The following is a 70086-nucleotide window of genomic DNA, read 5'->3' on the forward strand; positions in this document are numbered from 1 at the left end:
GATTGAGCAGTGAGCACCCCCTGGCACTTGGGAAAGTTGGCGCCCGTAGCTCCAGCCCTGGAGGCGGTGCCTGTACAAGGAGCCGCATATTAACTTCTGAAGAGCTGCAGGTTGGCCACCCCTGATCTGCTGCAGGGGTGTGTACGCCTAGGGGCTGCCTTTACCAAGCAGTGACTGACTCAGCAGGGGTGAGGAACCCAGCCGAGACCCCTCTCTGCTACCGCGGAAGGTACCTCGTGGCTAGATGTGAATCTGGGCTTTGGGTCTGATTCTCAGTTACACCAAGGCCTCTTCCCGCCTACCCCAGCAACCTCAGGGGGCCTTAAAGGGTCATTACACCTGCAGCCTGGGTGGCTTCAGACTCTCTGAGATTGAGGGCTGTTGCCTCCAGTATCTGCCGACGGTTTGGGGCAGTCTGACTGCAGCCTGACAGGCCTCCACTTTCAACCCGTCCCTCTGCCGGGCCTCTGATGAGCTGAGTTGGTCAATGACGTTTGACAGGGTCCCATTCCTTGCATGTCCCTTTCCCAAGCACACCCTGCCCTTGTCACCTCTGGTCTGGTGCAGGCAGCCCGCTGACAGACCCTGGCTTGGCTGCTGCTTAATTTCCTTGCTCTTAATCCACCTGGAGTTACTTTGTTTTTTCCTTTTCCACCACAAGCCATCTGCCATTTAACGCCCTGCAAGTCTGGCTTTACAGGTGTGCGGTTTTGTGCTAATTAAGAGATTTGCACCTGTGGCTACTAACACCAGCAACTCCACTTCCAATTGGCCTTAGATTCTGCCTGGGCTTCTAGGGGGGTTAATGAGGGATGGGTCCTGCTCCTTGGGATTCGAAAAAGGGATCAGCCCTTGAGAGAACAAGACTATGCGCAGAGACAGCAGTGAGCGTTCTGGAAGGGGATGTAAGTGCTCATGCTTCAGGGCTTAAGCCTGCCTCTAAGAGTGGGGGTCAGGAGGAAATGTTTCCTGGGGGCCGATTATTCTGTAACTGGCTACTACTTGCACCTGCCTCTGAATCAGCTAATCTGGGCCATTATTGGCTCGATAGCTCAGTGGTTTGAGCATTGGCCTGCTAAACCCAGGGTTGTGAGTTCAATCCTTGAGGCTAGTTGGGGATTGGTCCCCCTTTGAGTAGGGGGTTGGACTAGATGATCTTCTGAAGTCCCTTCCAACCCTAATAATCTATGATTCCTGGTCTGATCCAGAGGACAGTTCCTGTCTCATAATCAGTGTGTTAACCTCTCCCATCATGACCAGCAGTGGGCGCACTGAGTCTGCAGGCATGGCAGAGGCTGGTGAGAAACTCAAGCTATAGGATGCGGCCGCTCCTTGCCCTTGCCCCGGGGGGGTGGGGGGAGCAGTTGCCAGCTTGGTGCTTACAGGCGAGAAGCTGAGTGCCTGGGAATCACGGTCTGCTCCTCAGCTGCGCAAGCAGCCGTGCGTGGAGATCTGAGTGATGGAGGGCTGTTCCGTTTGTTCTTTGGCTGGCGTGTTCGAGAGGGGGGAGCTGCAGATGCCAGCCAGGAGCCGGAGCTCGGCGTCTCAGCAGGCTGCACTGAAAGGGGAGCCGCCGATGACTGTGCTGGGTGCACTCAGCAGGAATCTCGGGGGTGGAGGGGGCTGCATGAGGAAATGAAGGGCAAGCACAGATGCCAGCATGGAGGTGGCAGGAGAGCCCGGCTGGAGGGTAGTCATGGGCCTCTCCCCTTCTGTTCTATGGAGAAAGGTTAAAGATACTGGTGGGGGACCAGCTCCTGAATCGCTCTCCCCCTCGAGGGGGTGTGACTGAACGCGTCTCCTCTCCCAACAGTATTTCTGCATCTAGCTGGCCGCCCTCAGCCCTGCTTGGGCCTGTTCGCGGCTGGCATGGATCCCTCCCTGGGGCCCGCTTGAACCTGGCCGGGGGCAGTCGTGGCCGCTGTGGGACGTGGCTTTGATGCTCTGGGCTGCAGTGAGCTGGTGGGCTCCTTAGGCCCCACGTCGCACCACCTACCTTAGTGAGCAGCAGGGACTAGACATCCCCAGTCAAGAGCGACCAGGGGCTTAGGCACCAAAGCCCTGGGAGGCCACTGGAAAGTCTCCAGCTGACGCTGGTGAGCTTTGGATCAGGCCCGGCGGCAGGAAGCTGTACGGGGCGAGGGGAGCGCGCGTGGCGGGGGAGGCGAAGACTTTCCCACGCGCTCTCTCCTAGCTTAGCAGCCTCATTGCTCTTTGCACCTTGGAAATGGGCCTTTTCCAGGGCTGATCCCAAACCCGGGATCTCGGCTCATCGGAGGCCTGGGTTGAGAGTGGAGGCCTGTCATGCTGCAGTCAGACTGCGCTGAGCTCCACCTCCCCAGGATGGGGGCGGCGAGGGGGCTGGACGGGAGACCTCCAAGGAACAGCCAGGTGCCGCGGGAGGTGGCGCTTTCCCCTCTGGTTTGTGCTGAACAGACGCCCCAAACCCTCGTGCGGGGTTTTTTTTCCCTTGAAGCAGTTGGCTCTGATTCCATGCCCAGCTGCCCTTATCATGAGGCTGTGACTTGTACAGGCCGGGCAGGGGAAGTTGCAGTCTCGGGTTTAATTGTATCTATCTTGGAGGCTCAGAAATGCTCCCCGGACTCTCCCTGTAAGAAGGACGCCACTGCGAGTACATTGCAGCCCATGCTGGGGTGGGATGCGGCAGCGTTAGGCCGCGAGGGACGGATCACTCCTCTGATTGACAGCACAGCAGGGAGGTGTCCAGGGCTGCTGAGCGTCATTAGTGAAGCCGGGGTTCAGCCAGGACATGACGGTGATTGGGGGCAGGGGCTGTGGGCAGCCGGAGCCTTGGTCTTAGGAATCCCAGGCTTGAGCGCACTGGGGGCTCTGCTGGGAATGGATCAGGGCCGAAGAGGGGGACACAGCGAATGCGCGGCAGCATCGCAAGTGGGGACGTGGGAGCTGGCCAAGGGAAAGGTCCCACCTGCTGTGGCCGTGAAGCCTTGTCCCATTGCTGAGAGCCGGTTCACCAGCTCGCGGGGCTCAGGCCACGGCTGTTTCATTGCGGGGTAGACTTCCGGGCCCCTCGCACCACCTGGGGTCCTACTGCCTGTGCTCCAGCCCAAGCCCCTGGACGTGTGCCCTGCAATGAAACAGCCCCCTAGTCTTCAGCTGCGGCGGAGGCATGCCCTCCGTGTCACTTCGTCCCCCACAGGGCCCTGCCAAATTCACAGGCCAGTGTGGTCAATGTCACGGCCATAGGATTTTAAAAGGCATAAATTACATGATTTCAGCTATTTACATCTGAAATTTCATGGTGGTGTAATTATAGGGGTCCTGACCCAAAAAAAGAATTGTGGGGGTGGGGGGGGGGTCGCGGTACTGCTACCCTTACTTCCGCGCTGCTGCTGATGGTGGCGCTGCCTTCAGAGCTGGGCTCCCAGCCAGCCGCTGCCGCTCTCCAGCTGCCCAGCTTTGAAGTCAGCACAGCAGTAAGGGTGGCAATACTGCAGCCCCCCTAAAATAACCTTGTGACACCCCCAACACACACACAACGCCCTTTTGGGTCAGGATCCCCAATTGGAGAAAGGCTGGCCTCCCCTGTGCCCTCTGTATAGTGGAGGGTAAAGGCACACAAAAGACCAGATTTCATGGCCGTGACTTTGGTAGGGCCCTGCCAATGACACCTCCCTTCTTCCTCGGGGCGGGGGCGCACTGACTGTGTGCAGCTCACCCCTGTGATGCTAGGGGCCAGAGCAGCACCTGGGTAAGCAGCAGGGAGCAAAGGCCTCTTGGAACAAGCTCTGTGCCCTTCCAACCCCCATGCATCACCCTGCTGGGATCATGACTGGCTCTCCAGCGCCTCCTTTCTCGGCAGCAGCCCCGGGGGTGCGGGGGGATCTGGTGCAAATGACTGAACTTGTGAGTTGATGAGACGGTGCGAGCAAGGTCGCCGCCTCCCTGAAATGCTCGGCGTTCCTGTATCTGACAACTGAAGTTAAGATTTAATTATTTACGATCCTTCTGCGTCTCCCGGCAAGTGTTTTGTAGCATGTTTTGTCACAGGAAGGGAGATGAAACCTCCCTGTCGCGCGCTCTTGTTCAGTCAGAGCTCACACAGGTTGAGGGAGGGAGATGATGAGCTGAGCACAATTCTGCTGCAGTGGGAAGGAAAGTGACTAGTGAAATTCCATCTTACGTCTGTCCCCGCCCCCCCCCCCAGTTATGGGGTGCTGAAGGGAGACAAGTTTTGGGTGTAGCACACTGTGTATATGTATATGCCGCCCAATACCAAAACGCTAACATCCCCCTACAACCTGTATGTTACCCCCAATGACACAATAACTGACGCCTCAAACACTTTGTATCGTTTATTTTTAAATATTCTCTAATGACTAGGACTCTAATTTGTTGTTAATAGCCCTGTGGTCCCACCCCCGAACTGTTCCCTTGCCACACAGGTCAGTATCACGGTCTCCATGTTACAGATGGGGAAACTAAGGCACAGAGCAGCCCAGTGACTTGCCCAAGGAGTCGGTACGAGAGTGGGGGAATTGACCCTGGCTCCTCTGAATGCTGGCTAAGTGCCTTAACTGCGCAGCCATCTTGCCTCTTGGTAGCTGGCAGCTTCATTTCAAAGCTGATTGTTCTAGTTGCAAGCTCCAGCTGGGATCTGACAGTCCGGCTGTGGCCCAGTCATGTTCTGCTTCTAAGATCTGCAGCCAGGCCATAGCACTGAGCTGCGTGAGCTCTGCACAGCTAGCGGGAGGAAGGGGGATGGGTGTATCGGTACAGCCTGCTGGATAGGAGGGGAGGATGTGGAGTAAGACGGTGAGATGGTTTTATAATTGTCACTTTTCTGGCTGGAACTGCCTCTTGAAAGGAAAACGCCCCCAGTGAAATCTCTTCTGAGCTGAGCGGGTACCTGTGAGTCACACCGGTCCACCTACCCACCCAGGATCAACGCCGCAGTGCTACTGAGTCACGCTTTCCCCTGCCACGCTCCTGCGCTGGGAGCAATTCCCCACCCGTAGCATTAGCCTCTCAGTGCCAGGTACCAATGAATCTTTTCTCTTTCCCCCTGCTGCTCTCTGGGAGGCAGAGTGGAACCTCGCTAATCCCTGTGCCCCCTAATTCACACACAGACTGGCCAGCAACCAGGGGAGACTGTTCTTCAGGACAGCCCCTTTTGCATTGCTCTGGTAGCATCAAGGGCCCTTAAAGTGGGTGGAAATGACTCCGAGATGATCTCATGCCCAGAGGTCATCCCCAGCTGACCCACAACAGGTGCTGGCCCTACTCCCAGCCTCTGGTGTAGCGGGTGTGTTGGGGGCATGGGCAGAGGCTGTGCACTGCGGTTATTCTCTGCTTCCCAGGGGAACATAGGCCGCAGATTGCAGCAGCCCCAAGGCTGCTCTGGTTTACGCTAGGGGCTGGGTGGAGACCTGGGGAGCACAGAGGTTCAGGGACAGGGTAACTGAGACTAGCCTCCATTGCTCTTGGGGCGAGCCTGGGTTTGTCAGGTCTCAGCTCGCAGTGGCCAGGGCCTCCCCACTGCTGAGCCAGGTTGTTGGCTCGGGATGTGGTGAAGCGTCATGAATAATTGAAACGAACCCGCGCTTGCCAAATAACTGAACAAAGTACATTCCAGGCGGCATTAGTCCGGCTGTTCTTATTCTAATGCTTCGCCTGCCCGAGCCCGGTCGAGCGCAGTGGCGCGCCTGTTCAGGAGCGGGCGCTGGCAGTGGTTTTCTGGTTGTTTTTTTCCAAAGCCCCAGACAGTGTCAGCTGCTGCTGCGATGGTTCCTTTCCTCTGACGTGCTGCCCCTGCCCTCACTAGCTACTCATGGGCTGGGCTGCAGAGCCCCCGCCCGCTGTGGGAAATGGGTGAGGCCTGGGGGGATGCGGTGGGGGAACCAAACCTGGAACTAAATGTTTAAGGCTGAGAGTAATTAACCCCTGGGACCATGGGGCGGGGCGGCTTCACCATCTCTGCTGCTTTTCAGCTCAAGCTTGGCTGTTTGTCTAAACGCTCTGCTCCAGGCGTTGTGGTGGGCTGGTCTCTGGGCTGCGCCATGCAGGAGGGCAGCCTAGATGAGCACAATGGTCCCTTCTGGCCTTGGATGCTATGTGGCACTCCCCCCCCTTGTTTGGGGGAGCAGGAGTGTGGTCTAGCAGGAAGGGGGGAGAAGTGGGAGTCAGGACTCCTGGGTTCTGTTCCTGACACTGGGTGGAGAATGTGGTCGAGTAGTTAGAGCAGGGAGGCAACTTGGGCCTCTGGACGCCTGGGTTCTCTTCCCAGCGGCGGGGGTGGGGGTAATGGGAGCTAGTTTTCTATTCCCAACTCTGTGTCCTAATTTGGAGACCTCAAGACACGTCCCCTCCTTCGTCCTGCCTTGGTGCAGGATGACCTAGCGAGGTGCCTTCCACGCCTCCATTTCTATGAGGCTCTCTGCCTCAGTTTCTCCATCTGCAACATGGGGATAAAAAACCTTGGGAACTATCATTAACCCTGGGGAAACGTGTTGGCCTTCTCCAGCAGGACGTTGTGTGACAGGCAACACGATGGCTGGGGGGGCTACAGTGAGACAAGCGTCTCTGGGGCCACCCCAGCATGGAACAGCCTGGTCTGCTTCACCCCTGGGGGTGTCTCCTCTGCAGCCCAGGAGGAAGGCGACTCCTCAGCCAGGATGGGGCTGGCGCTTCAGGTGATCAACCAGAGGCCTGAGCTGCTGCTGAAGCCGGGGTCCCATTTCCCAGCACGCTGGGAGTGTTGGGGGGGGTGGCGGGGGGGGACTTGTTCCACCGTGCTGTTGTCCGTCTCCCTGGCTGCATGCCCCATGCAGCGCCCATGCGGCAGGAGCGGTGTTCGCATTCTCCGCAGCACAGAGCTGCCCTTGGAACGACCTTGCAGCTGAGCCACATGGAAGCTGCTGCGGCCTCTGACAAGTTCTGCGCGCTGATGCCGCTCCTGCAGCTGGCTGGACTCGGCTGAGGGAGGGGGGATATTAAACCACAGAACTGCATGGATCCCGTGGGCTGGGAGGAGGGGGGAGAGCCGAGTGTCCCAGGGTGCATGGGGCTGGACAGGATTGGATATTAATTACCTTCCCTGGCAGAGATAACGCAGCCTGCTAAAAGCTGGGGAGAGCAGAGCTGGGGGGGGGGGGAGAGGATAAAGGACCCACCAAAGCAAGTGGGTGTTAATAAGCCCGAGAAGCCATTAGGAACAAGAGCCACGTTAATCACCCTTCACTTCCTCAGGCCAGAGATTGCAGCTGCTGCGCTGTTTTTGTTTTTTTCCTGTCCTGCTGGAAGAACCAAATTGAACAAGACGGGAGGAGGGTCAGACTAGTCCCTGGGTAGGGGGGGGGGGCATGGGCTCACTTTGCTGGGATCCCCGCTGGAGACAGGTGCATTTGTCTTCGGCGATGCCCCCCCCCAGGAGTTAAGGCTCAACTTTCCTTTGCCCTGGCGATGCCACGGACTCCCCCTCCCGCTGGCTGGCGTTACCCCCCCAACTTGCCAAGAGGCTGCTGGAACGAGGGGTGTGGCTGCCCTTCTTGACAGGGTTCACAGTTTGGTTCAGTGGCGCTCAGCACCCCCACAATACAAATAGTTCCTGCACCCTGGGACATAGGTGCCTGGGTCATAGGAGCTGAGGGAAGCGTGTCTGGCCGGGGCTATGGAGGAGGCAGCCTGGGCATCACCCCTGGCCTTGGCAGCTAGGAGCTGCGGTCTCCAGGAGGGGGTGAGACTGGCCTGTAGCCATGGAGTTGTGTGTGCGTGGGGCAGAGGGGGGGGGGCAGTGCACCCCTGTGCGGGTGGAGGATAAAGGTCTTGGACCAGTGGGGACTAAACCGAATGCCGATGTTGCAACCAACTGCCCTGGGGCTTTCTTTAGATTAAAAAATCCTCAAACTGAGTCTGTTTAACATCTCCACTTGGCAACAGAGCTGGAGACATGCAGAGGGACGGGCCCAGCTGCCCCTGGCTTCTGAGAGCATACCCTCCCGGGCCGGTGCCTGAGGGGGCTCCTTCCCTGCTCCCTGCAGCACCTCCTGCTGGGAAAGGCTGCACCTGGGGCTGCTCCTCGGCAGAGCCAGAGCACCCTGCCGGGCTGGGAGCAATGGCCCTCAGTTTTCTGAGCTGCACTTGGAGGTGGGCAGGGTGGGAACTGTTGCAGCAGGCCTGGGGGCAGGAGAGGGATTGGAAAGGGCGTAGAAGATAGAGAGAAGCAGGGGCAGCCGGCTGGAGTGGAGACAAGGAGAGGCCGGGGAGGAGAAGGCCCATGCGAAGGTGACGGGCGGCAGTGAAAAGAGACGGACTCCGGCGTAGCTCTGCCAGTGCTGTCATGTTTATTGCACAGGATGGTCTGGATGAAAAAAAGGTGGATTCTCCGCCAGAAACAGCCGCCAGTGCCAGTGACACAAGCCAGCCGTCTCCATAGCTACGGGGCGCTTTGAGTGGCTTTTGTCACCCCGCGGTCCGTTATCGGTTATACATTCAACATGAAAGGCGCAAGGATGCTAGGAATACAGGCGTTAGCACACACAGCTCACCTGCCTCTGCCTTAGAAAAGGTACCGGCTACACGTTAGCGTCATAAGGATATTAGGAAGTAGTATCGATAATAAGAAACACGTTGCCCGTTGGCCCGCTCCTGGCCTTGTCCGCTGTGGATCAGACATCGAGGATTAAAGCAAGAACCCCTCAGCGCTGGCCAGGCGTGACACAAATACTACTCACCAGGCCCAGGGGTTGTGCTGCCCTCCCCCGTCCCCAGCTTTTCGCTCCCTGTCCCCCCTCTCGTCAGTGCCAGGACAGGGTTTGCTTGCCAGGAGGTCACAGCCCCTGCGGGCTGCAGCCTGCCATGCCAGCTTTTGCTTTCAAAAACGGCCATCCGTGCCCCCCCGCCCCAGCGTCGTCCTAAGGGAACTGTGCATAAAAAATTCACGCACGAAGCACCCATGCACCCGTGCAACAAACTCAAATTGAAGGCGAGAAAAGCACTAAAAGGACCGTCCCCTTCCTCAAAGCTCAACTCCTGCTGGACTAGAAAACCAGACGCTCTTCCTGCAACGCCAAAGTCAATCCCAGCCCTTTGCCCTGGACATTACGAAACTTCCCGGGACTGTGCTCTTCAGATCCCCTTTAAGGGGAGAAAAATTAGCACCTGCTTCTGCTCAGGTGAACCGACCTGAGTCTGAGATTCTGGGGAACATGTACCATGGGGAGCTTTCACAAAATGCAGTCGGATGGGTACCCCCGGCTCTCTGGCTCTAAGGAGGGGAGGGCCGGGCTGGTTACTGGGCAACCCGGCAGCAAGTCCATGTGCAGCTGCACCAGGCCCTGTTTGCTCTCCGTTCTGCAGCTCCCCTCCCCACAGCGCCTTACCTGGGAGATCGGGTGGCGCGAGCCCCTTCTCCCCCAGGCCGAGCTGGCTTTGGCAGGCTGCCCCCTACCTCAGCGGTGCCGTTGAGCCCAGCACCAGGGTGGCAGAACACGTTTAGGGGCCCTGGCAGCAGGGGAGCGGGTGGGGCAAGGCCTGGTGCCTCCACGGTTGGGAGCCAGATATAGGTGGATTGATCCCACACCTCCGCCAGTGGCACCTGCACAGTCAGTTCTGCCTCCGCTAGGGAGGCCGGGCTAAGGAAGGAGCAGCCCTGATACCTCTCAGGGTGGGAAATCAGCGAGTGTGAGATCTTCCCCCATCAGCCCCGGGCTGTGGCAGCTGAATTCCAGCCCTGTACATGGAGAGCAGGAGGGGGAGAGACCCACACACACACGCGCGCGCCCAGGGCTTACCCCGCCCCCCCCCGGCCCTCAACCAGCTTCTGCTCCCCCCCCAACAACCCCTGCCTTCGAGATGCAGACAGCGAGGCACCTCCCCACATATGCAGACGCACACGGGACGAAAGACGCACACAGCAGGCCCAACGGCGAGACACAGACCGACACATGCAGACACCACAGACACTGGGTGGTGCTAAACACTGCGAGGCAGCTGGAAGGGTAGGGGCAGCTGGTCCTGGCAAGATGTGGTAAACCCCCCCCCCACACACAAACACACAAACACTCCTTGCACTACAGCGATGGGCCCAAGCTGCCAAGTTCAGACCCAAGTTGGGTGTTTGGCTGTGGAGGGGGGGGGTCATTTGACCTTGCCTCTAATGCTGTCCCCTTGGCTGGTGTAGCCCCCAAATCGAGGGGCTGATGGGAAGTGGGGGCCCACTGCCAACCTGCTCTGGATTCATCAACAGCAAAACCCCAGCCCCATTTCCTTTCTTACTAAGCTAACGGGGATTTTGCTCCCCCCTGCACGACGGAAGCTCGCTCGGGAATTAGCTTTTGGAGGACAAAGCAGGAGCCCCCGGTGAAAGGGGCTTTGCTGCTGCACCCCACACACAGCCCCAGCAGCCATGCTAGGGGCTGAGTAGTATTTGTGTCCGCTGGCTTATTGCAGCGAGGAGGGTGGCAGGAGGGAACGGACCACGCTCGCCGAGCCCAGCGCTTTCCGTTTCAATATTGCACTTGAAAAACAAACAGCCGCCCAGGTTGCAAAGTGCCGATGTCAAGAGGGGGCAGCCTCCCCCGGAGATGGTGCCCAGCCGCCTCTCGGAGCCTCTCTGCTCCGCCAGGAGCTCCCAAAGCCAACCCTCTCCTCTTCGCATCCCCGACCCCCTCATGCCCAGGGCTCACTTACCTTCAGTGTCACGCAGCAGCCTCTCGCAGAGGCTGATATGTGAATTGATGGCACTGCAGGGAAGGGATCCAGATGCAGATCCTGCCCAGGGGCTGAGCACATGGCTCGCCCGCCTATGACAGCTGCAGTGCCAGCATCCCGGAGGGGGCGCGTGGGGCCCACCGATAGAGAGAAATCAGGGCAAGTTTTCCCTAGGACCCTGGACCCTCCCATGGGAGAGGGGGTGTTGGCGGCCACGAGGGCTGGCTCCAGGCTTTCCACCATTCTCAGTGCACGTCCTGTTGACTGCAGGAGCCAGCTGGAATGGAGGCGCCAGGCAGCTGTGCCCTGGGAAGGTGAGGAGAGGGGACAGCAGAGTGCAGGGATGCTAATAATAAATAATAATAATAATACTTTGCCCATCTCTGTTGCAAGGCTCGCAAAGCACTTTAGTTCCCAACCCCTCGTGCTGTCACGAAGGTAAGTATTATTATCCCCATTTTACAGATGGGGAAACTGAGGCACAGAGAGGTGAGGCGACTTGCCCAAAGCCACACAGCGAGTTGGGCCAGAGCCAGGGACTCGAATGCCTGGTCCCTCGCTCTGCCCGTTAAACTATGTGGGGGGAGGATGGGAGAAGAAGGGAAAAGGGTGAGGGGGTGTTGAGCAACTTGACATTGATTTTTCTATTTAAAACATAGAAAACACTCAGCAAGTGAGATGGGAACTGGGGCCTCCCCTCCCCGGGCCAGGCAGCAGGGGCTGGAGGCCGCTCCTTGGAACAGAGCGAGGGAGGTGTAGGCAAAGGCATTGGGAGCGGGGCTGATGGGACCCAGAGGGGGCCAGGCTGGAAGGGGGGTTAGGGATTGCACTAGCCGCTGGGGGGGAAAGAGATCCCCTCCTTCCTGCCTCTGATGCCAAGGGGGTGGGGATGAGGCGACACGTTGCGGGGGAGCAGAGGGGGGTGGGGATGAGGCGAGGGGTGAGGATGAGACAACGCGCTGTGGGGAGCAGAGAGGGGTGGGGACGAGGCAAGGTGCTGTGGGGAGCAGAGAGGGGTGGGGACGAGGCGAGGCGCTGGGGGAGCAGAGGAGAGTGGGGACAAGGTGAGGCGCTGGGGGAGCATAGAGCGGGGGAATGAGGGACGCGCTACCGGGGAGCAGAGAGCAGGGGAGGAGACGAGGTGATACGCTGGGGGAGAGAGGGGTGGCGACGAGGCGAGGTGCTGGGGGAGCAGAGGAGAGTGGGGACAAGGTGAGGCGCTGGGGGAGCAGAGAGGGGGTGGGGACGAGGCGAGGCGCTGGGGGAGCAGAGGAGAGTGGGGACAAGGTGAGGCGCTGGGGGGGGAGCATAGAGCGGGGGGAATGAGGTGACGCGCTACAGGGGAGCAGAGAGCGGGGGAGGGGACGAGGTGATGCGCTGGGGGGAAATGAGGCAACGCGCTTTTGGGGGGGAGCAGAGAGGAACCAGGGCACAAGGCAGGGGCGACAGGATGGGGGGGGGGAGAGACGCGTCCAGCCCCGAAAGCTAGTCCAGCAAGGGCAGAGGACGTGGCAGCCCCAGGAAGCGCCCGTCCTCACAGGCCTTTGCAGACAGAACCACTCGGCCAAGGCGCCCGTCCCCCATCCCCGCGTGTGGCACAGGGCTCGGGCGCGTGCTGGGCACCGGCCGGCGCCAGGAGGCAGAACACGTTGGGTGGGGAACTTGGTGGGGCCTGGCTACTCCTCCCTCTCCCGCCAGGCCCCGGGGTGGGCGACACCCGTCGCACAGAGCCCTGCGCCGTGGCGGAGCCTGGCTCTACGGTGCGTGTGGCTCCCATCGGCGGCCCTACGAGGGGGGGCCTGCGCACACATCGATATTCAGATATATATATAATATACAGATTTCATAATCAAGAGATTAACTAGTTATGGCTTCTATGGTGCAGTCGGTGGGTTCGGATGGACGATGCTCTTCACACGGGTGGTGGCAGCGGGCGATGGGTCTGGACTTTGGTCGTAGATGATTCATCGGGGCGTGTGGGGGGCTCGACTGGACCTCCCCCGGCCCAAGGAACGGCAGGGGCCTCTGTCCACGCCCCTCCTACCCTGGCTCCTCTGGGCAAAGCATGTGGAAGCGACGCCCGGCTGCTGTGCTCTGTACAGAAGGGGGCAGGGCCCCCGCTGGGCCAGAGGCCCCGGATGCAGGTGGCGGCCCCCACAGTTGACTCTGGGGCTCATCATCCCTTTGATTTCCACTCCCCTAGGGAGCGGGCCAGGGCGGGGCCTTCGCCAGCTGGAAACAAGCAGGCGGGAGCGTGGAGACGGTGGAAATTGCTGCTGCTTGGCAGCCCCATGGTTACCCCCCTGCCCGGGATCAGCGGGCAAGGCGCAAAGGTCACAAGTTGGAAGAGAGCCTGGATTTGGCTGGGTCCGTGTCGGGGGCACTGACCACCGAATCCTTCCGGGCACCGCTCGAGTCCTGCTGGCTGCCGGCTGCCCCCGCGTAGACAGAGCCCGTGGACATCTGGTGGGATAGGGCCACGCGGGGCGGCACTGCCCCTCTGAGCCCGGCCTGGGGGCCCGAGCCCGGGGAGGCCGAAGCCTGGACCCCGGCGACGGAGGTGCTGGACTCGTGGGCCGAGGGCGGAGGGCTCTGGGTCATGGTCTGCGAGATCCCGTGAGGCAGGGAGGGCTGCGAGGCTGACAGAGGCCTCGACTCCTCGCTCAGGCTGCTCGTGTGCAGGGCCTGTGTGCTTTTGTGGACGGCCAGCCGCTGGGGCGAGCCAGGAGCCGTCTGCTGAGTCAGGGACAACTGGGAGCCCGACTGACCCTGGGCGGCGTAAGGGAACGTCCGGCTGGCTCGGGGGCTTTGGGTCGGAGGGCTGGACACCACTGAGCCGAAGGTGCCAGTGGAGGTTGGCCGGGGTGGCTGCTGCTGCTGCTGCTGCAGGGACATGTTCTGCTGCTGCATGTTCTGCTGCTGCAGCTGCATGTTCTGCTGCTGCTGGAGCAGCACCGGGGAGATGGAGAAGGGACCAGGGACACCCTGGGCGTACTGCAGGCGCCGCATCATCCTGGGCGAACCGAGGGCCACGGAGCTCACCAGGGGGCTGGCCATCTGGGGGCAGAAGCTCATGGCGACGGCCTGCTGCAGGGTGGCGATGGCCGAGGTCACCTGGGGCTGGACGGGCGTGTATATGGCCGTGTGCTGATGCAGCTCCGCCTGCTGCACCATCTCCCGGTCGTACTTGACGATCTCCTGGATGATCTCGTTCTCCTGGTTGTTGAAGACCCCGGAGTTCAGGTCGTGCTGGACCTTGTGCAGCAGGATGGAATTCTTCTTCCCTGGGGGGTGGGGAAGGGAAAAAAAGGGGGGGTTAGTCACATCGCTATCACTGTCCTCCTGCATGCGGCCCCCCAGTCCCGCCCTGGCACGGCACCGATCCCCCTCCAGGCATCGCGCACATTGCCGCAGCCAGCATGACGGGGCAACTGGCAGTGCCACATGCCTCCCTGCGTCCAGACCTTCTCCTCCCTGTGACGTGTTCAATCGTTGTAGCTGGGTAACTTTAGCAGCTCCCCGGCGATGGCAGATGCCGCAGTCCTGGCACCCGACCCGACAAAATAATTTTCAGACAATTTATTTGATGACAAGTGCTGTCTGGGTCGACCCCAAACTGGTCACGAATTTGCTGTGAATAGTTTGGCCGATGACAAAAGGGAGGAGCAGGGTGGGTGAGGCTGCAGCCTTTAGCTTTAGCCCTTTAGCCCAGGAGTCAGGGAACTCGTCGGGGATGTGCGAGAGCCAGGTTCAAATCCCTGCTCTGGGCACAAACCCAAAATGAACCTTTTCGATGGACCGAAATGTCTGGAAAATGTCAGAATGGTCACTGAACAAAAGAATCATTATTTACCCAGCTCTGGCCTATACGTGCTCGGCTCGTTCTCCCTGGACACTGCAGGCCTGTTCCTTACCGCCTAGGTTTTAAATGCCCCAGTGACCATAAATCAGCCTTCACTGACAGCCCCTCGCAGCCTCTGGCTCCCTCGCTAGCTGATCGGCACTCAGCCCCGGCAAAGGGAAAATGCCCCGCTCCCTCCTGCTGCTCCTCAGATTGGCAGCAGCTGGCTGCAGGGAAGGGGCTCCCCGTGTGATGGAGCATGGGGGAGTCTCGGCGAGCCAGGACTCCCATGGGGAGGGCGGCACAGAGAGGAATGGGGCAGGAGACTGAAGGGGGATTTGGTGGAGCGAAAAGGAAACTGATGAGCAGGTGTGCATGGCTGCAGCTTGGCTGCCCCCTGCCTCCTTAGTCCTTGGGTACCAAGAGCCACCAATGCCCGAGCTGCCCAGGCTGCCAGCTCTGCAGGAGGATGCGGGGCTGCCCCTGGGGTCCCAAAGAGGGGAAGGAGGCGGGAGGGAAATCGGAGGCTCTCCAAGCCCAGCCTCTGCGAGGAGCTGACCGACCCCATCTCAGCACACCGGGGAGGGAGCGAATCTAACTGGCCATTCCCAGCAGGATTTGTGGGGCACGTGGGAAACCTCGTGGGGCCCGTTTAAAGAGGGGACAAGGCCCTGAGGTCCAAGGCGTGACTGAGATCCAGGGAGGTAACCACCCATCCCCTGTCCCGGGGGAGAGAACCCGGCACAGATAGCAACGGCTGCCCCCTGCAGCCCACACGCCAGCTTAGACCCACACTCGCCCTATTAACATCTAGTGTCCTCTGTCCACCCCCCACGCCTCCCGTTATCTTTGCTCCTCTGATGCTATCACTGCTTCTTCCCACTTCAACTGCTGCCCAGCACATTCTGGTTACAGGGCAGCCAAACTTCTGCAGAGCTCCTGAAACTCAGCTCCCCAGCAGCAATTTGGCCTCAGGAGTCAGCCCAGAGGCTGTGCCCCAGCTGGGTCCCCTTTTCGTGGGAGGCCTGAGCCCAGGAGTGATCGTGCGGGGCCTGTGTGAGCCTGTGAGAGGGGATGGGCCCCGGGACTGTCCCCCCATCGTGTCCCCAGCTCATGGATCAGAGCAGCATCCCTGCCCCCCGGTACCTATGCGGTCGAGGCGGTCGATGGCGACGGTCTCGAAGGCCCGTCTCATCATGGGGTGCTCCTCCAGCACCTCGTTGAAGTTATCCACCGAGAGCGAGTAGAGGCGGCAGTAGGTGTCGGCCCGGACGCTGGCCGTACGGCGGCCCCTCGTCAGCAAACAGATTTCTGGCAGGGGGAGGGGAGAGGGACCCAGATGTTACAATAAAACCAGGCCCGCGCTAGTGCCCGCCATCAGGAGACGTCACACGCTAACACAGCCCGGGAGAGACAGGGAACAGGCGACCTGGCCAAGTCTATGGCCCAGCCAGGAACAGAAGCCAGGAGCTTTGGCTCCTGGTCACAGCTTTAAACACTAGCCCACAGCCCCCTCTCGTGGGAACCAAGCGCTGTCCTAGGGGGACTTGCACAGAAGGTCGCTCCCACTTACCAGGGACGCGGCATCCAGCCTGGAGAACGGCAGTGCCAGCCCGACGCTTACCATCCCCCCGCAACCGTGCCCCCGGACTAAGGCCACACCTGGCTCGACGGGCAGCGCCAGCCGGGGGCCTCCCGTGGACACTCACCCCCGAAGTAGGAGCCGTCCGAGAGCTTCATCTCCTTGTTGCCCTTGGTGAGGACGCTCACCACGCCGTGCTGGATGAAGTACATCTTCTTGCCAATGGTGCCTTCGCGGATGATGTAGTCGCCCGGCTGGAAGACCTCGAACTTCAGCTTGGTGAGCATGGCCGTGACGAAGTTGGGGTCGGCGTTGGCAAAGAGGGGCATGGAGGCCACCAGCTTGCGGCAGTTGAAGTTCACAATCTCCTACGGGGGAGGAGAGGAAGGGGGTGAGTGGGAGGAAGAGGCAGGCGGACAGGAGAAGGGGGACCCTCGTTTCCCTTGGGCTCCTCCCCCCAGCCTGGCTCTTGGGGCAGGGCAGCCCCTGCCTCGCTCCAGGCATGACTCCTGCAGCCCGGAGGCATCCGCCAGCCCCCCGGGGAGGGCTCCTCACCTCCCGCAGGGGCTCGTTCAGCTCCCCCAGGATGCTGTCCTCGTCGAACATCTTGCCCTGGTAGCGGTGTTCGTAGTAGTCGTGGATCTTCTGGCGGAAGTCGGCGGGCAGCTTGTGGAAGGACATGTACTGCTCCACTTGCTTGTACTGCCGGGGGGAACAAAACCAATCGCAGGCGTTGGGTTCTGGGTCGGCCCATCCCAGAGAGCGGGGCTCTAGCGGGGTGGCCCAGCAGCCTGGCGGGGTCTGGAGATGGGGCTCGGGGTCAAACAGTGTGGGTGGGAGCTCTGTCAGCTGGGGCCTTTAACAGAGATGGTGCGATCTCAGATCCCGCCCCCCACCGCCTCGCCGCCCGCCGTCCCTGCCCCGCAAACCCAGGTGCAGCTCAGGCCGATCCCTACCTGCACCCACATCGCAGCGTCACCCATGGGCACCAAACCACGGGCACCCAGGGAGCCTTGTGTGCGCTGCTGGCTGCCCTTGGGGCCCTGATCCCTTTGCTGTCAGCTCCAGCCCCGAGCCCCATCCCAACAGCTACGCTCGGACACCCCCCAGAGAGAACTACAGACAGAGCCACTCGTCTTTGCTCACTCCCAGCCAGTGACAGGCTCCCGCTCCAAGGACTCCAGCCAGCCGTTGGCAGGTCTCTCCGCTCGCCTGACACTGTCTGGCTCCTCCACCCCCCCATGACCTGTCAAAGTCCCCAGCACACGAGTTCTCAGCCCTGTGGCGGGGGGGAAGTTGCTGCTTTTCACCAGTTCACCTTCATCAGAGACTCAGCGACGGCTCCCGCCTGAGCCCCCCCAATGAACAGCATCGAAGGGGACTGTAGATAGCTGGAAAGCTACAGATGCCGGAAAGTGAGGGGCGGGCAGCTGAGGAAGGGAAAGGCCAGGGGAGTAGAGGGGGGGCAGAGCTGGAATCCGCTCGCAGAATCAAGGGGTCTTGATCGAGGCTGATGTGCTCAATCAGCCAGTCATTCTAGCTCAGCAGGTCGTTCTAGCTCAGCGAGATGTTTTACATCTAGAGCAGCAGGTCGTTCTGGATCAGGAAGGTGGTTCTGGGGGTTCCAGATGGGTAAGGCTCTGATCAGGGCTTCGTTTGCAAGGGAAGAGGTGCCAGGGCTCAAGCAACTTTTTTTACTTTCACATCCTATGCGACAAACTGAGGCGCCGGGGCTACGAGCCGCCGGGCCCAGGGGCGCCGGGGCTCAGCCTTGGCCAGCTCTAGCACAAAGCCAGCCTGGGCTGAGATAACGCAGGAGTTCTCATTCTCAGCTGCGCTGTGCCAATTTCTGTGACTCTTTCCCACCTCAGCACCAGAGCAGGGGTCACTTTCACAAGAATCTGATTGTTTGCCCAACACCAGGGTCCCAATGAGCTGGGAATACAAGGCCTGAACTCACCTCCTGCCCCTCATTTCTGAATATCTCCCCCCAGGCTTTTTGAGCTTTGAATCCCAACTTGGAGCTGCACCCCAATCTCCCAGCTTGGCCCCTCTTTCTGTTATGGGCTGGCACTGTGACCCCCATTGTAGGGATGGGGGAAATGAAGGCACAGAGAGCCCCACGGTTGGACAGCGAGTCAGTGGCACAGCCAGGAACGGAACCCAGGCGTTCCGGTGAGGAGGGGGGAGAATATGGGGGGGAAGGAAGGTGGATGGATGTGGGGAGTGGGAGACTGGGCAACTGCTGGGGGAGTGCAAGGGAGCATGGGGGGAAGATGGGGGTGATAGGAGGAGTTTGTATCCACAGCTGAGCTCTGTTGCCATCCCACGCTGCAGGTCTCTAACTGCTGCCTATGAATTCACTCCCCTCCCTGCCACGCTCCGGCCAGGCCCCTTGGCTGCTGCCTGGCGCTTGGCACAGAGCAGCTCCCTGGCGCTTGGCACAGAGCAGCTCCCGGGGCAGCCTCACTCCATTGCAGCAATTTGCCAGTGTCACTTTCCCAGCTCCAGGGCTGGAGCGGGAGGTCACCTTGCAGGGAAGAGCACAGCAGCAGCCAGCCACACCGGCCTTACATCCCGCTCCCTTTGGCAGCTGCTCCAATCGCTAGCAGCCCCGGACGCCCCGTCTCTCCCTACAGGAGACACCCATGCAGCAAGGGAGCTTGGGCAGGATGCCGGTGTTGAACTGGAGCCTTGGAGGTACCAGCCCTGCTACCAGTGCAATAACTGGGCTGCCTGGGACTCTGCTGGGCTACTGAGTTCCCCCATCCTGGGGGTGCCCAACACCCCTCCCTTCCCGACTGCTCTACACTGAGCCACCTGGCACAGCCCCCTGGGTGGCAAAGTTCAATCTGCCTAATGATCGTTCTGTGCAACAACAGGATTGGTTTGATGCCGCGTAATCCCATTGCTGCAGAGCCGCGGTCCCGCGAAGGACAGATGGGGTCAGAGAGAAGGGGACGCCTGGAATGGAGCTGCAGGGGCACAGGGATTCGACTCCCTGTCATCGCTTTATACACACAAAAGGCAGCATTATTAATGGTTAGAACAGAAGGGCTGAGAGTCAGGGCTCCTGGGTTCTCTTCCCAGCTCTGGGAGGGAGTGGGGCCTACTGGTTAGAGTAGGGTAGGAGCTGAAATTGTTGGCTTACATTTCCAGCTCTGTAGAAGGATGTGGTTAGAGCAAAGGGACCTGGAGCAGCCACCGTTCCCGGGACCTGTTCTCAGCTCTGTTCTGGACCAACAGGAGGAGGAAACGCAAACCTGCAGGGGTCCTGCTGGTGGCGGTGTGGATGGCCTTATCCGAAGGTCTACACGCATAAATTAAGCCTCTGACTTGCCCCCAGGTCACTCAGTGATACAGCTGGAAGGGAACCCAGGAGTCCTGACTCCCAGTTCCCCATTCGAACCACTAGACCTCGCTCCCATCCCAGAGCATGAAACAGAACCCAGGAGTCCTGACTCCCAGCTCCCTGCTTGAGCCACCAGAGCACACTCCTTTCTGCATGGACACTCTGGGGAGGAACGGGTGGGGGGACTGTTTATTCAGAAGAGCCGAGCTGTGCCCGCAGCCCCGCGCCCCTGACCATGTCGCTCTGACGGCAGAGCAAAGCCGCCTCCTTCTCCTCTCTGCCGCGCACCAAGGACATCCCAGCTTTGTCTTGGCGTCTATAAACAGCCCGGTTCCGTCCTGAGCTGTGACTGCAAACGCCTCCCGCATCGACCCAGTCCCCTCAGGGGCTGGGAAGGCATCCAAACCGAGCCATTGCCAGAGAGACAGGCACTGGGGAGGGGGCAGGGTGCCCTGGAGCCGGGGGAGGAGGGGGGAGAACGCAGTAGAAATGGGGGTGCGGAAGAGGGTCTCTCAGTGGGCCAGAGCCTCATGGCGCCTGGGGCACTCACCGTACATACGCAAGCCCCCCCAATGAGGGAGGGGTCTGAGCCGTGAGCAGGGCGGTCCATCTGCCTGAGCAATGGGGGGCGGGCAGGCTCCTCCAATGAGAATCTCTCCCCCACCCCAGGACCCGAGAAGCAGCTGCATCCCTGGCTGGTGGCGGAGCGATTGCCACGCGCACACAGCCCCACGGGAGCCCTCAGGATTCCAGGCTTGTCTTGATGAGCTCCCCGAATGCTCCCCGGGGAGGCGCATGTGCAGCAGGCCGCGTTCTGGCGGCGCGGGCTCCCCCGGGATACCGGCTAATGAAGGGAAACAGCAATCTGGTGAGGATGTAAGCTCCGGGGTTAGCAGCTCACAGACCTCCTGCTTCTCCTGCCAGGATGGGCCAGTCCCCTGCTACAGCCAGAGCAAAGGGGAATGCAAGTTTCCAAAGCCAAGATCTGTCCCCAAAAATGCCATGCAGCCAAATTCTCCTGCCTGAACCATTTGCCTAAATCTTAGGCCCTGTTAATCCTTCTCTCTAACACCAGGCTGCCTTCAGCCCGGCACACAGCCGGCTCCACCCGCCCCTGCACTACGACAGTACCGCGCACAGACCCCATGGCTGCCCTGGCTCATCTTGCGTGGACCCCGGCTTTGATCAGGATCCCATTGCACACTGGGCTCTGACATCTCCATGGGTTATGCCTGTGTTTTAAAGATAACGGGAGATGCGCCTGCTCTGTGCTCCTTAAAAGAGTCGCGTCCCTCGGGTGTCTGGTCAATTGTGCTGTTCCAACACGCCTCTTGGCTCCCCATTAATATAAGGGCGCTGGCTCCCCCTTAATATAACAGCTCAGTTCCTGCACCCGGGGTCATGATTCTGAAGATGGCTGGGGCTTGTGGATCCGTGTGCAGGTCTGAATCCCCCTTGAGTGCTTGATTCTAGTGGAGACACTATCTCTGTCCATGGTCCTGGACTCGCTGATTTGAAAGTCTCCCTGTCCAAGGTACTCAGTTCTACCTCAGGCAGGGTGTTGTCTGAGTGTCATGAAAACCCTCGCTTGGCACGTTCTCTGAAGACAAGGGTCGCTCCCTGGAACTCATTTACAGTGGACTTGAAGAGAATCAAAATCTAACCACAATGCAGTAGGACCAAGCCCCAGTTTGCTTCCATGCACATATTGCTGCCACAGCAATAAAATACATAATGTCCTGTATCCCGAAATGGTGAACAAAGGACACCTAGGGATTCAGTTTGCCTCCCCATGCAATGCAGCCACCTCTGGGGTGGAATGGGGCAGCTGTTTAACAGCTGCGCTGAACATCTGCTTAGGTCAGGGCTGGAAATGATGGGGGAAAAAACTCTACCCAGCTGAAACTGCAGAGGGGGATTTCAGGGGGCAGGAGGTAATCACCCAGGCAGGAATTCAGCCCAGGCACATGGGCTAACATCCCTGTTCTCTCAGAATCCCCAGGACCTGGGATCAAGTGAGCAGGGCCTCGATGGGCCATTTCCATGGGTGGATAGTGCCCCCAGGGTACAGCATCCCCCACTCCCCAACATGTGCTTTTGGGGCCAATGCTGAACAACCTGGACTCCCCTTGAAGCCAGCTCGGGAGGTGCTCAGCAGCACTTCACAGGATCGGGCCCAGCAGAGCACTTGTTCTGCGATCAACACAAATCCTCCTCCGATGATCCCAGTACCCCCAACCAAAGCGCCCGGGGCAGTCACGCAGCTTCCCAGCAGCCCGCAGGCCTGCACCATCTCCACTGTCAAAAATCTTCCCGGCTTCCCACTCAGACACAAGCCACAACCCCCCACTCGGCGTGACACGCTCTCTTCCCTACCTTTTCCTGGTACTGGCGCCGGGAGGAGTCCAGCGACTGGATGAGGGCGGTGGCATGGCCAATGAACATGGCATAGCAGGTAGCGCCGACGATCATGCTGAGCATGGTGAGCCAGATATCCGTCATGCTCTCGGGGGCCTGCTTCCCGTACCCGATGCACAGCATATGGCTCATTGACATGAACAAGGCGAAGGAGTACAGCTCGCTCCACGAGTTGTTCTGCAAAGACATCAGCAGCGACAAAGAACTCGCATCAAATGCATCACTCAGTGTGTGCGCGCACATGGGTGGTTGTGTGCGGAAGGCTCAGACCCAACTCGCAGCTTCCTGGAGACCAGCAGATAGAAGACAACTGCTGTGTCTGTGTGTGTGCGCACACGTGTGTGTGTGAGAGAGAGAGACCTGGAGACCAGCTGATAAAAGACAACTGCTCTGTGTGTGTGTGTGTGTGTGTGAGAGAGAGAGAGAGAGATCCTGAGACCAGCTGATGAAAGACAACTGGTGTGTGTGTGTGTGTGTGTGTGTGTGTGTGTGTGTGTGAGTGAGAGAGAGACCAGCTGATAAAAGACAACTACTCTGTGTGTGTGTGTGTGTGTGTGTGTGTGAGAGAGAGAGAGACCTGGAGACCAGCTGATAAAAGACAACTGCTCTGTGTGTGTGTGTGTGTGTGTGTGTGTGTGTGTGTGAGAGAGAGAGAGAGAGAGACCCTGAGACCAGCTGATGAAAGACAACTGCTGTGTGTGTGTGTGTGTGTGTGTGAGTGAAAGAGAGAGAGAGAGACCCTGAGACCAGCTGATGAAAGACAACTGCTCTGTGTGTGTGTGTGTGTGTGTGTGTGTGTGTGTGTGTGTGTGTGTGTGTGTGTGTGTGTGTGTGTGTGTGTGTGTGTGTGCGCGCGCTCAGATCCAGCTCCGATCTTCCTCGGGACCAGCTTTTAAAACACAACCACTCTGCTAGAGTCTTGCTGGGGCGTCGGGAGACATGATTTTTGACACAGCATCACGAAGAAATAAACACAGGCAGTTGGAGGTGTATTTCCGACGGTGCCCATAGACAATGCCGCCTCGCTACACTTCTTTCATAGTATCATTGGCAACAAAGCACAATCGCTCCTGCCCTCCCCCACCCCGTTTGAGTTATCTGATTGTTTTTACGGGTTTATGAAAACGCCTGGATCCCCGAGCTCATTTTACAAAAATTAAAACATTATCCATAATTTATTAACGACCCGTCAACAACGCTCAATAGCAAACAGGAGCTTTCGGAAAATGACACTTCAGCCTGGAATAGCACAATTCCGCGTCAGCCAAAGGCTTGAACAAACAGATGGGGCCTTGTGCTATTCTGGGTGACCGAGGAATGGGACAGAGCATAGCGAGGAGGACTGGGCAGAGAGGGTGAGCAGCCCAAGTCTAGGCACCACTACGAGGGGGATCCACGAAGATCGTTAGGTCCTAATGCCCATCGATCTCAATGCAATTTAAGCACCGAAATACCTTTGCGAATTCCACCCCAAGTCCAAGTTACATCCCACAGAGCAGCATCTTCCCTTCCACGCCAAGGGCCTGATCCTGCTGTCCTGCCTCAGGCACGACTCCCATGAAGAGCATCTCGCGAGATGGCAGGATCAGACCCCAGGTGCTAACCCAAGTCCCAGCTGCATGGGAGGGGCAGGATTCTCCTCCTCAGTTAATGGAATAACACACTGATCATTCCTGACCCTTCCAATTTGGCTGGGGAACACACACACACACAGTCACACCCGCACTGCCATCACAACTCTCTCACACACTCACCATCCACACACACACTGCAGCTTTAACTCCCACTGTTACTGTAACCACGCGCACACACCCCACTATCTATACACAGATTGCAGTAACAACTCTCACACAATTAGCACTGGCATACACAGCTTAGTCACCACACATGACACAACCGTTACCACATGCATACACAGACACCCCCAAATTACCATGCACATGCTCTACCATACACCCGCCTCCCCAGGCGCAAGCCAGCATCTCTGCACACGCCCCAGTGTTTGTGTCCGGGCAGGAGGGTGGAATCCTATGAGCACCCACATTCACACGCAGACAGATCTGTGCATCGCATTGCCACACACGCATCCCTGAGAGTAACGATTCGTTTCAAAATGCAACTGACCAAGCCTCAGAGGTCACATGTTTAGGTTCAAAATAAAGACAAGAGCTTGGAAGGAGAACGCCCGCGTCCCTGGGTGCCCATGGAACTCCACCAGCAGGGGGCACTGCTTTGCATCAGCAGCTGGCGGAGCCGCATCTTAGCCATGGGCAGTGCTCTCAACGGGCAGGCAGCCTGCTCCAAACGCATAGTCCTGCTTGCAAAAGAGACACTCAGTACATTTTTCCAGAGGCCTTTAACAAACCCGAACCCTTTTGTTCAGGGGCTGGTTCCCAATCTCCTGTCTCTCTATCTCCCCCACACAGATCCACCCCTGGCTTGGGAGCATTGTGTCTTTACTCTGCCTGTCACCTGGCTCCCAGAACCAGGCCGACGTGACAAAGGCAGGTTTAGATCATCTGTCAGTCAGCTGGGACTCTGCCAGATCCTACTGATGGATGAGGAGCTAACAGAAGCCAGTTTGATTGGGCGGGAGGAGTGCGGGTCCCGGTGAAGGAAATGAGCTCAGACAGTCTGGAAAGAACCGAGTTTATTAAAGTACTTGTGCTGGGATACTCAGCTTGTGTGGCAGGAGAGAGAGAGAGAGAAGGGAAGAAATGAAAAGCTACCGGTGTGTGAGGAAAGGGGGACGTACATGGACACCCGTAAGCGGACACCAGTAATGCTGCTCTGGGGAAGGTGTGTTGTAATGGTCAGAGCACAGGTTTGGGAGGCAGCCATTCCTGAGTTCCACACCCAGCTCTGTGCCTCAGTTTCCCTCTCCATAAAACAGGCAGAACACCTGACCTGCTTCACAGAGCGGTGTGATGCTCAATTAGTGCACTCCTCTACAAAGAGACGTACATGGAATTAAAGCCTTGCACCAAACGACTGCTGCCAGTACCTACATCTGTGATGGGTCCGTGAAGGATAGAGAGAGATCCCCTTGAAGACAGGAAAGCATTATATTCCTTTTCTCTGTGATTACACAGTGCCACAGAGAGGACAAGCGACTTGCCCAAGGTGACACAGCAAGTCATTGACAGAGCTGGAAAAAGAACCCAGGAGTCCTGACTCCCAGCCCCCAGACTGCATGCACTTCATCCCATTCACTGTAATGGAACCTGGAACCCGGAGCCAGCCTTACCTCGCCTTGCGTAGTCTATTCTGTTCTCACTAGAGTCTTACCCTGTGCCCATGAACGTAGTATCTCAGCCCCTTCCAATGGAGCATTAAGCAACTGGGCTAGCATCTGTCCCATGTGGTTTGTTCTCTCCTCCTCTCCCCCAGGGGAGCAGTGTGCATGGGAGTGTCTTGGTTTGGATATTTTAATCCACAGGTTGCTCCATGCTGATGTCAGAGAAGGCAGGTCAAAGAACACTTGGAGTAGAAGGTGGGGAGGTTGGGATGGTCCTCGTTTCCTGGAGGAGTTCGTCCCACAGTCTCAAACCAGACCCCAGACAGCTCCGTCTTCCACATGGATGCACTTTCCCCTTACGGCAGCCACTAGCGCCCTAACCTTCACCCCATGATGACCTGGCGTTATCTTGCTGCTGGTCACTGGACTTTCTGAACACCAGAAATGCATCAGAGGCAACGGCAAAACTGCCCTTGACCAACTGGGCCCTGACCTCGGTTGGGCCTCTTGTTAATTCTCACGCTGTCATGGACAGTGTAGGGGCCACCGAACGTGTTATGTGCCTCCATGATGTTCTGTCCTACGCCCAGTCTGGCACGTGATGAGGTAGGATGATTGTGACGGACAGGTGTCTATCAACACCATCCAGCCATTGTGTTTCAGGTCTTCCGTGGGGCCTTTTCCATCCTTCTTGCATTAGGTAAAAGTCCAAGGTGGTTCTCGCCGGGAAGCTGATAGGCATTCGGAGCAAACAGCCGTACCACCTGAGAGCACTGGGTGACCGTTGGAGAGAGCGGGACCTGTTTAGCTAGAAGATGGAGCTCTTCATTTGACTTGAATTCAAATCATTAGACGTTTTTGATCATCCAGCGATGCTCCCCTTGGATGGTGTTCAACTGCTTTCCAATCTAGGTGTTACAGTAATACATCTAACAACCGCTAGTGCCATTGGCCAGCCAGCATCTCTGCACACGCCCAAACATTTGTCTCCGGGCAGCGGGGTGGAATCCTATGTGCACCTGCATTCATATGCAGAAATTTACGTGCATCACAATCCCACTGCACAACACACACACAGGCATGTACCCTCCCCCCTCAATACCACAGACAGGGCATGACACTCACATACGTGATACGCCCCAAGTCACACACAGGGCTTGTTGTGCTATTGGGTTTCGGTTTCAGGTCGATCCTCAAGGTCATGGATCCTGCTAAGGAAACACCTTCCCCTCCCTCGAACTCCTGCTTGGGTTGGAAAAGCTTTTCTTGTGTCTCAGTCATTGCAAGGAACGTGGGGGTGGAGGGGAGAGAGAAGGAAAAACAGAAAGTCACGGAGGAATGAAAGAGGAGGAAGTAAACAGAGAGGGGAGGAAGAAAGGGAAGGAAACAGTCAGAAAAAGAGGAAGGCAAGAGAGGACAGGGGAGAAAGACCTAGATGGAGAGAGGAAAACACAAGGAGAGAGAGAGGAGGAGCTGCAGGCTGGCGAACGCGGGTAGATGGAAAGAGAGGAAAGGAATTGTGAGGAGGGAGGGGGAGCTCTGTTAATGACGCTGCTGCAGGGCCGCGATAGTGCAATTAAAAGCACGTCCCATTATTTATTAATAGCAGTTTTGTTGCTAAATGAGAAATGGAGGAGAAAGTGGGGGGGGAGGGAAGGGGAGGAAGCAGAGAGATGCCACAACATCTCCGCTCTGCCTGCTATTGCTCAGCTCCCCTGAAGCTCTCTGCCAGCGAGACAGTGCCCGGCCTCATACCACTGATCTGGCTTCCAGCCCCTTTGGCTAATGTCTCACCAGAAAAAGAGAGGAACAAGCCCTGCTCCTATGTCCATGAGATCCCAGCGAGATGTAGCCTCCTGCCTCCCTCAGCACAGCTCAGCCAGGAGACGGGCTCCGCTCCCCACTGCACCTGCTGGCTGGGGGTGGGTCCCAGCTAACCGTCACCTGCCCCACAGATCGCAGCCAGGACTCCTGTGGTGCTCCAGGAGCTGCCCCCACAGCAGTGGGGAGGGAGCGTCCTCCGGGAGGTTTGAGACTCTGCCATGTGGAGTTGCCAGAAGGGGGCAGGGATGGCAGAAGGTGAGTCTCTGCCCATCGCCTTAGCAGGGAGGAGAGGGGTTCTGAATGAGTCTTGGCTTCAGAAGATCCAGCTCCCAGCACCCTTTGCCTAACGGAGCCCAAGAGCACCCAGATGCCTGTGCGCAGCGCCCCTCGGCGCCAGAACGCGGGACGAAAGCGGAGGGAGCTCAGGATAAAAAGGCTTCGGACACAATGAAGAGGTTTGCAGGGGCTGCAGGACTGGACAGACCTAGGCTGGCTAAGCGAGGGGGGCAGGACATACCCACCTACACCCATGGGCGGGGTTAAACCCCAGGCAGCGAGAGGAGCCACTGGGGGGCGCTGGCCAGAAGTCATGGGATGAAACTGACCAAAGGACATTTTAGGCAGAAGGCAGAAGGCTGGGGGATTCATCTCCAGCCCAGCCCCAGGGGAACTGGGAACCGGCCTGCCCTGGCCGGGGAAGGGACCTCAGCGCCATGTTCTAGCTCTGGTTGCTCACCCCACCGAGCAGGAGGCGGCTCTCCCCCGGCACTCACCACCATGCCGTTGATGGAGACCCAGCAGTTGCTGGGGAAGTCCTGGAGCATGGGCACGAGGAACTGGAGGCAGCCGTCCCAGTGACACAGCAGCAGCATCATGCCAATGAGGTTAATGATCCTCATCACCGCACTGGCCAGGTCGTAGGTCATGTGGAAGATCTGCCGGGGGAAACAAACGGCGTTAGACCGCGGTGCCCAGGGCCAGCCAGTCCTCCCGCTGCTGCCCCAGCCCACCTCCAGGGGAGCTGCAAAGCAATGCCCGGTACCGGGCGCATGGTAGCAGCTTCCCTAGCGGGGGTGAGTTGCAGGGTTTGATTGGGGCCTTTCACTTCACTCTGACCTGGAAGGTTTGCAACCCCCGTCCCAGAGTGTCGGGCTCATCACCCTCGTGTGTCACTGGATTCCAAGCCAAATCTTGTGTTCTCCAAGAGTTCCTGAACCTGGGCTGAGCTGGGAGCTTGCAACCGAAACCGGGCAAGCTCCGCACAGCACCGGCAGCAAAGCTCTGCACAGCTCCAGGCCCAGCTGTCTGGCATTAGGGAGCCGAGGCTCAGGAATCACCTGCTGCATGTTAACCGAGAGGGCTGCTTTCCTTCTGCCCCTTCCTCTCCCTCTCCCCGACCCCCCCTCACACGCAGGACCAGAATCAGGGGGTCACACAACATGGGCAAATGGGTGCCTTGCTAGCCTGCAGCCACCCAGCTAAAGAGCTAGGGAGTATTTAGCTGCCCGCAGTGACGATTTCTACTGTCTCCATATGCCCACTAGCAATGCTGGTCTCTGACAAACACAGACACACACACACACACACACACACCCCTCGCCTCTTGCTTGTTATTGCCATTTCACGTGGGTTCTGATTCACAGCTGCTCACGATGCTAATGAGCCAAGACAGGGCTGCTTCGCAAAAGCAGCATCCGCTTTGAGATTCCTAGACGCTCAGGAACCATGGGTTCAAATCCCAGCTGGGTGAACCGAGCCAGGCACATTTTGAAGGGGAATAAATTCACTTCCGCGTAGCACGCCGTGAGCAGATCTTGAACAGGAGACTTTAAAGCGCAGAGATTCCGCATGGACATTAAAGACACCGGAGCCCTTTCATTATGGGAACACTGGCGAACCGCTTGGGCCGATGGGGCAACAGACTCCTTTGACATGAGCGGCATTGTTACGATACAGGACGGGCCCATCGCTGGACTATGCTGGATTCTTCTTTTCATGAATAAGAGCAGTAACTCTCCAGCCACCAGCCGTTGGGAGAGGCCCATCTTTTCATTGACATCTGTTCGTCTGAAAACTGTCTCTATTCCTGGCAGGAGCCTGCAGTTATTTTAGGGACCTGGCCTTCCCCTGCCTCCTTTTTCTACACTACCACAGTCTCGCTACACGTGCTTTGCGTTTATTCTTCCTGTTCTTGGGCTCCGATCCAGCAAAGCTTTAATAACAACGATCCCTAGCTCTCCTCAGCAGACCTCAAAGTGCGGGCGGTATTATTATCCCCATTTTACAGATGGGGAAACCAAGGCACAGAGCAGGAAGGGACTTGCCCAAGGCCACCCGGCTGCCCAGTGGCAGAGCCTGAAACAGAGCCCGGGTGTCCTGAGTCTCAGCCACTAGGCCACCCTGCCTCCCTCTCCAGCCTGTAAACTCGGCTGCCTGGAAGGGATGAATCGCAGGGTTTATGGAAGAAGTGCTCCCTCCTGTGGCCACTTCCCCTTCCAGTACCCTGGGCTCCTGATGGATTAAAGGTGTGTGGGCAGCACAGGATTAAATACATCGGTCTCTGGGGTAACACTAGGCTGCAAGCATCATATCTCCCTGTATGTTTGTACCGGGCCTCAATAATGACACCACCTCACACTTCCCACCCACAGATCTCACAGCACTTTACAAAGGAGGGTCGTTACTCCCATTGTATGGATGGAGAAACTGAGGCACGGGGAGACGTGACTCGCCAAAGGTCAGCCAACAGGAATAGACTCCAGGTGCCCCAGTCCGGGGAGTCACATCGCTGCTGTACTGCTAACAACTACTCCAATGACTCCATTTGAGTTACGCTAGGGATGGATTTACCCCCTTCATGACCTCCCAGAACAGCACTCAGATCTCCCCGCACTCCCAGCCCCATTCTAACGCGCTTTTCACCCCTTAGGCCTGGCACCAGGGGGCATCAGTCTTGGCCCTCCCCAAATCAGAGGAGCCCATTCACCCAAACACCAGGCCGACCCTTTCCTCTCCTTCCCCCACCCCTGCAGCCAGGGACCGGTGCTCACAGCCAGGGCAGGTGGGGGAGGGGGAGGGGAGAAAATGATGCCATCTGAGTACCAGCCTCATTGACAGCAGAGATGGTGCAAAATTCAGAGCCAGATTTCCCCCCTCAGGGCAGTTAGGAGCCCCCACGGGCTGCGGTTAGCAAGCTGGGTACAAGTCCCAGCAAGTTAATCCCACAGCAAAGCTCCCTCTGCCAGATCATTGGAACAGGGTGGAAAAAGCCAGGGGACCGAATTTCCCCTCCCACACCAGGCTGGGGGCTGGGGCTCATTGTAGCAGGTCTCGGGAGGCAAGGAAGCAGCTCTTTGCTATGCTGGCATAACCCAGTAGTGTAGACGCAACCGATAGTGATAAAGGAGGTCGTGCTATCACCACACAACCTCCCCAAGTGATGGATTTTCCTCACCTCTGAGCACCGTAACTGTCAACCTAACCTGAGACCATCCGAAATCTGCACCTTCCACAGACAGATCTTACGTTACTGCCCCGTTAGGGATGGTTAACGGCTCAGCACTTACCTACCTAGAAATGAAGAGCCCGCAGCATTACCGGCCACCCTCCGGGAGGCAGGCTGCACACAAGTTTTAACCTGAGCGTGAGGCAGGGGCCAGCAGTGTGAGCAGACCCTGGGGTGCTGGGATCCCCCGTTGTAATGCAACAGTGCCCCACACACACATACACTTTGGAGACACGGGGCACAGCATTTCAGCCACCGCTTTCCACCACCACCTTTCATTTGGGAATCCAGCTCGAACGAGGGCCTGATTTTAAGGCATTGCGCTGAGCTGCCCCTGCTGCAGCGGAAGTCGCCAGGAGTTGCAGGTGCCCTGAAAATCAGCCCCTCAGGTCGGGCACTAAAACCATATACCACTTTCCGGAGTGTGGCCACTAGCCTGCCTCAGTTTCCCCCCCGCCTCTCCCACAGGGATAACAGCATCTCCTGCCTTGCCAGGGCTCTGCGAGAATGAGGTCGCATTTGCCAAGCACGTGGACAGGTAATTAGCACAATTTTGTCAATGAGGGCGACAAACGGACCCACGCCCACAGGAATGGGCACCCTTGGGCTTGCCGTTTGCTAAAGAGCAGTTGGGAGCCGGTTGATGGGGCAGCAGCCAGCAACATGGCGAGTCACTTTGGGAGGAGACCTGAGCAGGATAGAAGAGGAAAGGAGGGGACCACGGTGCAGGCACAGGGGTTTCAAGGAGCCTGCATCCTGCAGAACTCAGAGGATAAGACCTGGGCCAGGCTGTCTGGGGCGATCACTGGGTACGACTGAGGCCCCCAGCCGGCTCCACACAGGTGCCTGGCCACATGGATCAGGACCTCAGACTGGCTTGGGTCTCACACCCAAGGGTTGCATCTCGGGTGCACCTCACAGTTGTTAACACACGGATCGTCTCAGCCCCGCGAGCAGGGAACGGCTGTTCACCCCATTTCACAGATGGGGGCTCAGACCCGCAAAGGGATTTAGGCGCCTAGTGATTTTGGAGCACTTGGCCTTCAGTGACTCGCCCAAGGAAGCCTGGGGCAGAGCAGAGAATTGGACACGGGTCTCCCAGGGGCTAGCCTGAGCTGCCCTTCCTCTCTCGTGCCCATGCCTAGGTTTAAGACGTGATGCATCACAAAGGGTTTTAGCCTCAGGTCTGAGCCACGAGAACGCACAGATCTGGGGTTCTCTCAGCCAAGCTGCTTTGCATTTCACTCTCAGGAGCAGCTCAGCTTAGCTCCCCCATCAGACACCGGGGGCCGGGCAGGGACAGCGGATCCAGCCGTCGCCAGCTCCGGCAGCAGCCCTTTCCCACCAGTGGTTGAACTCCCTCCTCCCGAGTGGAGCGGACAGGACAGACACGCATTGGGGGTGCCACGCCCAGCCCTTCCCCAGGGGTCAGAGCACCCCAGTGAAGTGAAAACATGAGACAGGCTCCTCTCCTGCCTGGGGCTTTTCTAATATGTGACACTTTGCACAGCACCACGTGACTGAGGGTCTCAAAGCAATTGACAAATAGGGTGCAATTAAGCTTCCCAATACCCCTCCCCCAATTTTAGCCCTGTTCTGCAGATCAGGAAACTGAGGCACAGAGCAAGGACGTGCCCAAGGTCACATAGTGAGTCAGTGGCAACTGGCAGAAAGTCAGCTGGGAATGGAACCCAGGAGTCCTGCCTACCAGCCTTGTGCTGTAGTCACCAGACCATCCTCTTCCTCCTCCTTGTACTACAGAGGGGGTGCAGAGCAGGGGATGCAACGCATCTGAGATCACGCAGCGCGTCGGGGCTGAGCTGAGAATAGAAGCCAGAACTCTTGGGCTGGTGCTGTGAACACTTACCCCTGTTCCTCCCCAGCATTAGGTGCATCCTAGCAATTCCCACATGCTTCCTCTGCTGGATCCAGCACTGCCCCTGCCTCAGGATACGGGACAGGACTGTCCATAGCCACACGACACAGTACATGAAAACCTGCATGTCAATAAACTTAGAAGATAGGAGCCAAGAGGCAACAAACGGGCAGGAACACACGCGTGTGTGTGTATGTGTGTGTGTGGGGGGGGGGATGGGTGTTTCATAGCACTGTCTCCCCGCAGCTTGAGGGTAAAACTCCCCCATCTCCAGGATCCACAAGGAGGATCCTGCTGCTGAGATCTAAGCTTAGGCTTTTCCATAGCACGCCCAGGTGCAGGGGATTTTTGCATCACTTCCCAACCCAGCTGTGCCCTGCACCCAGGATCTTGCACTGTTTCAAAGACACCAGGAGGGAGATATTATTAAACGTGCTTCAAATCCTCTCACTCGCCTCTACCTAGTTTAATGCCCAGACCAAGGCAGCCCTTTTACACACACACACACACACACACACACACACACACACACACACACCCGATATCGCTAGTGAGCAAGCCTGGCACCCCCATCCCACTGCAGGGCTGGACTCTGGAGCCGCCTCTCCTCAGCTGGCTCTGCGACCGCCCATCAGCTGCTTGGTACAGGCTTTTAACAGCCACGTATGAAATATTAACAGCGGGAGACACCAGCCTCCGGGGCAGTCGCCTGGCAGGCCTGGGCACAGCCGGGCACTGTGGCACACGGATCACTCTGAAACTGGTGCTGGCCCTACCCCCCAAGGGCACCTCCGGGAGAAGCCAGAGGAGACACATTTTCTATCTAGCTTTTTATACCACCGCCCATCACTGTGGTATCTGAGCCCGCCCACGTGCTGGCAGGACTGGTGGGAGCTGCACTGACAATCCAGGGGGTCTTTGACAACATGGGATGCAGAGATACCTCTGAGTGTCTAAAGCAAGGCGAGCAGGTCCGAATGGGTGTGTGTTTAAACGGGAGGGCGGGGGGCAAGGACAAACTTCTCAATTGTTGCCCATCATCCAAACTTCCAGTAAAAAACCCCAAGTCTCTGCTTGTTACAGCAAACCTTGCAAACACGACCCACAGGGGACCAATGCAGCAGCATCTGCCTGAGTCTGCAGAGAGCCTGAAACAATTGCTCGGAGGTGGGAACGGTCCTATTTGTTTCCAGGGGTGACGACGATCCTGTAAATGTCAACACATCATGACGAAACTGGGTCAGCCAAGGAGAGGAAGGATGGGTCCGGGCGGGGAGAGAGACAGGAGGGGAGAGGGATGAATGAAGGCCTTTAACACAGCACGGGGCGGGGAGGGGTCATTCTCCAGTTGTCAAGGCTCAGCTTTCAGAACGGTGGGACGGACACAGTTGGGCAGACCACGGTCACACAGCACGCAGGGGACTGACTTCTCTGCCAAAGGACACGGGTATATTGCAGGTAACCCCCCCCCCCCCCCGCCCCACACACGCACTGCGGCGTGTCTCAGAGCCTGGGTCAACTGACTCCGACTCACGGGGCTCACACTACAGGGCTAAAAAGAGCAGTGTAGACGTTCCCGCTCGGGCTGCAGCCTGGGCTCTGAAATCTGGCCAGAGGGGAAGGTCTCCGAGCCTGGAACCGGCTACCCTGTTTGTAGCCTCCCTGCACAAACCATCAGCTCTGAGACTTGCTGGCCCAGGGTGGGTTTTTTTTGCAGTGCAGACATCCCCTCCCTTTTCCATGCAATGCCCCTGGCCGCCCACAGGACGGGGCCAGGCCAGCGCTCGCCCATCCGGCACATTCCCGCCCCAGTGTGCCGCCTCCCCCTTTTTAGGCACGGCGTTATTCCAGAGGCATTTCAGTGCCGCCGCCGGGCCCGTTCTGCGGAAGGAAGCAGGCGGCACGAAATTAAACCGTTTATTCCGAACGGCCGCCATGCTTATTAATAGGAGCTATTTGCAGGGAGGGAGCTGGCCACAGGCAGGGCTGCTGCGTCCATGCACGGCACTGACGGGAGCGGCAGGAATTACAGACGGAAAAGAGTGAACGGAGCAGCTAGTGCTGCCGGCCGAGGCTGGGTTCCTGCTGTCGTGCTCCTGGCAGGTTAAGGAACGGGGATCCAGGAGGCGGGGGTACATTCCTATGTATTACCCCATGGTTCTCAACCAGGGGTACGCATACCCCAGGCGGTGCGCAGAGATCTTCCAGGGGGTACGTCCACTCAGCCAGAGATTTGGCTACATAAAAAGCACCAACAAAGTCAGCACAAATTAAAATGTCAACCAGTGATTTGTTCACACTGCTCTGTATCCTGTACACAGAAAGGCAAGTCCGGTGTTTATATACCAATCAATTGATTTTATAATTAGACGGCAGAAGTGAGAAAGTCGGCCATTTTTCAGTAACAATTTGCTGTGACGCTTTTGTGTTTTTATGGCTGATTTTGTCAGCAAGTCGTTTTGAAGTGAGGTGGAAGACGAATCAGACTCCTGAAAGGGGGGCAGGCGTCTGGAAAGGTGGAGAGCCCCTGTACTACACCCCCCTGAACCCCCACGCAGGGACTCAGGCGGAGGGGCAGGATGGGAGAGACAGGGGACGATGGCCCAAAGCAAGAATCTGAATCCACTCTCCAGCCCCGAATGTGTCAGCGTCAGCTCCCCTGCCAGTCAGGTGCAGGGAGGCGGCTCCCCAGAGCTCTGGGCACCAGGGGGTCCCACAGACCCTGTGCCTACGCCGAAGGAGCCTCCCGCATCCAACAGAGCCAAGGGAACGACAGCGCTGTGCTCTCCCCATACTTGAGTTGGGTCACGGCGCAGGGCCACCCTCCTCGCTGATGGCTCCACGGCGGTGAGCAGGCTGTCAGCTCTGATCCAGTGTGAGCGGCGCTTCCCTGGCGGGATTCCTCGCAGCACAGAAACCTGCAGCAGGCGGCAGCTGCTTGCCAGGGCCGCACGGGCTTTTTGGGTCCCCTGCCAAGCGTTCCAGCAGCGACCCGACTCAGGGCCCCGCGTGTGGGCCAGGATCAGGAGAAAGAAAACCCAGAAGCCCACCCAGAGCTGGGTGTGACCCCCCAAATCCCAACCTCCCCTCAGGGCAGGGGATGCCACTTGGATCCCAATCCCTGCCCAACCCCAGCAAGCGATCACCAGGCCTGGAGTGTGCATAAGTGGCTGGGAAGCCAGTGACCTCCCTCCGGGCAAGGGGCGGGTGAGACTGCCCCTGCTCCGGGCACTGTCACACCCACAGCCTGTGACATCAGAGCAAGATGGTCTCTGCAGCCCCAGTCATTCCAAAGCTCCCTCAGATGCACAGGCCCCAGCACTGTGCTGAAGTGTCAGCCTCTGCTCTGCATTGTGTCGGGGAAGGAATCCAAGTGCCCGATCCCTTGTCCCCGTCGACACCCAGAGAGGGTTTAAGGATTAGGTAAAGGCCATCCCTATATTACAGGTGGAGAAACTGAGGCACGGAAAAGTGGTGCAGCTGATGCAGTTTGGCCCAGGAGTTGGGTAAGGGTCAGGTTTAGAACCTGGCAGCTCCTCGCTCTGGTCTCTGACCATCGGCCCCGCACTGGCCCCCGTTCCAACTCCCTTTAGATCCAGATCCCATTGCCAGGAAATCCCCAATTCAGATGCCACTGTGAACATGGAGCATAAGCACCGACCCCAGTTGGAGGCAGACGGATGTGCGTGAAAACACGGCTGGACAGACAGATGTGTGTGAAAACACAGCTGGATGTGCACAGACACACACCCGCTGCTCTGATGGAGTTTAAATGCCTGGGCCATGCTAATCAGCCACTGACAGCCAGTCTCAGTGAGGCTGTGTGTGGGGGGGTCACAGGTGTGTGTGGGGGGACCATTTGGGGTCACCTAGGAAGAAAACAGCCAGGCATAGCATAGGTGGCACCATCCGTAGGACTTTGCCAAGGCTCCCTTCCCAGAGCCAAGCATCGGGCGTCCGTGGAGCAGAGCTGAGAGCGGGTGGTGGGCTCTGGGTCATGGGAAAACTCCTCCTAAAATCTGGGATGAGGCCCAGCAAACTTGTCTCTCCACAAGGCGACCGGGAGCCGGGCAGGGAGCCGGGAAGAGAAAGCAGAGTCAGGGGCGACTGAGGCAGGCCCCTGCTGAGGAGTCTGAGTTGCTCGCTCCCCTTCCTGCTAGCGGAGAGGCAGATGGGGATGGTTTGGAGAGGCCATCTTCAGACGGGGGGAGACGAGGGAATTTAGGGACAAAGCAGCCGCCTCTCCCGGCCTCTCCCAGGCCCCCTGGCCCCGTGCACGGAGATTTGTGGGGTGAAGCAATGGGGGCTCGGCTCAGCACTTCATTTCAGTCAGGGCCCGACTTTCAGACCTCAGCCCCAGGAGCCAGGAATTCCCAAGTCCAACCCATTTATTAGCATCCCCTCCCCCTGCCAAAACAATCAGCCAGCAGGGGCAGAGTGAAGGGCACCCACTGGGTGGCGCTACCCCCGTCAGTGGGCCCCTGCTTAGATAGGCCAAGGCTGGAGGCTTGCAGCCCTGGCTGGCTGCGACCTTCAAAGCTCAGCCTGGTCGGCTTCTCTGTGCTAGACACAGCCTCAGGCCCTGGAGTTTCCAGCTGCCAAACTCCAGCCCAGAGCCCCCCGACCTCGCCAGGCTGGACTGTGGAGGAGAGGGGCGGCCGGGGAGAGCCCAGAGGGGTCGGACTCCCTTCTCCGTGACCTCCCGAGCTGATGTCACCGTGCTCAGCCTCCACACTGCAGTTCCTCCCAGCGCTGCCTGGGCGGCAGAGCCATTAGTCAATCCCATCCCCTCCGCCGCCCAGAGCCGTTACCTGCGAGGAGACGGGCGCGGGCGCTGCCTTCGCACCCAGCGTGCCCTCGCCCGCTGGCTCCCCAGAGAGAGCAGCAGACAGCGAGAGACGCGGGCAGTTCACGGCCCGTCTCGCTCCTGTGGCAGCTCAGGGGGCAGCGGGTGACGGGCCCTGCTCCCCCTGCCACAGACAGCTCCCAGCACTGCCCCTGCAACGCCCGAGCCAGCAGAGCGGTCAGGAAACTCCAACTGACACACGCCGGCAAGTGGTACACACCCCGCCACGCACACACAGGCTACCACTACACACACCAGCAACAGCGCACACCACACACGCCGGCAACTGGTACACACCCCGCCACGCACACACAGGCTACCACTACACACACCAGCAACAGCACACACCACACATGCCGGCAAGTGGTACACACCCTGCCACGCATATACAGGCTACTGCTACACACACCAGCAACAGCACACACCACACACACACCAGCAACTGGTACACACCTGGCCACACACACAGAGGCTACTGCTACGCACACCAGCAAACAGTTCACACAATCACAAAGGCAACTGGTACACACACCGGCAACTGGCACAGATACCCCACACAGAGGCAACTGGCGCACACACACCAACAACCGGCACACACACCGGCAACTGGGTACACACACCACACACAGAAGCAATCGCTACACACACCGCACATGCAGGCAGAGGCATGTCCCAGCCCTGGGTGCACATAACACCCCCCCCACACACACACCATGCTGCGTAGTTGCGAGTAAGGGAATTTTCCTACTTCTCATATAGGGACTCCGGGGTTTAGTGTAGTTTACTCACTTCTATTTTTACCGTGACAGCCCTGCCCACAAAGCTACACGTCCAACCCTCACCTGCCCCGTAGCACATTCCTTACACAGCGCTTTGCGTGTGCTTAAGTGCCGTGGAGGCAAGAAAACACGACAACGAATCCTCCCAACCGGCCTTGTGAGACAGCCTGTTTCACAGAAGGGGAAACTGAGGCAGGGGATGGGAAGGGATTTGCTCAAAGTCGAGTCAGTGGCAGTGGTGCTCCGGGCCCCAGTTCACTAGTCCATGCTGTCTCTGCGCATGAGGGTGTGAATGTGCACACACAGACGCCCGTGCCTAGACACACGCACTGACATCCATTCACGTCTCTAGCCACACAAATGGACAGCGCACACTTATCAGACACACAATCCTGGAGGCACTTGTGTCTCCCTGTGTGCGCACACAGCACACTGAATCCACACACGCGCAGCAGACACCTTCGTATTAGACTGACAGTTCTCTGGGCCAGGGACTGGCCTTTGGTTTCGTCTGTACAGCGCCTAGCGCAACCGAGTCCTGATCCATGACCCAAGCTGCGGGATGCGATCCCCTCCCAGGGCTGACCCGGGGCTGCCCTCCATTGGAAGGACCAGCCTGTCCAATTCAAAGGGAGCCTCAAAAGACACCACCCCCAAAAACACACACACACAGTTGCAACCTACGCCTCAGGTAACCACGGCCCAACTCCCTCCCGCTCCGGACACAGATACGGATCCACACGGGCGGATGCCTGCAGACTCAGCCTCCTGCTCAGCTGGCGAGCACAACAAAGGGTTTGTCAGCTCGGCGACGCTCAGTCCGGGGTGGGGAAGGGGGGGTGACGATACACACCCTAACCACCACCCCCCGTCACCAGCCTCTCAAGCTGGGGAGGAGCTGGCTCTTCAGGCTGGCACCAAGGGGAAAGGGGACTGTCACAGAGGGGGCGGGGAGCTGCAGGGGAGGGTTCGTGGGGTGAGACCCTGGCTCAGTGGCCAGGCTGGCACCCTGCATAGACTCGTGTCCCCAACCGTGCCCTCTCTGGGGTGCAGGAGGAGATGCAGGGGTAATACACGGGTGGGGTGGGAGGGGCCTTAAGAATAATCCACAAGCTGAAAGAAGGTGGGAGTGCGCCCTAGCGGTTAGAGCAGGAGACTGGCAGTCAGGATCCCTGGGTTCTATTCCCAGCTCTGACCACATCAGACCAAGTCATTCAGTGCATGTGCCTCGGTTTCCCCAGCTATGGGGGACACCAGGAGACTTAGCTTAGGGTTGTAAAGCACTCTGAGCCAGCGAGACAACACGTTAGACTCGATCCCATTATTACTAAGATGACAGGAAAATCCAGGCCAGGACAGTTGTACTAGTGGCAGCCAGTCATCACCATCTGATGGCGATTTGGTGGCCGGTGTGAAATGAGTTTGACAGGTCTCATCCATTCCTAGCAGGCAGGGGCCCATATCAGCAAAACCCACTGCACGTTTGGGAACAAGAACCTGCTTTGCAGAGGGGCCGATGGCACAGGACTCTTTGGCTGGAGTCCTAAGCAAGCAGCACCTCTGGCTACTGAGCCATAACCCACCATCTCCTCGAGCTGTGGGGCCTGAACTCATCCGTCTCAGCCCTTTGGACTCGGGGCGAGAGCGCCACAAGAAGCCGCCTGTGCTCTGACGGAGGAAGGGAATGCAGCCCAGCCGGCCTCAGCGGCAGGCAGGTGCCCAAAGGCCATCGGGCCCTTACCTCTTCCCACTGGTGGATGTAGCGGATGAGCCGGGAAAGGCGCAGCAGACGCAGCAAGCTGAGGATCTTGGTGAAGCGGACGATGCGGAGGGCCCGGGCCGTTTTGTACACCTCCGAATCGATGCCCTTCTCCACGATGAGAAAAATATAATCCACAGGGATGGAGGAGACAAAATCCACCACGAACCAGGTCTTGAGGTACTTCTTCTTAATCCTCTCCGGGTCCAGGATGATATCCGTGTTGTCCTCGATGATTATCCCGGTGCGGAAGTTCAGCACCAGGTCCATGAGGAAGAACGTGTCAGAGACCACGTTGAAGACGATCCAGGGGGCCGTGGTCTCCTCCTTAAAGAAGGTGATGCCCACCGGGATGATGATGAGGTTGCCCACCATGAAAAGCAGCATCGTGAAGTCCCAGTAGAACCTGGAGAGGCAGAGCAGATGGAGACATCACTGACAAGCCCTCCGGGTTCCCTCTTGGTTTACTGTGCTCCCGCCCCTGCCCATCCTCACAACGGCCTCCTGCAGGCGTGACCCTCCGGGGAAGCTGGGGTGGGAGGCCGTGCAAGGGGAGAAGCAGCGGGAGCGCTGCCTTGCCAGGGGAGGAGGCGTCTCCCGTGTGAAGGGAGCTCCCGAGCCCTGCAGAAATTGAGTTCTGTGCGGGGCTCCGAGCAGCGCAGGGTGGAGTCACCACGTGACGGGTCGATTCGCCAGCTCTGCCCCGGAGGGGCGGCGTGGCAGCAGCGTTTAGGTACAAGGGGCAACATGCCGTGTGGTGCCTTGATGCCAGACAAGCCCTTGTCCCACTTCCCTCTCCTCCCTCCCCCACCCCCGCCTATACCTGCCGGGAAAAGCTTCCCCTTGTGTCCCGTCCCTCCTCCCCCAAGGGCTGGATGAGGGCACCCATGGTGGGGGGTCTGCAGGGCCCCACGCTCTGCAGGGCAGGGGATTTTCTAACTCTAGGTCTGTGCACGTTCAAGGTGCCGGATCAGCATCGGGCTGGACCATAGAACGGGAGCTAAGGGGAGAGAAGGGAGACGGAGCAGCAGGAAATGTAGCGAGATCCATCAGCCGGGGGGATCCGCAAACCCTCTTTGCTTGGGACAAACAGCCAGGCTGGGAGAGGCACCGCAGGGACAAGGGGCATGGACCCCGATTCAGCAACCCGGGGCCTACCGGCCACCCAACTTCCTGAGCTTTGCACGGCTCCCTCGTCCTTCCTGGTCATGCCGGGAAGGCAGCGCTGGAGCTGGGAACAGAACCCAGGAGTCCTGACTCCCAGCCTCCTGCTCTAACCCCTTGAGAGCGCTTCCCTTCCGAGAACAAACAGCTTCCTGCCAGATCGGAGCCCTCTGACCCGGACCCATTCAGGGCCGAGAGGTGGAAACCTGTCCCGGGAAGGGACAGAGCACTGACTCCAGAAACCCCACCTCCCCAGAGGCTCCACGTGGAAGGGGGGACATGGCGGGGAGGGGAAGGGAGCCTCGCTCGCTCTCAGGGACTGCCTCCAGAGAGAGGCTGGGTTTGAATCACGTACAACTGCAGCTTAAGCCAAAGCTTCCTGCAACCTCCGTTAGACGGAGGGAGGGGGGCGGATTAAGGTTTGTGGGGTTCTACTCTCACCTCCCCAGTGTGTTTTCCACCCGTCCCCAATTCCCCTGGCCCTTCCCTGCACCTTCAGGGCCAGCAAGGACCTTTCCCAAGCGCCTGCAAGGTCGAAGCTGAGCCCCACGGCCCCATCCTAACATCAGCATGCTGCTCCCGTCTCCTCGTTAGCACGGTGCTCACCCTCTCCGGGAACGCACCAGCCCCTTGCAGCAGAGCAGGCGTGTGTCTGCGCAGGTGTGTGGGGTGGGGGGACACGGAGAGAACGCTGCGGGTTTAACAGCCCGATGCTAAAGAAAAACACTTGCACCCCCTCCTCTCTCGGTACCCAGGAACGCAGCCAGTGGGCCCCTTGCATCCCCCCGTGGTCCCTCTGTCTAACCTCCGGGTGCCTCTGAGCAACTGGCGGAGGCGGCTAATTCCCAGCCTCTCGTCCCCGTGCACCAGATACCCTGCTTGATAAGATAATGGCACGGGGCCGGGATGCGTTTTTTGCCAGCACGGGTGAGGCTGCTGCTCCGAAGAGCCTCGTTTTCTACATGGGAGACGGGGGGTATTTCATCGCTTACGCTAAGGATGGCCATTTACTCGTCCAGTTCCTGGGGGGGCGTCCGCACAAAAAAAAAAAGCCAAAGAGAAAGAAGCAAAAAAGCAGCAAAGCCACAGAAAAGCCAGAGAGGGGGAGCAGACAGATATACATGGTCACTCCTGGCTAAGGAGCTACTATATATTTGCGGGGGGGCTGGCTCTCCTCCCCCCTCCATAAAGGCTGGCACATGAATAGAATTAAACCTGCATCTTTCAAAAGGAAACGCAGCTCTCCCTTTGCAGCCAGCCTCCTGACCTTTCTCCAGTGACAGCCTGCACCTGAGACGTTTCCATGGCAACAGCTAGTGATGTCACAACTGCCCAATTATGACTTCAGAGCACAGCGCGGGGTGCGTCGCCAAGGTACCCTTCAATTATCCCCCCAGGATGCAGAGGGAACATTCGCAGCTGAGAGGAGAGGCAGGCAGTATGATCTAGTGGCTTTGTATTGAGGGCCTGGGTTCTATTCCCAGCTCCGCCACAGCCTTCCTGTATGACCTTGAGCAAGTCACCTAATCGCTGTGTCTCAGGGTCCCCCTCTGGCCGGTCAAGGAGGCAGCGACGGGTGGCAAGAGAGCTCCACCGGGACCTCCTCAGGGACCGAGTAGGTGGTGGGGATTCCACCTACCCAGACATCACAGTAATCCGAGTGCCTCACCTGTATTAGTCAAGCTAGTCCCATGACTCAAGTATTATCCCCATTCTACCAACAGAGACTTGAGGCAGAGAGAGGGAATCAAACCCAGGTCTCCCAAGTTCCCGTGTCGCACCTTAACCACAAGACCTTCCTCTTCAAGGTCCCAGGGTAGGGTCTTAGAGTTCAGGGAACGCTGGAGTAGGGGGAGACGGATGGAGGAGAAAGGCCCCCAAATCCAGTAACAACTGCACAAGCCATCTTGCCCCAGATTCTACAAGCTAGATCCCCAAACACCCCTAAGACTCTCGAGGGGAGCTCTGCCCGGCGAGTTTGCAGCAAATCCTCAGGATTCCAGGGGCCCGGCCGAAGCAAAACTTTCTGTCCTTGCCTCCGCTACAGGGTCTGCATGCAAGATTTGCACCTGCGTGCCTCTTGGCATGCTTGACTGGCACCATCACAGGCCAATGCTCAGCATCGCCTGCAGCCAGCCCCGGTCACACAACACCAAGAGGCCCCCCAGCGTTCGCTGGCCTGGGCGACCCCAGGTCAAGCTCTCTGCTGCTGCCAGGCCGCGAGGCGAGCGGTGGAGGCAAGGGAAAAGCTCTTGCAGACTGAGTGTTTACAGAGGTGCAGTGGCTCCAGGCTGGCACTTGGTAGGTCTAGCTGAGAGCTGGAAGGTCTGGGGTGAATGAAACGGCTGTTAGACTGAAGGAAGAAATAGAGATGGAGGCAGCAACATCCTGCATTACTGGCCAGGAACAGAACTCCCATAGTAATACTGCAGAGCCAATCTTTAAGTGCTTTACAGAGAATTCACTGAGTCTAACAGCACCCCGGGGAGGAAGGGAACATCGTGCCATTTGATGGGGGGGGAACAGAGGGGCAGATCCCCCAACGTAGCTCAGGGCCAGATTGCCAAGGGCTGTGAAAAACTGAGCGAATAAATATAGACACACTGGGCAAAAATCTACTCTGATCTGAATCCCATTACAACCCCATGGGAATCAGGGGCCAAATATGGGCCACTGAGACTGACAAACCAGCCCTGATCACCTGCTGTGTTTTCATCAGAGCTATCCTGTGTAGTCACGCAGCAGAGATGGGTAACGCCAACTTAGTAAGTATTCCTCAGGGGAGAGTGAGTGCATGGAAGAAGGGATCCATTCCACGTTACTTAAAATATAGCTTTAAAAGCAATTAAAGATGGGATTTGAGCATGTAAATTCTGGGCACCTCTTCCATAAGGTACCCTGCTCCCTGACCTAACAGGAACCCAACCATCAGGAGAGAATACAAGATTATGAAGACAATGGATTGTAAATTCTGTGGGACACGGTCTGTGATTTTTGTGTGTGTTTGCACAACACCTGGCCCATGCCAGCGGCACGACCCCAATACAAATCATAAATCATAACAGCACTGCCAATGCCAGTGCAACTCCCTTACCACCATTTCCTGCGAACGTGTCCCAGAGGTTTGAGAGTTCTAAACTCCCTCAGCGCAGAAGCCTGGGGCAGACGTCTGCACTAATCCTTTTAAATTTTGCCACTGCAATTTCAAGACTGCAGATGCAACAACAGGGCAAACAATCAGATCAACCCCATTCCTCCTACAAACACTACTTCTAGGATGTATTAGCAGGAGTGCTGCAAGCAAGACACGAGAAGTCATTCTCCCACTCTACTCCGCGCTGATTAGGCCTCAACTGGAGTATTGTGTCCCGTTCCGGGTGCCACATTTCAGGAAAGATGTGGAGACATTGGAGAAAGTCCAGAGAAGAGCAACAAAAATGATTAAAGGTCTAGAAAACATGACCTATGGGGGGAGATTGAAAAAAATTGGGTTTGTGTAGTCTGGAAAAGAGAAGGCTCAGAGGGGACATGATAACCTTTGATGTGCTTGAAAACTGTTGTTACAAGGAGGAGGGGGAAAAATTGTTCTTCTTAACCTCTGAGGATAAGACAAGAAGCAATGGGCTTAAATTGCAGTACGAACGGTTTAGATTGGACATTAGGAAAAACTTCCTAACTATCAGGGTGGTTAAGCACTGGAATAAATTGCCTAGGGAGGTTGTGGAATCTCCATCATTGGAGATTTTAAAGAGCAGGTTAGATAAACACCTGTCAGGGATGGTCTAGATAATACTTAGTCCTGCCATGAGTGCAGGGGACTGGACTAGATGACATCTCGAGGTCCCTTCCAGTCCTATGATTCTATGATATGATTCCTCCTAGGCAGAAATCTCGAGCTTATTCAAATTCAGCACCACAGACAGCTCACCATGGTCAGAGATTCAGCGCAGAGAACATCTGTAAACTGATCCCCAGCAGCAGAATGCCAGAGAAAATGAAACATCATTCATTCATTCATGCCCGTCACCCCAACCGGGGTATGGGCCGCCAACAACAGATCTCCATAGTCTTCTATCCTGGGCCATTCGCTAGCAACCAACCAACATCACCAGACAGGCACTGCAGTGGAACCCCCAAAATGAAACAGTGCAACCAAATATTTTTCCAGCCCAGCCTAGAATATGCTTCATTACCAGAGTGCAGAAAGCAGAAATTTTAGGGCGACTCAAGAGAGTAAACAAGCAACACATGACTCGTGTAATAGCAGGGAAGGAACCGGCATCCCCCCTACCATTAACCAATTCAACATTTAATTAGTCATGATGCTGTTTGAAGGTTAACAGCCGTCGGGATAAATAAGGATTTAAAGACACAAAGAGCAAGGTCCTGATTTTCAGGGATGCTGAGCACCCACATCCCACACTGCCACCCACTGGCTTTGTGGGTGCTCAGCACCTTTTAGATCAGGCCTTAAGGCCAAAAGTGTCATACTGAGTTGTCTAAGGTTAGGCTCCTAAATCAATATTGAGGCACCTACGTATAAACAGCCTGTTTTTCAGAAAAGCTGCACACCCACATAGCCAACGGAAGTTAACGGGAGCAGTGGGCCAGCGCCGCTTTTGAGAAAAGGAACCGGGCACTTATTTAAGTGGGTTTGGGAGCCTAACTGTAAAAATCAGGTTTGAAAAGTTGGCCCAAGTGTTTAAGATCCAGGGAGACCTACATTATTGAACCCAATCTCAAATAGTCAAGTACGCAAGGATTCCAACACAGCTGTGTGCGCCATTTCATTGGCCACCGATTTCCTTTGGGGATCCTTTGGGGGATTGCTTTGCAGCATTCTTAGCCGTCACCCAAAAACATTCCCATACCCTTAAAACTTGCCCCCGAAGCAGCAGTTGCTAGCTCACGTTCCTGATGAACAAACTACAAAGTCTGGCTCCCATCTATCAAATATGACCACATTGCATTCATTCCATAGCAAGGGGGAATCACCACGGATCTCAGCAATAACCAGTTCATCAGAGCGGTCTCTCAGCGCGCAGAGAGAGGGCAGCATATAAATATGGAGCTACGGCGTCATTTTAAAAAGCCACCACCAGAAACAACAGGCCAGACATCCCAAGGAAGCAATACAAATTCTGGTAAAACTACCAGAGGAGCAGCTGCGTGCTTTGCAGCATCAAAAGCCACATGGGTAACTTGCCATGGGTATAAAGGCTTCAGCTAATTGGCACAAACTTGTTTATCTAAAACACACACCTGCCATAAGACTTGCTTTGACATATCCTTGCCTGGGAGCTCAGCAGCTATTGCTCCACCAGTGGGAGCTCACCAGAAATAAAAACCTGCGGCTTGCCCGGGTTTATTTCCCATCTGCAGTTGCAGGGAAATGGTGCCTTTGAGTCAGATTACAGGAGTCCCAGTCATTTCTTAGGCACGTTTTGATCCTCAGCCTGAACTCTGAGTTTCTCTGTACCAGACAGTCCCAAAGCAAATACACAGAGACACACACACACATTTGCAGCCGCAATGAACTGACTCATCCAAAGTGTGTTTGCTCTCGTTTCTAACGTTCCCGGGTTGTGTGCATGCTTCAGGGCTTAAACCAAGCTCTATCTACTAGAAATCAGGACGTACCCTAATGTGGGGACAGATTATTCCACATCGGTCTACTGTGGGGTTTCCCGCACCTTCCTCTGTAGCATCAGGCACTAACCCCTGTCAGAAACAGGATACTGTACTAGATAGACCTTGTGTCTGCCCAGTAAGTTTGTTCCTATCAGCTGGATGTAAAACTGTTTTGGTGTATTACATCTCTTCACCCTCCTATGTCTCAATTTTACAGAGGGATAAGCTGGGGCTTAGAGAAATTAAGCAATTTGCCAAGGCCACTGCAGAACTGGGAACAGAACCCATGAGTCCTGTCTCATCTTAACTTTAAAGTTTAGCTTCGACTGGGGATAAAAGCACAAACTAGACATTTTTAAAAAGGCACCAGGAACAGGAAATACATGGAGAGGGTAACACAAGACAGCTCATCTCTGGGTGGGTCAATTCTGCATCGTATGTTTCAGCCTGTAATTTATAAGGTTTTTATCAGATTTGCAACTAGTGATACGAAACAGCCACCCTGTTGCCTCCTAGTAATTCAATATTTGTGTAAATAGGACCTTTATCTCCCCCTTGCATTTTGCATGAATAATTATAGTGCTCTGCCTGTGATGAGATACATTCTGCAAATGGGTGCGATTATGAAGTGATGTCACATATGCAGATGGGCATGATTTTATCTTAAAATGAGAAAATGGATCTTGCAAGGAAAACATTGCTGGAAACATTCCATTAGCCTGATCAGATTTTGGGATGAGAGATATCATTGAGCATAAGCATTTACATGGAGAGTGAAAATCAAATAAAGCCAAATCCGTATGCACCTTGATATGATTTCTGAGATAAATTCTTCCTGGATTTTGCTCTCTGGGTGTACGTATGAAATCTGTGAATGTAACAGGATGGATTTGTTATGAATTCTTTTTATTCGGCACCTAAATGCCCCAAGCGATACTAGCAAATGAGTCCCTGTCCACAAAGGGTTTCTAGCCTAAATAAACAAAACAGACAAAGGATGGGAGGGGGAAAAAACACAGAGAGGAAGTGACGTGCCCATGGTCACACAGCAGGTTGGTGGCAGGACTGGGAACAGAACCCAGGGCTCTCGCCTCCTAGTTCTTTGCCCTCGCTGCTGCCTACCAGACGACCTTGTGATTGAAGCACATCACAAGAAACAACACATGGATTTTTATTCCCAGTTCTAACACTGACTCACTGCATAATCTTGGGCAAATCTCTTAGTCCTCAATTCTGCCAGGAGCTCTGAAAGAGCGGAGCCTGGTGCTCAGGCAGAACTCCACTGGCATCAGGAGTTTCCGTAACCAGCACATGGATTTGCCGAAACAGAGCCCACTGCAGAATCGGGGACTTCAGTGACTTGTCTGCCGTAAAATGGGATCGAGGAGGAGGAGATGTTTCACAGGGGAGTGGAGACGCACAATGGATAGCGTTTGCAGAGCCCTGACCGAAAGCGCCCCAGAAGTGCAAGGCACTGTCTGTTCTTGTCTCTTGTTAAAACACAATTTAAAAGAAAAGCTTTGAAACGGCCCCAGTGTCTGTCTGCGAGAAATAGCCTGTGGGGAGCAAGCGTGTTCTTCATGGCACTGGTAATTCCTAATTCTCTTAAACACAGCCCGAGCGTTGCCACAGTGATCTCATTATGACAAGGTCAAGACAGACAATGGAGATGACACTACGATGTCAAGATGAAACAAAGAGATGTCAATGCAAGTTATGCTCTAATACCATTTAAATGCACCACCCCAGATAACGTTAGAACAAAGCTACGACAAATTAAATGAAAGGGGGAGGGTAGGGGAGAGAGACACTCAGGGGCAGATTCTGACCTGAAACCACTGGGACTGAATTGATTTCTATGGAGCTGAGCCTTCATTCTACACTGGAGCAAATCACGCTCTTTATGCTAGCTGCTTATTCTGCATTAATGCCTCAGGACAAATGATGTGTGGTGGTAATTGACAAGGAGGGGAAAGGTAGCGCTCGTTACACCAGAGACTCATAGAAAAAGATTAAGGACCCTACAGGTTGTTAGAATGGGATTAGGGAAGGCCATATATCAGGGAGCCTTTCCTCTGAGTATCTGGGCCATGTTTCAGCCCTGCAGCACATACGGCCCCTTCCCTGAGAGGGACCCACTCCATGGGAACGGGGGGAAAGGGATCCACTGGATGGGACCCTGCTGGAGAATTCCTGTAAGGAATCGCAGTCAGCGGACAGGAGCTAGAGTCTTCTGAACTGGGGAAACAAACACTGACACGCGCTACCGCAAGCATGTAACCAGAGGTTACCTACCGGACAATAAACACAGCCCGATCCCATGGAGACAGGGCACGGGACTGGGAGTCAGGAGACCCGGGTTCCATCCCTTGTTCTGACACTGACCTGCTGTGTGAGCTCCGCCAAACCATTTCCCCCGGATTCTCCTCCCACCCTTTGTCTGTCCTGTCTTTGGGGGCAAGGACAATCTCTCACTACATATTTGTACAGCCCCTAGTACCACGGGGCCCTGCTCTTGTAGGTGCTGTTTGGATACAAATAAGTAAGAGCCTCCAAAATTCCCTGTCCTGGAGTGTGGGGGAGACAGGGCCCTGCACCACCGGCTTCCTGCGATTCACCAGGACTCTCCGCCAGCCGGTAAAGCAGAAGGTTTATTTAGACGACAGGAACACAGTCCAAGACAGATCTTGCAGGTACAGACAACAGGACACCCCCAGTTAGGTCCATGGAGGGGCAGGGAGGCCAGAGCCCCGTTGGGAGGCAAGACCCTCATCTGGGCTCCCTTTCCTTTTCCCAGCCAGCTCCAAACTGAAACTCCCGCCAGCCGTCTCACTCAGCCTCCCCCCGGCTCCTCCCCCTGCCTTTGTCCAGTTTCCTGGGCAAAGATGTCACCTGGCCTCCAACCCCCGCCCTGGGCTCTCATGTTATGTGCTCAGGTATCCTCCCTCAAGGCAAGTCTCCCATCCCCAATGCAGCCAGTCCCAGCAAAACTCCCCTGCAACCTTCCCAGGTCAATACTCCCCACTCAGTATTCAAAGAAAACATTAAGAACATTCCCACTTCGTCACAGCCCCACACACAGCTTTGGAATTCAGTTCAATCCTCTCTGGAAATGCCCATATAAACCGACAGAAAGCAGCAGCAAAACCATCACGGGAATAAAACAACCCATTGGTCCAGGAAACAAGGTTAAGTGGCTACCACAAGAGAGGGGCTGGAACTAACTGCAAGACTTTCTGTCCGCCGCATGGGTGCTCTGCATCTCCTACTCTCCAGGGGTGGAGACAGCCTGCATTGCTACTTGCAAAATGCTGCCAGAGAGAGAGAGATGCAGGTAGAGCAGGAACAGCATGGGAAGGAGGAAGAAAATGGTACCCAAGCGGGCTTGAGCACCCAGATGTCTGGTGACAGCTGCATCCTTTGCACAGTCTTTTGCCTTGGAGAGTGTGGGTCATGTGCAATTTTTCAGCCCCCAATAACAACAATCACAAAACCCCACATAGCTGTACAATATTTGATCAGCTCAATCGCCTCCCCCCGGCCGTTTGAATTTAACTCTGCAGACACGGGGACCAGTCAAAGCTCTCCCGGGGGCTTGGCAGAGGAGGTTGGGGCCGGGGGGACAGAATACCGTATGACGCGCCAGATGGAAAGGACACAGACACTGCTGCAGTAGCTTGCGTTCTGCTTTGTGAGTCCCAAGGGGCGCTAGTCCCACTGTGCTGGATGAAAATCTTGCTGGGAAGCCTCGGCACCAAGGACCTGGCTTCACCCACCCTGAGGAATTAAAGCTAGGAACACAATCTGGCCTCATTAAAACACCCTGTAGTGCAGGAGGGGAGAGACACACACACAAAGCTGCTGCATCACTGATGTTTAAATAAGGGGAGAGACCAGATCCTCGGCCGCTGTCATGCCCACCCGACCTTCCACCGTTCTGTTTACGTGGCCAGCCCAGTGCTGATGGCAGGGAGGTGCCGACTGAGGGGAGGGGGGCACCACTGCCCACTAGCCTGGGCCATATTTTATTCCTGCTCCTTGCAGCTGCCTTCCCATTTCTGCCTCTCTGGGAGCGACCCCCGGACAAAGCCGGGTCTCTGAACACTGCTGGGTCACTGTGATGGCTTCTTGTCTGGTTACAGGCGGGAGGGCTAAGAGCTTCAGAGGCCTCCTGGGAGGAGGGCTGAGGGATGCCCTTGTCAAAGGCACCCAGCTTGGATTCCTCACTCCCTGTCCCCAAGGGAAGCCGGAGGCCTGGTGCCCGCTCAGATGGGGCTGCGGCTTCAGCTGGGGATCAGGCTCCCGCGCCCCCATGGCCAGACGGGAGGGGAAGGTGTAAAGCAGAGCCCGGGCTCCGCTCAGCCCCTCCACCCTCCAGAGACAGCTCAAGGTGCCCTCTTGCCAAAGCATCGCCGGCCTCCCAGCCAGCCCCGGCCTCTCCCCCTGGCGCTCAGCTTCCTCCCCACCCCCGAGGGGCTGATCAGTGGGATGGGGGGGGGAGGAGATGAACTAGGTTCCCCTGCCCCTCTGGCTCCCCCAGAACCTGAAGTCGCTGTAGGAGTGGATGGTCCTGCTCCCTCCTCCAACCTGGGCTCTCTGCCCCTCTCTCTCCCCCCAATCCCGGGCTCACCACCCCCGCCCCCGGGGCTCCCTGCCCCTCTCTTCCCCTCCCATCCTAGACTCACCCCCACCCCCATCCTGGGCTCCCTGCCTCTCTCTTCCGCCCCCTCCTAGGCCCACACCCACTCTGGGTTCCCTACCCCTCACTTCCCCTCGCATCCTAGACTCTCCCCTCTCCTGGGCTCTCTGCCCTCTCTCCCCCTCCTAGGCCCACCCCTCTGGCTCCCTACCCCTCACTTCCCCTCGCATCCCGGGCTCCCAGGCTCCCTGCCCCTCTCTTCCCCCATCCCGGGGCTACCCCCGCGGGCTCCTGCCCCTCTCTCCCCCATCCCGGGCTCTCTGCCCCTCTTCCCCCCAATCCTGGCTCCCCTGGCTCCCTGCCCCTCTCTTCCCCCCATCCCGGGCTCTCTGCCCCTCACTTCCCCCATTCCAGGGCTCCCTGGCTCCTGCCCTCTCTCTCCCATTCCAGGGCTCACCCCTCCCCCGGGCTCCCTGCCCCTCTCTCCCCATCCCGGGCTCTCTGCCCCTCACTCCCGGGCTCCCCGTCTCTGAGGTCGCTGCCGGGGGGATCTCCCCCCCCCCCGGGGTCCCGCACCTGAAGTCGCTGTAGGGGTGGATGATCCAGGCCCCCGCCGACTTGACCCGCTCCTGCTCCCGCTCCACCGCCTTCTGGGAGCCGAACATCCGCAGCGAGAACTTGTTGACCCCGGGCTGGAGCATGGCCCCGAGCTGGCGCTGCATGAAGCTCGCCTGGCTGCCGCGGGGCTCGCCGCCCTCCTCCCCGCCGGCCCCGTCCGGCCCCCCGGGGGAGCCGCCCTCGGGCTCGGCCCCGCTGCACGAGAAGGAGACCTTGGGCTCCCGGGGGGGCTGGGGCTCGGCCTCCGGCTCCCCACGCCGGCACTCCCCGTTCGGGGAGCCCTTCCCGGCCCGCCCGCTCATGCTGCCGCCCCGCAGCTGCCGCTGCCCGCGCTTGGCCCCTTGGCCCGGCCGCTCCTCCGGGCCCGGCGCCCCGCCGCCGCCGGCCGCCGCCTCCCCGCCGCTGCCCGTCCGCATGCTGCAGCCGCCGCCTCCCTCGCCCGGCCCGCCCGAGAGCCGCAGCCGGCGAGTGGCGAGCCCAGCCCGGCCGGGGGGCGGGGAGAGGGGCGGGGAGAGCGAGCGAGCCTGGAGAACCGGGGGGCGGGGGGCGGCTGGGGGAAGCGGGGAGGGAGAGAGAGACAAGGGGAAGAGGGGAAGGAGGCAGGAGGGAGGGAGGCAGGAGGGATGGAGGGAGAGAGAGAGACAAGGGGAAGAGGGGAAGGAGGCAGGAGGGATGGAGGGAGAGAGAGAGACAAGGAGAAGAGGGGAAGGAGGGATGGAGGGGAAGGAAGGGGAGAGGGGGAAGGAGGCAAAAGGGATGGAGGGAGAGAGGGAATGAGATAGAAGGAATGAAGGGAGAGACAGAGACTGGGAGAAGAGGGGAAGGAGGCAGGAGAGATGGAGGGGGAAGGATGGGGAGAGAGGGAAGGAGGCAGGAGGGATGGAGGGAGAGAGAGAGACAAGGAGAAGAGGGAAAGGAGGCAGGAGGGGTGGAGGGAGAGAGAGAGACAAGGAGAAGAGGGGAAGGAGGCAGGAGGGATGGAGGGGGAAGGAAGGGGAGAGGGGGAAGGAGGCAAAAGGGATGGCGGGAGAGAGGGAATGAGCTAGAAGGAATGAAGGAGAGAGAGAGACAAGGAGAAGAGGGGAAGGAGGGATGGAGAGATGGAGACAAGGATGGGGAGAGGGGAAGGAGGCAGGAGGGATGGAGGGAGAGAGAGAGACAAGGAGAAGAGGGAAGGAGGCAGGAGGGGTGGAGGGAGAGAGAGAGACAAGGAGAAGAGGGGGAAGGAGGCAGGAGGGATGGAGGGGGAAGGAAGGGGAGAGAGGGAAGGAGGCAGGAGGGGTGGAGGGGGGTTGGAGTAAGGCAGGAGAAGGGGATGACACAAGAGGAGAGGGAGCTGGATCAGACTGAAGAAAGGACCGGAGAGAGGGACAGAGACAGGAGAAAGGGGACTGGGGGGGCGGTGGAAAGGCAAAGAGAAAGGGAACGCTGGAGGGAGAAAGGAAGGAGAGAGAGGAGGGACCCAGGAGGATAACAAAGCAGCATGTGACAGTGAAATGAGGGCAGGGGAAGAGGAAGGCAAGACAGGAGGGATGGGCAGAGGGGATAGAAGAGAGAAAAGGGGGGAGGGAAATGTGAGAGGCAGAAGTTCGGCTGGGAAAAAGAATTCAGGTTTGAGCCTTCAGTCCCCCCCGGAGTCCCCTCTTGCTGCCGGGTCTTAGCAATGCAGCACAGCCCCCTCCCCACCCCCAGCGAGCAGCTGAGGTGTTGTGCATGAGTCCCAAACCCCTGTGGAGGCCTAGATGACCAGGTCCGGGGGTGCTAAGGATGACACCCCTCCCCCACACGCCTGCTATGAGTTGCAAGGGTCTCAGCGGCAGGCTGGGGCATTATGGAATTGCTGTCTGTGCCTCCACAAAGTGCATTAGCCTGGGCCAGTTCGTGCCGTACCTCACAGCGACTATGTTTGATTTTCTCTCCTTAATGTTTGTTTAAAACGACAGCTACATCATGGCAGTAGAGGAGGCCTGCCGAGGAGCTGCAGGGGCCGGAGGCTGCGCATTCTGTGCCCAGGGTCTAAGTGATGGAAATATTCAGAGGAAAAGTACTTACAGGGAAATGTACTTACTCTGCATGAGTAATAGTTTCCTTTCTGGTCTTGCAGCTAAAACACTGGACTGGGAGGCAGGAAATCTGGATTCAGTTCCTGGCTCTGCCACAGTCTCCCTGGGCAGGTCACTTAATCGTCAAAGAGTTGGTATCTTCTTAACTTTGCCATTTAAAACAAAAAACAAACCCAGTTTTGAAATCCACCAGCCCAGAACATTATAAAAATGACTCTCTGAACACTGCCCTGCTGTGGGAGTCCCACATGGTCTCTCTAGGCTGTTCCAGACCAATTTTCCTCCATTTGTCAACCCTAAATTAACTTTACCCCCTGCAAACTCAGCCTGAAAAGTGGAGACTGCAGTATTTGACCTCACTGCCATGAGGAACAGACGATTCTGAAGCCAGAATTTAGGTGACAAGTTTTCTTGATGGTGCATAAAGCAAAAAATAATGTTTTTCAGCCCTGATAAAGTGCTCATCTGTCATCTCAAAGCGCTTTACAAAGGAGGGCAGCATCACTCTCCCCATTTTACAGACGGGGAAACTGAGGCACAGGGCAGGAACTGGAAATGACTTGCCCATGGTCACACAGGAAGTTTGTGACAGCCCAAGAGTCCTCTGTCCTAGTGCAGGTCACTGTTCACCGCCTCTCTCCCTCTGCTCTGCAGGACCAACAGGATTAGCAGCCATTTCACGCTAAGAAACTAACCCTCTCTGACACACACACACAGGGAGCCAGTATGGTCTGCACTTTCATAGGTAGATACACACTCTGTATTGACCTTCACCTTGTCTGACACCCTCGATGACTTAAAACCAGCCAGATCGGCTGGGGGCTGGGACTTCATTCACCGTCACGTCAACCTTTGCAGCTGAGACCCTGACCCATAAACCCAGGTTTCATAATGGAAGCCACTTGCAGATGCTTAGGCACTGCCTGCTGCTGCTGTACTACTCAGAGTTAATCAGAGCAGCTGGGAAACAGCTAAGACCTGGGGAAAAGTTGACACTGCGGGACGATTTCATCTTCCGACACCTGGTGTTTGATATGAATCCTTTGCCCACCTTTGCATGTGTGCTGAGTGGATCCAGTTCAGAAGAAAAGTGCATTTTATGGAGGATTGCTGCCATTTTGGGGTCCAACGCTGAACAATGGGCATTAATCATCCACTTGATAACTCCCAGGGGAATCTGAGTGTATCTCACAGCCTGATCTCACAGCCCTGAAACTGACAGCCCCACCTTCCGCTGCAGGTTCCCCACCCAGCCTGGGTTGGAAGGGAATGGAGATGAATAGCTTTCTTTGTGGTGCAATGTGTAAACGGTCCTTAAGGGTTACAGACATTTTAAGAACTAGTCGGCCAATTTTCCCTTTCTCTAGATGGCCAGGAATAGGCAGGGTGAGGTGTCAAACTGGATACCTGCACAATGCCTGGTCTGTTTCCTGAATGCTATAGTCTTCTCATTTGTTTGTTACAGAATTTTGTCTGGGTGAACACAGTTTAGTATCAACAACACTAAACAGTCAAAGCATACATAGAAATTGCCTCACACCCACCATTGAAATACAGCTGCTTTCATGGTGGGATGTAGCAATTCCCTATCACCACCTCCCACTGGGAATTAGAACAAGGAAGGAAGAAAAAACTGCCATGGTGGGGGTGGGTAGTTAGAGATCAGCTGGAATATTCAGAGCCAGAGCCTGATTTTGAACACTCTAAAGATTGGCTGGGCCTGTCTAATTTTAAGTAGGTAGGATCCAGAATGGACTCATGTGGTCCGGATCTTAGTTTTTACATCTCATCTGAAAGACTCCAAATTCTTGCTAGCCATAGGGAGACAAAGAAAGCAGAGGGTAGGTTAGAGCAGCCCTGGGGTTGCTCTCTTTAGACCGCGGGCTGGGTAGGAAACAATAGGCATCATTACACTAAGCCCATGGTCTTGAAGTGAGTGGAAATAGCCTCCCCAGTTGGTGCAGAACAGGCACAAGGGATCTACACTGGCCCTGCTCTCAGTCTCTGGTGGAGGGACTGCTCCAGGGGCTTGACCAGAGCATACTCCCCTGCAGTTATTCTCTGCTTCCCAGAACCCACAGAGAGGCCAGGGAAGCAGACCATAAGTTAGAGCAGCCCTGTGGTGACTCTCACTTAGGCTGGAGGGCTGGGCAGGTTTCTGAACAGCCCCCGAATAAGGGAAGAGCAAAGGTGGCTTAAAGACACTTTAAACTGCCCCCAGCCCATCCTTGCTCCCCAAGTGCAGGAGTAATTGGGAATCAGACTCTTAGTCACTCTGAGCCTCCTAGTTCAGGTTTTGTTTGTGGAAAGAGTCTGAGCTTCCGAGAGGTCTGGACAGAGCAGTGGGGAAAGTGGCTTGAGAATTTCAGCTCCTCTCCTGGGATAGAGGCCCAGGCATGGAAGCTCAGGGATCTATCAGCCAAGAGAAAGGAAGCTGAGTTGTAGCAGCATGTGAGAAGCCCTAGGGAGCGGCCATTGCTGGACAGGGAAGGCTGAAAATGATTTGACACACAGCAGGATCCCAGGACCACGTGGGCAGGTATCTCAGGGCACGGTTAGCTCACCCACCACCGCGGGACCTAGACACCAGCCTGCCTGGCCCTCGCATCACACAGAGACACAAAACCAGCCTGGAAGCTGTGTGACAAAGTGGGAATCATTTTGTGAGGCCTGTGCGTGCCTCAGTTTCCCCTCTGAGTGGCATTGTTACCCAGTGGGTGCCAGGGGATTGTTTGCTCTCAGGGAAGGCTAGGAGCCATAGGTGTGGGTGTCGCCTAGCTCCCTGGGCCTTAGTGTCCATACCAGCGGAGTACCTGAGAAGCCAGTGGCAAATCCAAACGCTAGGACATTGGCACCTAGCAACCAAGAACCCAGGGGGAGAGGGAGATCAAAGGACTGGCAGGTGTGCGGTGCGGGATAAGATCTGATTTCTGGAAGGAGCCAGGGCTCTCCCTTGAGTCTGATGAAGGTCAGATGGACAGAGCTGGAACCAAGGGGTTCAGTACAGCTTGGCTGGGCTCTGGGCCCACCAGAATGGACCATGCTTTAACCTTCTGTTCTCTGCATCACCCCACTACAGCCATCCCCCTTGCTTCACCCTGCATCACCCCACTACAGCCATCCCCTTTGCTACACCCTGCATTACCCCACTACAGCCACCCCCTTGCTACACCCTGCATCACCCCACTACAGCCACCCCCTTGCTACACCCTGCATCACCCCACTACAGCCACCCCCTTGCTACACCCTGCATCGCCCCACTACAGCCATCCCCCGTGCAACACCCAGCAGCACCCCACTACAGCCACACCCTGCATCACCCCACTACAGCCACCCCCTTGCTACACCCTGCATCACCCCACTACAGCCATCCCCCTTGCTACACCCTGCATCACCCCACTACAGCCACCCCCTTGCTACACCCTGCATCATCCCACTACAATCACCCAAATGGTACAACCTGCTTCTCCCCACTACAGTCATCCCCCATGCATCACCCCAGCTGCACACATATACATTCACTATATGCTACAGCCAGTGTTACCCTCCCCCCACCGCCACAGCTCTACACACACACTGCAACTTGCATGACTCCCTCTCTCGCATACCAGTCTACTACCTGCACCACGTACACAAGGATAAACACGCACCCGCGAGCAGCAGGTTGCCATCTCCATCACACACACGGGGCTTACGTGTGCCAGCAGCATCCTCTGTTTACAGGCTCATTATCAGGCCTGCCAACACACACATGCCAGGGACAGACAGCCAAAGCAAACCAGACAGCAGGACACGCCGCACAGAGCAAACCATCCACGGCTCAGCGCTGCACTGGGGAGAATCTTTCGGCCTGAACGCTGCAGCCACCTCATTAGCCATCTGGTGTGTGTGTTTGTGAGATGGAGGGGAAGGGAGCGGGAGGAGACCCTGAAGGTGATTTGATTTTATGGAGACTTTTGGGGTCAGTTGTCCCTTCTGGCAGCTGCGGCTAGCTGCGTGCGTGTGTCACAAGCCGACAGCCAACCAAGGGCCCCCCATGTGCTCAGCCCCTAGTGCCAGTGGTGGCTTGTGGACCAAGGTGTTTGCCTAGCAAAGAGATTCACTCACTGCAGACAGCCCTTGCTGAGGCAGTTTGCACGGAGCAAAACATCCTGCTGCTGCATGTGGCAGTCTGGAGGGGTTTGGAATCATGTGGCCTTTCCAGAGACAGACCAGGTGAGGAGGGGGCAGGTTAGACAGCCAAGTGAGAGGCATTAGCGAGAGCTGCCAGAATAAAGGAGGAGGAAAGGGAGGAGAAAGCGTGAGTGTGAGGAAGGATGGTCCAGAGGTTAGGGCACTGGCCTAGGACTTCTGGGGTCCTTTCTCTGCTCTGTTTGAGCTGGGGCAAGTCACTCATCGCTCTGTGCCTCAGTTTCCCATCTCTAAAATGGGGCTCATAGCCCTGCTGTACCTCACAGGAGTGTTGTGAGATGCTCAGTGCGTCACCACGCTGATGGGGATCATATAAATACCATAGACTGATGTGCCTGGGTGGGGGAGTGGTGGGGAAGTGGGCGGCGTCACAGTACGTGGAACCATAGGAGGCATTTAGTAAAGAAAACCACTAGAGCCACAAACAGGCTTCCACACAGCTTGAGTGCCAGTTTTGTCTCCCATGTGTACCAGGGACCATTGTCTGGAATTCTACACAGCACCCAGAGACATCTAGTGGCTGAACAGTGTACTACATGCAAGCCTCTTGGGGCAGGTGAGAGCACAGCGAAGAGGATGCACAGATGCTCATAAGAAGAAAAAGGAAAAACATGCACACATGTTCCCCAGGGGCGTAGGAGAAACACTCTGTCTCTCAGCCCATCCCCTGACACTGCCAGCCTGGCTGGTCTGGACACAGATTCACAGCTGACTAGGAGCCTGTGTAACTGCCTCATCTCCTCCTGCCTCCTCCTGCCCCGTTTCCTTCCAATTTTTTGTCACAATCACTTGTTGCAGCTGATCTTAAACTATAGCCTCCTGGGGACTGGGCCTGTCTGCACAGCACCCAGCAAAGGCGGGCTCTGATCCAGACCGAGGTCTCTGGGCAGTACCGCAATATATGTACCGGAGAGAGAGAGAGGCCCGTTTGCTGACGGCCGTCTGAAGCTGTGGGGAGAGTTGGGCTTGCAGTAATTCTTTGTTCCCCTCCCTCCAGCTGAAATCAGAATCTTTTAGCGTCAGACCCACCAGCACCAGCATCTCCTTGGGAAGCCGTACTCGGTGCCCGGGCAGCTGAGCGGGAAAGAGGGGACTGGCTGCGTGTGGCCTGGGGTCAGAGCTGGGATCCCTCCCTTCTAGCTGACTCTGCATCTAAGCTCACGAGAAGGTGCAAGCCCGAGCCCATCCTATGGGAGAAGAGACTCATTCTCCCCCATCACGCCAGGAACTCCCTGCAGAGTGAGACAAGAGGGTCCCATCTCAGTACAGTCGGGCCTGTTTCGAGCAGGTTGGGTGGAGAGAGGGCAGGGACCAGAAACAGTTTCCCCCAGGACTCATACTACAGCCATAGGGCTGGCACAGCCGAGAGTGGGGTGGGACCATCACCGGCTTTAGCTGCTAGTGGTACGAGCAGAGAGACTTCCAGTCTCTCGACTCGGCCCCTACTGGTGGGTATCTGAGCCCCTCCCGCTCGTGTAGGGGTTTGTGAGCAGTGCTACTGTACAGAGGGGGAAACAGGCCCGGAGAAATGGATTAACTCAGCCAGGCAGTCTGCAGCGGAGCAGGGAACTGAACCCGGATCTCCCAGGGCAATGCCCTAACCACTAGTCCAGCCTCCCTCTCACCATCACCTGCATCAACACTGCAGACGGATGCAATGTTCATCCCCCTTGGGTAGGGCCCTCAGTGCCACTTGCACCCCTCTTGGTTCCCTGAGCTCCTCCCCCCAAAGATTCATGGGAAGAATTCCACTCCGCCCCACCCCAGGTGTGGCCGAATTACTGACCCGATCTAACAGCCTGTTGGCTTCGTCCTGTCCCTTCCAGCACTGCCTGGACCTCGGGAGATTTCCCCTCCTCGCCTTATGTCTCGCCTGAGTCTGTTACAAAGGAGAAAGCTGGCGGATCTAACCCCAGTTCCCCCCGCCACACACACACACACACTCTCTGCCAACAGCATTTTGCAACAGAGCTTTCATTATGCTGAGATGTCGGCTGGGCCCTCTGTGTCCTCGCATGGCTCTTTCCTGGGCATGTCACATGTTAGCATAAAGGGCAGACCGGGAGCGGGGGGGGGGAGAGGGGGGCACTGCTTGCTGGCTCCATAACTAGAGGGCTGGAACAGCACAAGCTTAGGCAGCGTGCGAGGGGGACGCCAGGGGACCAGAGGGTGCATCCAGAAGGCCTGGCATGAAGTTCATGTCAGTTACCTGGCAGGATTTTTTTCAGAAGATCTTTAGCGAGTTAAGAGTTCTGGCCCAGCCTGCACCTTCCTAAGCCGGATCTAGTGTAAGCATGAGACAAATCCCCCCCTTGATTTCCGTGGGGCTACGCAGACAATCTAGCCCCTGAGCACTGAGGGACTGAGTCTCCCAGGCCCTGCACCTTGTGTCAGTTACCCCGGCGTGAAACGTTACTATCGATGCAAGAGACGAATCCCGTGCTGGGACCATCCTACACAGGTGGAAATGAGAAAACGAGGTGGGGAACTTGGATCCTGGACTTCATAGTCAATGAAGAGGTCCTATTCCTGCCTCTGCCGCTGGCTCACTGGGTGACCTTGGGCGAGTCACGCCCCCACCCCCGCTTCTGTGCCTCAGTTTCCCCACCTGTACCATGCGGATGACGACATGACCTTGTGTGAAGGGCTTTGCTATCTCTGGATGAGGAAGGCTGGATGATGATGATGTCTCTCTGGATGATGAAGTATGTCTAGAGTTAATCTTTCAGAGTTTTATTATTTCCATTACTACAGGGCCAGAGACCCCAGCTGTGAGCAGAGCCCTGGAGGGAGAGACACCTCCTGTGCTGAGCAGCTTTGGCAAGACAGTCAGACATGGATGGGAGAGGGGAAAACAGAGACACAGAGAAGTGACTTGCCCAAAGTCAAACAGCAGGGCCATAAAAGAGGTCCTGCGTGCCAGGCCGGCGCCTGCTCCAGTGCTCCACCCTGCCTTTCTGCTGCCAAAATGGCAGCTCCCGTTGGAAGGGGCAGAGTTCTCAATGGAGACAAACCAGCCCCGTTGTTAGCCGGTTGCCTCGTGACCACGCACTGGCATCTTCTGCCAAGCTCGGCACAGCTGGAGTGTGCGACGCACCATCACACCCAAGACTGTCTCCTGGCCTCTTGGGGATATTTCTGTCCCTTCCACTTTACCTCCGTACTCAGAAGTGGAAGCAGCTTCCACGAGGAACAGTCATCAGCTTATAGGCAGCCTCCTTCCAGCCCGGGCTATTTCTTTCCCGTCCTCCCTGATCTTTTCTCGCTTCTGGGCTGCAAGCAAAACCGCAGCAGGGCGAAATGGACACAGTTCTTCTATTTTAAAACCAGCCAGGGGCTGACAGAGGAGCCCTGAGCACAAGGCAGTTTCTCCACCTCCCAGCTCTGCAGGCTGAACCTGAAACCTGGGTTATAAATATCCACATATTGTTTCCCTTTTTAGACCCTTTGCAGGATCCGGGCTCGCCACTGGCAGGTGGGACAGACAGAGGGCAGGCGGCGGCTGCAGAGCAGGAAATGGAGAAAAGAAGAGGAGGAGGAGGAGGACAGAGGGGATGAAGGCCCAGTACAGATGCATGTGACACAGGAGATAGGGGCCCAGTCCTGCTTCCACACTCAAGTGGAGACCAGCAGAGGGGACGTTGGCTGGGCTCGCGGCTGGGTTGGGATTGTCCGAAAGCACACTGGAGTTTCACAGAGAAGTATCGGAGACACTGGCTGATGACGAGTGTTTCCAGGTCTCAGCACAAGGGGGTGAGGGGAGGGGCAGGAGAATTGGTGGCGGGATTCAGTGCCTCCAAACAGAGTCTCAATCTATGGACAGACAGCATGGCCTAGCGCTCTGAGCACAGCCATGGGAGGCCTGAACTCCACACCTCTAGCACAGTGTGACCCGGGGCAAGTTGTGGCCCAGCTCTGTGCCTCAGTTTCCCCACCTGTAAAATGGGGGCGATACCGCTTTGTCACCAGTGGCGTTGCAGGTGGCCGCAGGGTGCCAAGCACCTAACAGCTCTAAGAAATGCTTGGATGAGCTCAAGGCAAAGATAACAGGGGACTGATTAGCAGCCTCTTCCTTTGCCTGGGCTCCTGGTAACAGACTGGAGCAGAGCAGGAAGAGGGGCAGCTCCCACAAGCCCGTCTTGTGGCCGGGCAGCTGCAGGAGCCTGATGGCTGGGTGGGATCCAGGAGGGTACAGGAGACTCAGCAGAAGCTTTGCCCAGCATCTGCAGGAGAGCAGCGCCCTCTGCTGCCCAGCTTGCGGAACCACAGATGGGTGGAAATGAATTTGCACTCCAGACCCTGCACTGAGTAAGGGTGATATTCCCATCTTGTACTGCCAGCCCTTTAGTTCCTGACCACTGCGCTGCCCTTCAAAGCCCCAAGGCGCAGTTTGGGGACAGAATCATTGCCCCTACCATGGCAATTGGACCTGAGCCCCAGCCCAGCTCCTCAGCTGCCTTCCCTAAAATGGTCCCAATCACAGAATCTCAGGGTTGGAAGGGACCTCAGGAGGTATCTAGTCCAACCCCCTACTCAAAGGGGGACCAATCCCCAGGCAGATTTTTACCCCAGTTCCCTAAATGGCCCCCTCAAGGATTGAACTCACAACCCTGGGCTTAGCAGGCCAATGCTCAAACCACTGAGCGATCCCTCCCCCTCTGAAGAAAGCCCTCTGCCCCCGCAGTGTCCGCTCTGCCAGAGATTTCACTGTAGCAGCCATCAAAGAGAGACCGGAGATACTGGGACAAGGGACATCCTGGACCTCAGGCCTTTCAAACCATACTAGCGCTGCCAGGTAAAGTGAAACTTAGCCAATGTCACCGAGCGGCTGAAGAAAGAGCCTTCGGAGATAAAGACGCAGCCCTGGCGTCCTACTGTAGAAAGGGCTCAGAGGAGAAGAGAAGGTGACAACCTGGCTCCACTGAAGCCAATGGCAAACTCCCATGGATTTCCGTGGGGTCTCGTTTTCACTTTAGTCTGGTTTATCTGAAGTGGGCACAGCCCGCAGGGCAGCGCTGAGACCCTGAAACCTGCCGCATGCAACGGGAAGACGACCTCACTGAACGGAGCTCGTTACAGCCTTAACGAGGGAGCAAAGCCCAGAGCGAAAGGTAAGTCAGCGCAGAGCGCAGAGAGGATGACCCTGCACGGACCCCAGGTCCTCTGAAGCTGAGAAACTCAGAGAGAGGGAAGCGGTCACTCAGGCTGTGGGGCATGTCCCCCCGGGGGGGCATGGAAGAATGTTCGCGGGGGGGGGGAGTGGTGAGACCAGGTGGCTTATCCAGTGCGGCGGGACCTGGCCCAGGTGGAGAGGAAGGGCCGTGTCCACCCCTGACTCACCTCAGCGGGCCACCCGGCCTGTGAGTCAGCGTCAACATCTGCCACGCCGATGTCCACTCCCAGCAGCCTCCTTGCCCAGCGCTGGCTCTGCCCCCCAGAGTCCCTGGCACTCACCTTCCCTCCCCCGGACACCCAAGGGGGAAGGGGCAGAGGGGCACATATTGGCCCTTGTGGGGCAGCCTGGCTGCAAGGTAGGCAGTGCCTCTGGTAAGTGGCTGTGCGTTCGAAAGGTGCAGGTGTAGGGAATTTAATTCCGGCTGGGCTAACGTCTCCCCTAGCTTTACGGGGAGGCTAACAAGCCTACTTCCCATGGGTCTGTTTTTGTCTGGCTTGAGGGAGGGGGGCCACCCCAAATTGTAACTCACGGGGTGGGGGAGGGGCGGCTCAGCTCAAAAAGTTTGCAAACCACCGAACTAGTTCCATTTCCTGTGTGGTTATGCCCCACTGGGGATCAGAAAAAACGACAAAGCAGATTTTAGCATTATTCTGAGCATATCTGGGCTTTGCAACATGCCCGAAGCTGGGAATGGGCGGCAGGAGGTGGATCACTTGCTGATCACCTGTTCTGTTCATTCCCTCTGAAGCCCCTGGCACTGGCCACTGTTGGCAGACAGGATACTGGGCTGGGTGGACCTTTGGTCTGACCCGGTCTGGCTGCTCATATGGATAATATAACAGCTGTAAGGGGCACGTTGTTCAGAACCTGGAGTTTGGTTTCATTCACACCAGAGGAAATATTTTGTTGTGCATTGAAATAAAACGATTGTTCAGCTATTTGGATGTTTGACTTTGGAGTTAATTTTCGCCGCTTGCTGCTAGTTCTCAGGGTCAATGGGCAGCAGCTTGACCACACTTCAGCAGGCTCCGTTCTGCATGTTCGGGCAAGAGCTGCCGTCGCAGAGTAGTGCATTACAGCGAAACCAGCGTAACGACTTAGAGTAATACTTGGAGGAACTTAGTGCCTTCGGGCGTTGGTGTGTATGAATTTTGATCATTCCAAGCTACATTTCAGACATTCATCTCCTCTCATTTACCCATCAGGTAACTGGCTTTATGTTACTTCCTGTGGCTTTTATTTGTCTCTGAATGTCGTTGTTTAGTGAAACGTCTAACTGTAGAAGACTTCTTGAATCATCTCCTTAGCCTAAGCCACGTGGACTCCGAATGCATGTGGGAGGAAGATCTGAAATGGTTTGTTAACGTTACATATCCCTGGGGGGGTTGGTTTGGTTTTGCCTGCTCTGGGTGAGAACTCCCTATGGCAGAGCCAGAAGTAGAACCCAGGAGTCCTAAATCTGAGCTGCCTGCTCCGACCACACTCCCTTCCAGAGCTGGAAGTAGAACCCAGGCATCCCAAACACCCAGTCTCCTACTTTAACCCAGTGGCCCCCTAACTATTTACCTCGTGACACCCCCCCTTACCCAGAGCCAGGGCAGGGAGCAAAGACTCCGCTCTGGGAGTGGGGGACACGGGCAGGGGTACGGGGCCAAGGCTGGGGCCACAGCGCAGGGTGGGACTAGGAGCGAAGGCTTGGCTGGAGGCCGAGGCCAAGGCTGACAGCTGGGACCGCGCTGGGCTGGGGCCAGGAGCAGAGCTGGGTGGCGCTCCCTCCCCACCCCTGTGAGGGATGATTCCCCCTCCGAACATTCCTCCGTGTCCCCCCAGGAGACGAACCTCACAATTTGGGGATCTCTGTTTTAGCCATTAGACCCCTGCTCCCACAGGAATAGAACCCAGGAGTCCTGGCTCCCAGTTCCCCGCTCTGATCACACGATCCCATTCCTCCCTTTCACGGCTATTATTCAGCTACACTGGTGCTCTCAGACGCCGTTTGAGCAGGGGGTGGAACTAGATACCTCCTGGGGTCCGCTTCCTGGCCACCTGCATCCCTGCTCGAAGCAGCATCGAGCAGGGATGCAGGTGGCCAGGAAGGGACCTCAGGAGGTATCTAGTTCCACCCCCTGCTCAAAGCAGGACCAATCCCCAGATGGATTTTTGCCCCAGATCCCTCAATGGCCCCCTCCAGGATTGAACTCACAACCCTGGGTTTAGCAAGCCAATGCTCAAACCACTGAGCTAGTCCTCCCAGCCCCACCAGCTAAGGATGACAACACAAAGACAGCATTAGATGCCCTTTCTGGGGGTGTGAGACAGGCCAGATTTTTTTAGAAGGCAAATCATCAAAAACACAAATGAAGCACAGGCACGTAAGTGCAACTACTTTGTTTCACCAGACCTATGTGTTTATTAACATTCTACATTTTTAACAATTACTGTAACATACAAACAAAAATATATCTGGGTTTAAGGGGGCGAGAACATATTTTGAGACCCAAAGGAGTGCAGGCTGCAGTAAAGGTTAAGAGCCACTGATTCAGACTAAGCTCTTTGAGGCAGGGACCGTCTCTGTACAGCGCCTAGCGCCTTGAGCTCAGCTGGGGGCTCTAGCTGCTCTTATAATCCAGATCCCCAGAAAGTAGCTGCTGCTGCAGTGGAATGTGATTTGGGCCAAGGAGAGTTAAAAATGTCTAGTAAATGTCACCCTCCCCACCCCCATTCAATTAATTGTGACACAGCACTCCACTGAGCAGGGCACCCGCCGCCTTAGGGGGCACCCAGCAGGGAAGGGAGGTGATCTGCTCGCCCAGCGCGGCACTGGCAGAGCTGGCAGCCCCTGAGAGCGCAGGGCCTCCATCCACCGCCCTGCCAGGAGGGGATCCTGGCATCACACAGGCACAGCCCTGCCTCTGGCACGCAGGGCTGCTGCAGCCCCGCAGAGGGCAGCACAACCACGAGTCTCTTTCTCCCACCCTGCCTTGCCCAGCCCAGCTGGGTGTTTGTTTTGCTGGGGCCCAGCAGCGTGGAAGACACAAACTGAGCTCTGTGCTGCTCCGCCAGTCTGGGGCCCATCCTCTGGCCTGCAGCCATCAGGCTCTGGAAACAGGACACTACGTACACCACCGCCAGGGTACAGGGCGAGCCAGAGACAGGCACAGAGACTGCCCTGCGCAATCCACTTGCAGGCAGCAGAATCCTGCAGACCAGCTGCCACCCCGGGTGTGGGGGCAAACGGGGCCACGGCCGCACCCCAGGGAAGGAAACTTGCCCCGCGGCCAAGGCAGAAGTGCCCAGCTACAGCCGATCAGTGTGTGTTTAAGCAACGGCCATTAGTGGTAAAGGATCAGAGCGTGCCCGGGAAGCGCTTGGGAGAACCTCAAGCTTTGTAACAAGGGGGGCAGGGTTTAGTGGTGAAAGCCGGTGACTGGGTACCCGGCCTCCTGGGTGCTATTTCTAACTCGGCCTTTGACTCCTTCTGCAAACCCCTGACCCGCCCTGGACCTCAGCTTGCCTCCTGGGGCAGGGGAAGGGCTAGTTCACTGCTTGAGATCACAGCAGAAGAGGTGCCTGGAACAGGCCAACGCTCACTGTAAAATCCCTGACACACATCGGGCACGTGGTTTTCATTAGAGAAACAGACCCCTCCTCTCTCCCCTGCATTCTCTGCTGATGAAGACGGGCCAGGGTGCAGCCAAAGGCCTGGGCTGCCCCTTAACCCACCAGCAGTGGTTGGAGTCCGGTGCTGGTGGAGATGATCTCACTCCCCTGTCCGTAGATGGGCCTGCGCTGGTACTAGCACCGTACCCAGCCGCGAACAGCCTAGCCCGTGAAGGAGCGTTGGAGGAGAGTCCCCCCCATCCCGCCCTTCTCACATACAGCCTGCGCTGCAGCATTCCCGAGGACGCTCACTGCGGAGGATGCGGGATGTTCCGTCACCGCACAGGGCCTCTTCTTTCACTGATTAATCGATGCAACGCCCGCTAGCTCCTGGCTGGCCTGAAAGCAGATTCCCTCCCCACTACTAAAAGCTCTGATGCTTTCCCCGGCCAAGGGACGTGCAGCCCTTCAACACCGAGCAAGGAAGTAAAATCTTCAGGCTGCGTCTACACGTGTAACACTACAGCGGTGCAGCCCCAGTGCTTTAGCGCAGACACGCACTGGAGCGATGGGAGGCGCTCTTCTCACGGGAGTTAACCCGCCTCCCTGAGAAGTGGCAGTTAGGTAGGGAGGTTACATTGGCAGAGCTACATCTCGAAGGGGGGTGCGTGTGTGTGGATGTTTCACATTCCAGAAAGATGGAGCTAGGCCGATGGAAGTTTTCAGTATAGACCAGCCCTTTAATTTAAGGTAGGAGCCTAAACTACGGAGTCTGTGCCCCCTAGTGTAGACGCAGCCTGCACCGACAGAAGGCGTTTGAGCCCCACCTGCCCAAATGCTGGTAGCTATGTGGACAGAAGCCCTTGTCTGACACAACTGCGTCTACGCCAGGGGTTTGGTCAGTGAAATTACGTCAATCCGGGTATGGGGGTTTTCCCGAAACCTGACTGACCAGGCTAATCTTCTGATAATCTCAGTGTGGATACCACAAGCGTGCAGGTCCTCTTCACATTGAGGGAGACCGGGTATTAAACCCATATACTGGCCACATACCAGGCTGGTGGTTAGAGAAGCCTGCATGTAACTGCAGCTGGGTGCATCCCTACCTGTGTGACTGCTAGTGAAAGTGCAAGCGTGGAGGGCGTTGCGGCTTGTCACAGCAGCACACTGAGGGCAAGCCCAGGCTGGTGGGTCAGAGGGCTGTGCCGGCCCGGACTGTGCCGCCCCAAGAATGGCTGGAGTGCCGCCCCAAGCACGTGCCGCCCCAAGCATGTTTTTCCTCCACTGCTGCCTGGAGCCGGCCCTGGTGGTACCCCAGGAGGAACCTGTCACACTAATATGCTGATATAACTTTTAAGCACAGACTAAACCTTCCTTGACTGGGAAACTGAAGCAGAGCAGGGTTAAGGCCAAGAATTTCAAGGAGGCCCCTTGTTTTTGAATCACCCGCAGGCCTGGTCTCCGGAGGTGCTGAGCACCCACAGCTCCCATTTGCTTCTGCTGGAACTGGGCGTGCTGAGCACTTCTGAGAATCAGGCCCGAGAGGCCTAAAATTGGGTCCCCATAAATCAGAGCTGGGACTTAGAACAGCTGCCAGCCAGCCAGTCCCTCACTCCGTCCTTCACAGTTGACCCGCAAGATCTTCTCTAGCTTTAACATCCATTTTCCTTTCTGCTGACGTACAGGGAAGAACTAGGCAATAGCCATCACCTGGTTCAATTTGCAGTTAAACGAACCTGACATGAGTTTTCTGCTCAGACTCATATGCAAATTTTTGTTGCAATGGCTCACGGACCTTTGATTCCCCCCTGCGTCCAAGGCTGCACTTCCTCACTCCACACGTGTGACCCTGATCACTAGTGGACGGAAGAGAGTTCCCTTTCTCCCCTCAAGACGGATGGTGCGGTTCGTGACAGGGTAGCCAAGGAGCTCAGGCACCATGCTGGGATTCGGGAGAACCGGGTGACGTCCCGAAGCCTCATTTCACAGATGAGGAACCTCTGAATAGGGATGCAGGTCGCTGCTTAAGCAGTACAGAGGGAGAGTAACTATTCTTCATACAATTGCTACGTCTCACCTGTGCGATGTCCTGTTTTCCTTCCTCCCTGCCCTCTCTTACCCCAGCTCACGGTGGGGCAGGGATACTCCCATTCTCCTCTATAAGCACTAGGTGGTATGGGACTGCAAACCAGGGCAGTACAGGGGCTGGATTGTTTACAGCGGCTGGTTTGATATTTATACTCCCTCTGCGCTGTCCACCCCATTTTGTTAAGCTCCAGCATTTCAGAGCCTTGAAAACACTGGTTTGGACGGCCTGATAACAGGCAGATAAGATTTCATAACAACGATTGCAGAGCTGCTTTCAGCGCTTTGATCCTTGCCAGCAGGCGCCAAGGACGGGCTCCGCTGAGTGTCTATCTTCCTCCTTTGCTTTCGGCCCCGTGCAATGGCCATTTTATCAGCGCTTTGCAAAATAAAGAAAGAGGCCCTCGCTTCGGGGGCGGGGGGGCAGGGGGAGAGTTTATCGGCAGCAGCAGCTGCCTCTGGTCCTGGCTCAGAAAGGCTAAGAGCCCAAAAGGGAGAGTGTACATGCCTTTGAAAATCCCAGGCTAAGGGAGTCATGCCCCCAGCATCCCTTAGTGCCCAAATCCCAGTGATTTTCAAACGATTGTAGGGCCCCCCTCGTTATTGCTTTCATTTTAGATTTTCAAGAAGGGGTGGCAAGTTAAGATACCAAAGGCACAGTAGGCCGGCTACCCCTAAGAACTATAACAAGTCTAGAAAACCGTGGTTGTGTATGTTACGGCAGCACCGAGCAGCCCAGCCATGGACTAAGATCCCGTTGCGCTAGGTGCTGTACAAAACACAGTCCCTGCCCCCAACGAGCTTCCTAGCGATGTGGCTTGGGTAGGAGAGTGCAGCAAGGAAAACTCAAGCCATGAACTGCTCTTCATAACACTGCTACTGCTCAGCTGTGCCTTCGGGGTCTCGGGCCCTTGTTGCTTAAGCAGCACTCATCTACGGCTGCCCAGGACACGGATTGCAGCATATACAAACCGAGGGGAAAAATAGCATCCCCTTTGAAGCAACTTTATCAGCCAGTTAGAGGCAGGATACAGGCTATACTGACCCTTGGTCTGAGGCCACACAGCAATTCCTGTAACTCATGCTAAGGGAATCCCCATGAAGGCCTCAATTCCCATCTTGCGAGGAACAGCGAGACCCCCTCGGCTTCTTGTTTACAAGCAGTGAAACCTGAAACTAAAAAACTTTCCTTGCCCATTGTTTGGCTTGC

At 56.8% G+C, this 70086-nt stretch overlaps 1 protein-coding gene across 4 annotated transcripts; it reads right to left on the bottom strand.

The window, feature by feature from the left end:
- Positions 1 to 12036: 12036 nt before the first annotated feature.
- Positions 12037 to 51962, bottom strand: HCN2 (hyperpolarization activated cyclic nucleotide gated potassium and sodium channel 2). Of its 4 annotated transcripts, none has more exons than XM_039516131.1 (8): positions 51720 to 51962; positions 39692 to 40115; positions 27718 to 27879; positions 21841 to 22059; positions 16668 to 16814; positions 16240 to 16480; positions 15677 to 15841; positions 12037 to 13973 (listed from the first exon to the last, which is right to left on the bottom strand). In XM_039516131.1, exons 1-8 carry the CDS (start codon positions 51863 to 51865, stop codon positions 13024 to 13026), a joined length of 2454 nt encoding a protein of 817 aa, XP_039372065.1. In that variant the 5' UTR covers positions 51866 to 51962; the 3' UTR covers positions 12037 to 13023. The 4 variants fall into 4 exon arrangements, with proteins under 4 accessions (XP_039372065.1, XP_039372064.1, XP_039372063.1 ...); XM_039516130.1 differs by lacking the exon at positions 51720 to 51962 and adding an exon at positions 51048 to 51057; XM_039516129.1 differs by lacking the exon at positions 51720 to 51962 and adding an exon at positions 42089 to 42155.
- Between the last annotated feature and the right edge of the window lie 18124 nt (positions 51963 to 70086).

Source organism: Mauremys reevesii, linkage group 26, assembly GCF_016161935.1.
Source record: "Mauremys reevesii isolate NIE-2019 linkage group 26, ASM1616193v1, whole genome shotgun sequence".
NCBI lineage: Eukaryota > Metazoa > Chordata > Testudines > Geoemydidae > Mauremys > Mauremys reevesii.

What these genes read in the sequence shown, in the direction of transcription:
- HCN2 (XM_039516131.1), bottom strand. Translation starts at nt 51,865, where the DNA reads ATGCAGCGCCAGCTCGGGGCCATGCTCCAGCCCGGGGTCAACAAGTTC. An exon ending in CACCCCTACAGCGACTTCAG is followed by an intron (nt 40,116 to 51,719) that starts GTGCGGGACCCC and finishes CTGCCTCTCCAG; the next exon opens with GTTCTACTGGGACTTCACGA. An exon ending in GGACGGCTCCTACTTCGGGG is followed by an intron (nt 15,842 to 16,239) that starts GTGAGTGTCCAC and finishes TCCCCCTGCCAG; the next exon opens with AAATCTGTTTGCTGACGAGG.